At 32.9% G+C, this 60,503-nt stretch overlaps 4 protein-coding genes and 2 non-coding genes across 7 annotated transcripts; 3 read left to right on the top strand and 3 right to left on the bottom strand.

Annotated features, from left to right (window-relative positions):
• Positions 1-11,878: 11,878 nt before the first annotated feature.
• Positions 11,879-16,279, top strand: LOC131640742 (sulfate transporter 2.1-like). The gene is made up of 12 exons (XM_058911133.1): positions 11,879-12,336; positions 12,548-12,596; positions 12,694-12,901; positions 12,988-13,162; positions 13,574-13,639; positions 13,736-13,966; positions 14,053-14,179; positions 14,285-14,571; positions 15,368-15,561; positions 15,650-15,738; positions 15,866-15,942; positions 16,044-16,279. The coding sequence occupies exons 1-12, from the start codon at positions 12,007-12,009 to the stop codon at positions 16,176-16,178; spliced, it is 1,968 nt and encodes a 655-aa protein (XP_058767116.1). The 5' UTR covers positions 11,879-12,006; the 3' UTR covers positions 16,179-16,279.
• An 8,950-nt stretch (positions 16,280-25,229) lies between these two features.
• LOC131640738 (uncharacterized) lies at positions 25,230-26,771 on the bottom strand. Its single transcript, XM_058911129.1, has one exon. The coding sequence runs from the start codon at positions 26,612-26,614 to the stop codon at positions 25,520-25,522; it is 1,095 nt and encodes a 364-aa protein (XP_058767112.1). The 5' UTR covers positions 26,615-26,771; the 3' UTR covers positions 25,230-25,519.
• Positions 26,772-30,303: 3,532 nt separating this feature from the next.
• On the top strand, positions 30,304-30,374 carry LOC131640743 (small nucleolar RNA Z267). Its single transcript, XR_009295322.1, has one exon. It is a non-coding gene; the product is annotated as a small nucleolar RNA Z267 (small nucleolar RNA).
• Positions 30,375-30,445: 71 nt separating this feature from the next.
• Positions 30,446-30,534, top strand: LOC131640744 (small nucleolar RNA R44/J54/Z268 family). The gene has a single exon (XR_009295323.1). It is a non-coding gene; the product is annotated as a small nucleolar RNA R44/J54/Z268 family (small nucleolar RNA).
• Positions 30,535-32,992: 2,458 nt separating this feature from the next.
• On the bottom strand, positions 32,993-34,167 carry LOC131640737 (heavy metal-associated isoprenylated plant protein 23-like). The gene is made up of 2 exons (XM_058911128.1): positions 33,650-34,167; positions 32,993-33,470 (listed from the first exon to the last, which is right to left on the bottom strand). The coding sequence occupies exons 1-2, from the start codon at positions 33,813-33,815 to the stop codon at positions 33,178-33,180; spliced, it is 459 nt and encodes a 152-aa protein (XP_058767111.1). The 5' UTR covers positions 33,816-34,167; the 3' UTR covers positions 32,993-33,177.
• Positions 34,168-36,689: 2,522 nt separating this feature from the next.
• LOC131640739 (aspartic proteinase-like protein 1) lies at positions 36,690-41,087 on the bottom strand. 2 transcript variants are annotated; one of them, XM_058911130.1, is made up of 10 exons: positions 40,522-41,087; positions 40,302-40,440; positions 39,284-39,531; positions 38,944-39,171; positions 38,705-38,843; positions 38,566-38,636; positions 38,343-38,445; positions 38,016-38,076; positions 37,842-37,913; positions 36,711-37,712 (listed from the first exon to the last, which is right to left on the bottom strand). In XM_058911130.1, the coding sequence occupies exons 1-10, from the start codon at positions 40,812-40,814 to the stop codon at positions 37,471-37,473; spliced, it is 1,596 nt and encodes a 531-aa protein (XP_058767113.1). In that variant the 5' UTR covers positions 40,815-41,087; the 3' UTR covers positions 36,711-37,470. The 2 variants fall into 2 exon arrangements, with proteins under 2 accessions (XP_058767114.1, XP_058767113.1); XM_058911131.1 differs by lacking the exon at positions 40,522-41,087 and having other exon boundaries at positions 36,690-37,712; positions 39,284-39,565.
• Positions 41,088-60,503: the final 19,416 nt, after the last annotated feature.

The following is a 60,503-nucleotide window of genomic DNA, read 5'->3' as shown; positions in this document are numbered from 1 at the left end:
CTGTATAATATGCAATCATTAGGGCATGCATGTATTTTGACATACTTCAACCCTATTGGACACAAAATTGTCTAGGCATCATAACAACGATCCAACAAATTGTTATCTTCTGGTAGCATTTGTTTCAACAAATCAAGCAATTATGTGAAACTTTTATCCGACCACCCACTTTTTGCCTTCAGATTAAAAAAATTTAACAAGACGGAAAATCGTGTAAAACTGATGCACCCCTTATATAAAGGCGCATCTTTGGCACTGCATAGATTATCATAAATATGGACTTTTAGATAAGACGATTCTACCACACACACATAAACAAGTTTTCAACTTATTTTTCCTAAGAAAAATTTTTCAAAAAACACTTTTAAGTCATGTCATATGAGTTATGAGTTGTCAAAAAAATTATGGGTAACTTTTTTCTCTTGTCAATCGATTGGGACAATTCAAAAATATGCCCAAAGCGATAAGGACAGACCCTTAATGATGGACAACAACTAAATATATTTCCTTTCCTTTTTAAGCTTATTAATCAATTAATTTAGGCCTGCCAATCGATTCGTGTATGTTCACAATCAATTGGCAAGTCATAAATGGTCCTATAACTTTTTCATTTTCCTACCAAGCTCTAGCCTATAAATAGAGGTCCCTTTCCACATAATTTTACATCCATAAATGTGATCTCATTTCTCATATCTCATTAACTCTATAAAAAAAATTACTTTCTTTCACTAAAAGTTTTGTCGTAGTGCTTTTCGAGAAAGTTGTTTTGCGAATGAGGAAGTTGTAATTCTGGAAGGTTAGTTTTGTAAGTTCACTAGGGAAGTTTGTTTGTACCTTGGTTGAACATTTTATCCATATAAGGATAGTTTAGGTCCGAATCTAAACATGTGAAAAGATTTTGTTTGGGGATAATGTGATCAAGTCTCAATTTAGATTCTTGGTTAGCCCGTATAAAACCAATTTTAGGTTCAAGCTTTACCCGATGTTAAAATCTCTTAAGGTTCAAGATCATCTCGTGACAAAATCTTTGTTTGAAGCTTGAAGACTAATCGCTTCAAGTTTTTTGTATAAAGGAGACTTATCGCTTCAATCCACGGTTTAGAAGGAAGACTCGCCACTTCTCACGTGTTTGATGTTTGGATGGAAGTTAGACACAAACTTCATTTTTCTTGTATAATGGGGGTTCGAGAGATCATCCTACTAAAAGCTCTTAGGTTTATTTGATACTCTCAAGATCAAATTTTAGGGATATGACTAAATCTTTTTTTATTGAACTTGTATAATTCCTTGGTGTCTTATCTCTTCCCTTAGCTCTTTATTTTCTGCACTTTAACTTCTGCAATTTTATTTTTCCTCTGCTTGATTATAAACTTTTTCCAAAAATATTTTCAAACTCTGATTTTGATTCGAAAAGTTTTTCAAACTAAAGTTTTCTTGAAAAAGAGAATTCATCCTCTCTTGTGTGTGAAGTCACATGTCCAACGGATGGATGTACAAAGTGAAGGAAAATCCTAATGATGAAATAATCAAGCATAAGGCTTGATTAGTTGCAAAGTGATTTTTGCAAAGATAAGGCGTAGACTTTGAAGAAGTATTTGGATCAGTGGCTAAAATTGAAACCATTAGGCTTGTTGTTGGTATTGCAAATAACAACAATTGATCGATCTACGAATGAATGTCAAATCTGCATTTTTTAATGGTCCTTTGGAATAGGAGGTGTATGTGTCACAACCACATGGTTTTGTTATAAAAAAATTAGGAATCCAAGCTCTATATAATGAGGAAAGGACTATATGTGCTGAAGCAAAAACCAAGAGTTTGGAACAAAAGAATTTATGGATTTCTAATGGAGATAGAATTTGATAAATATGTATCCGAACATGGTGTGTATGTGACGAAGGATACAAGCAAAAGAGATCATCGTATGTCTTTACATCGATGATTTATCTTTAGTGTAATCAATTACATGTATGGAAAGTTTGTTTTTCTTTTAGTTGGTTAGCTATATCGATGTGGGTTGTTGTATATAAACCCTATGTTGAGTCATTAATGAATAGAATTATTGTTCACCCTAATTCTCTGTAATTCTCTCACTCCTTTCATTATTCATTTGTTCATCATTTCATCTTGTGATTGAATTCTCTCCAACAATTACCTACGCAAACAAAAGATGTCTCATATGAAAGATAATGTCAACTCATCCCTAATGTCGCCTTAAATTACTAAGCGAATTATTGCTCGCTTAGCGATTTTGCTCTTGCAAAATGTGAAGCGCCTTCAACTCTTTTGTTTTTTTGTTTCCTTTGATTTCGCCTAACAAATCAACTATTATGTTTTCCTTCAATTCTCTAACTTGGCTCGCTAATGAAAAGTTATACAAATAATGATATGTGATTTATAAAAAATGATATGTGATTGATAATTGAAAAATAATAAAGTATTGAATTTAACCTCATAACGATTAAAAACCATTAAAATTCAGTAACCAGGAGATCTCTGCAATCGTTACGCACCATAGAAATGGATGGCTTCCATGTCATTCACTTGTCACGCTCTCTTTAATTCAAAGTAAAGTAGAGACTATGGAGGGCCTAATTAGAGTGCTCTTCAAAAACTCGTCTAGATTCAATGTATCTGGAAGCTCTAGTGTTGGTACAGGAGTACTTAATTACTCGACCAAACACAATCTGTTTAGGTGCTTTGGTTAGTTCATAGACCAAGATTCCTTTCGATTCAATTCAACCCCTATATAAGCAAACATAGTCTATTATGTATTATTAGTTCATTTCTTTTAATAATTTTTGAAATTTAATGAAATTTTTTTATATATCAAACTATCGTTTCTCTTTGTGATAACTTCTTTTATGAGTATTAATTTAATATGTGTTTAAATGTTGACATTAGAAGTGATGAAATTATTTCAAAAATGCTTATCTATGAACTAAAGGAGTAATGTCATTCCACAATCAACAACAATGAGTGATGATGTAATCACTTTTTAAATAAATTACAATTTCCTTCTTTTCTTTCATATTACTTTTTTGAGTAATGCTATTTATTACGAAGAAAATTAGAGAAGAAATGCAAGAATGAACACAAATCACTATATTATAGAGAAATTTTTAATTTATTTTTAATTTTATTTCCTTTTTAATAGGAATCGTGGGGTGGTGGTGATAATGAATGGTTGAGATTTATTCCTGCCTTTCTTGTTTTTATGTTTTCTTAACAATTAGCATTTTCCTACTTTTTTTTTTATCTTTCTTTCATTCTATACAATTCTTTCTCTCTTCTATTTAATTATAAAATTAAATATATTTTTAGTCTTTTAAATATAATAATTTTTTCATCTCTCTAAATATATTTTTAATAATATAGATTATAATTTTGTTTAAATAAAATAATATTTGTACAGGAGAAAAATCTACTATTGATCTATATATTTTTATATACGAAAAATAGTATTTATGATCCAAATATTTTAATTCAAAAATAGTATACGGGAAAAAATCTATTATTGATCTCAATATTTTTATATATAAAAAGTTACTATTGATTCAAATATTTTTTGGTAAATGATACCTAAACAAAAATAATAGGGTTACATATACAAATTCCCCCTGTAATGTTAGCGAGTTTAGGTTTTATCCCCTGGTAAAGTTTTTTTTGTAAAACAAACCTTGTAATTTTCAGATTCTCTCACTATAGCCCCTATTGAGCCCAGATTCCATTTTTGAATGACTTGGCAGTACATCTGGATTTTAATTTTATTTTGATTTAATTTTTATAAGCCACGTGGAATTTTCAATTATTTTAATTTTTTTATTCTTTTTTTATCTACGTTTATATTTTTTTTTTACATTTTTTAAAATTAGTTTTATTAATATTTTATAAGAAGATCTATTTTACAAATTAATTATTAAAATTTAATTTGGGTCTCTTTGAACCCATGATATTTACACACACAATTATACTTTCGGCCCATTACTCGAGCCTATTTTAAAGTCATTAATAGCCATGTATTTTTGTATTATATACACTCATATCATCTTCTTCAAAAACGATGTGGGACTCCAAAAATACTGAGTTATTTGTTCATCACTGCTGTGCAATATAAGAAGCTGGCCACTTGAAACACCAACCAAAGCAACTGTGCTGTGTACATGCAACGAGGGCCACTTTCCACACCAAAGACATCATTATGGATAGTGCCATGCTTCCAAATAATAAAATGAGGAACCACTATTCTGGTACTGTCTTATAAGCCTTCATGAGTCTACCAAGATGCGCAGTCCACAACATATTTACAACTTGTCAATTTTGGTATAATGGTTGTTGTGTTGTGCCCACTAAAGTTAAACAAAATGTTTTTTTCTATTGTCTATTTCAAGCTAGTAATTACAAGTCAATGATAAACTTGATTAGCTTTAACTTTTACTGATTTAACAACTCCATTCATTTTCTTTTTCTGTATAATTAGGATGTTTCTATTTAGTATTGTTGTCAATTTCATCCCAGTAGTTCTCAATTCAATCCAAGTTACACTTCAAAATTAGCAAATAGTTAATTACCAGATTCATTTTTAATGGCCATTGGCAAAGATGTTTCAAGAACAATGACTCCACCCTGCCCAGCAATATTAGTTATTAACAATGAGGGGAGATTGGTTACTAGACCTCAATTTTGCAGAATTTTTTCCTATGAAATTTGTTGCTTAGTATCAATTACTACTGCAGATTGTTTTATGATGCCTTGATATGAGCATGGTCTATCTTGCCTTTTTGATAGTTGATGAACAGCAGCAACCTGAAGCCCTTTGTGTTGCCTCAGAAGTCCCACATCGTTTGATTAAAAATTAGAGTTGATGTTTATATAGCAATGAAACATAAGAGCAAATGAATTAAAATATACTGTAAGAGTAAGTGGGCCATTAACTATCTGGGCTAAGACCCAAATATTTATTTTGATAATTAAAAAAAAATTCTAAAAATCATTAATAAAAATGATTTTAGAATTTAAGAAAACGTAAAATAAAAATTTAAATAAAAAATTAATACGAAAATTTAAAAAATTAAATAAAAACTTGGGTTATTACCATTTTTGCCCCCTGCCATATAGGCGACTTTTGGTTTACCACCCTGTAATTTTTTTTTTTGCAAAACTAACCTTGCCAAATGAAGATTCTGTCGTTTTAGACCTCGCCAGCAAATGGCACATGTCATTTGCATATGTGGCATGCTGATTGTGTAATTCTTATATTTTTTTAATTTTTTAAAATTCAAATATGCTGACGTGTAATTATATTTTTTATATTTTATTATTTTTAATTCCACGTCATATTTATTTTTTTATTTTTTTATTTTTTATTTTTTTATTTTTTTTTAAATATATATATTTTTTAAATATATATATTTTTTAAATATATATATTTTTTAAATATATATATTTTTTAAAATATATTTTTTTTAAATTATTTTTTTTACGAATATTTTTTTTGTCAAATAAAATACTTGCGGATTTTTCTACGGATTTTAAAATACCTGCGAATTTACCTACGGAATTTAAAATAACTGCAAATTTACCTGCGGATTTACCTACAGAATTTAAAATACCTGCAGATTTACCTGCGGATTTTCCTACGGATTTTAAAATACCTGCGGATTTACCTACGGATTTTAAAATACCTGCGGATTTTAATATACCTGCAGATTTACCTGCGAATTTTCCTACGGATTTTAAAATACCTGCGGATTTACCTACGGATTTTAAAATACCTGCGGATTTACCTACGGATTTTAAAATACCTGCGGATTTTCCTACGGATTTTAAAATACCTGCGGATTTACCTACGGATTTTAAAATACCTGCGGATTTTAAAATACCTGCGGATTTTAAAATACCTGCGAATTTACCTACGGGTTTTAAAATACCTGCGGATTTTTAAAAAAAAAATAATTAAAAAAATATATTTTTTTTAAAAAAATATATTTTTTTTAAAAAAATAATTAAAAAAAAAATTTGAAAAAAAATTAATAAAAAAAAATCCACGTGGAAATAAAAAAAAAATCAAAATAAAAAAATATAATTCCACGTCAGCTTAGCTAAAATTAAAAATAATAAAAAAGAAAAAAAATACCACTAAGCACGCCACATAGGCTTTGGGCGTGTGCCATTTCCTGCCAAGGTCTAAAAAAACAGAATCTTGAAATGACAAGGTTACTTTTACAAAAAAAATTTTTACAGGGAGGTAAACCAAAAGTCGCCTATATGGCAGGGGGGAAAAATGGTAATAACCCTAAAAACTTAAATAAATTCCACGATCTGGAATGTACGGGGGCTATATCCAAGGAATCTGAAAATTACAAGGGGGTTTTTAAAAAAAATCTTTTACAGGGGTCTAAACCAAATCCCCCTAATATTACAAGGGGGATTTGTATATTTAACCCAAAATAATATTTGTATACGTGAAAAAATCTATTATTGATGTATATATTTTATATACGAAAAATGATATTTATGATCCAAATATTTTTAATTCAAAAATTGTATACGGAAAAAAATCTATTATTGATTTAAATATATTTATATATGAAAATTTACTATTGATCCAAATATTTTTGTAAATGTACCTAAACAAAAATAATATTTGTATACGGGAAAAATTTTATTATTGATCTGTATATTTTATTATACGAAAAATGGTATTTATGATCCAAATATTTTTTATTCAAAAATTATATACGGGAACAAATTTATTATTGATCTAAATATTTTTATATATTAAAATTTACTATTGATCCAAATATTTTTTGTAAATGATATCTAAACAAAAACAATAATTGTATTCGGAAAAACAAGCTATTATTGATCTATATATTCTTATATAGGAAAAAATGATATTTATGATCCAAATATTTTTTGTTCAAACATGGTATACGGGAAATTTTATTTTATTGATCTAAATATTTTTTTTATACAAAAATTTACTATTGCTCCAAATATTTTTGTAACAAAATAATATTTGTATACGAAAAAAATTTATTATTGATATAAATATTTTTATATACAAGAAATGGTATTTATGATCAAATATTTTTGATCCAAAAATTGTAAACATGAAAAATATATTATTGATCTAAATTTTTTTCTTTTTTAACCTTATATATTTAAAATAAATATATCACGTAAACAAATGTGCGTGACAGACTAGAACGCATTTGTATGCACGAGTTTATTACAAGTTAAGTGATTAAAAATTTTACGACTTTCTACATAACGTTGAAAAAAATTAAGTACAGTTGATACAGATTATAACTCTCTAGCACAAATAAAAGTATGTGTTGATAAAAACTTTTAAATCGTGATGAATTATCTAACAAAAGTTATATATAAAATAAATTATTGTTAAATATTAAAGAACTAAACTTTTAACAAAATAAATAAAATAAAATAAATGAATGATTTAAAATTTGATATAAAAATATATAATAGAATACATAACAATTAGAAAAATTAAAAAAAGAACATAAGTAAACATAAAAATTATTTAAAAAACAAAAAAATGCAGTATTTAAAATTTATATTAAGTACAAAAATTCAAAAATAATTTAATTGTGGAGAACACTTATAATAATTTGATGGAAGCAATAGAGAAAAACCATGAATGAAGCTAGTGCGATGAAACATATTCTTATCACATATGAAGAAGCTTCAAGTCAAGCCATCAACTTCCATAAGTTAGAATTATATTGTAGTAGGAATGTTGATTCAGTTATTAAAAACTTATTGGTTGATTCTTTAGGAGTGCAATAAGTCTTGGGTACTGGTAAATATCTTGGAGTTCCTTCTATGATTGGGAGAAGTAGAAAAGCTACTTTTAAGTTTGTTAAAGATAAAATTTGGAAGAAAATAAATTCCTAAAGCAACAGAAGTCTATCTTAAGCAGGGAGAGAAACTCTTATTAAATATGCTCTTCAATTCATCCCGACTTACATCATGAATATTGTCTAACTACCTTCCTCCTTAAGTTATGAAATTGAGAAAATGGTGAACTCATTTTGGTAGTGTCATAAAAGAGATAGAGCTAAAGGTATTCAATGGCTATCATAGGACCAACTGTCTATGCCTAAGAACGTCGGTGGTATAGGATTCAAAAGTATTAGCGTATTCAATTATGCTATGCTCAGTAAACAAGCTTGGAGCCTCATGACAAATCCAAACAATCTGGCAACTCGTCTCTATAAGGCTAGGTATTTTCCCAACTACGATTTTTTGAATTCTGAGATCGGGCAAAAACCTAGCTATGTGTGACAAATAGTGGCAGAGCCAGGAATTTTAGGCAACCTGGGCAAAAACTTTACACCATTGATTATTCATTTGTTTTAATTTTCACACCTTATTTTTAATAATTTTGCCCTTGGTTTATCTAAAAATCGACTATTAAATTGAGGGGAGTACAAAGAAAATAAGGGTTGAGCCCGAGCTTGTGCCCGGGCTAACTAGGCCTTGGAACCGCCCCTGGTGGCGAAGTATTTAGAGTTCCAAGTTTTGGGCCCAAAGTGATTCCATGACAACACATCAATTGTTAATCCTTTGCCAGATAATCAGGTTGTGGAAAATCTTAAAGTTTCAGATCTGCTAAGCTTGAATGGTAAATAGTGGAATTTGAACTTGATTTATCCTTTAGTGGGGGTGGAGTTGCGCAAAAAATAGTCAATACTCCTTTATTTGAAGCGGTTTAGGTGGATAAATTAGTCTGGAATCTTGAAAAGAATGGTAGGTTTACTGTGTGTAGTGGTCATCGTTATTGGATTAACAAAGCCATTGACACCTCCCTAAGATTGATGAGAAATGGGACTTGATTTGGAAGATGAAAAACCCCAAGGGTCAAGAATTTCCCTTGGCACTTATGTAGGAATTGTGTTCCTACTAGAATGTGCCTTCTAGACAAAGGTGTCGGGTGCCCTTCTAGTTGTGTTATGTGTAGGGTTGGATATGAGAATAATACCCACTTGTTTTTCCAGTGTCCAGAGAGTATCGAATGTTGGGAGAAAGTGGGGATTTAGTGTACGCTGCAGCAACTGATCAACAATGGAGAAGATTTTGCTTCTATTGATTTTTTTCTTTTTGTAGGTCTCTAATCAAGAACATCAGACAGTTTTCTCAATTATTTTGTGGAGCATTTCAAAATGTAGAAATAACGCTTTATGGAATCTTAACAAGGACTCTCCAAACACTATTTGCATTCGAGCTACGCACATTTTGTCATGATGGAAAGATGCCCAACAGACTAAAACCAACATTACTCCTCTATCGCAATCGACAACTGATATTAAGTGGAGTAAACCTTGGTTTGGTCGGTTAAAATACAGCATTGATGCATCTTTATCTAATAATAAGGTTGGAATAGGTGCTTGTATTAGAAATGGTGAAGGTCTTTTTTGTTACAGTCCGGACGGGGTGGATTTCGCGTAGTACTGATGTTGACATTGGTGAAGCCTTAGGTCTCTTGACTTCTATCAAATGGGTGCTTGATCTTGGTTATGATAATGTGGATTTCTAGTTGGATGTTAAAAATGTTGTGGATAGTGTGATCACTCCAAAACCAAACGACTCAGATTTTGGCGTTATTTCTCGCGAATGTAATCACATATTGACTGAGTCATTTAGAAACTTTCATGTTAAGTTTATTAGGAGACAAACTAATGAGGTTGCTCATGCTTTAACAAGGATATCTCTATCTCTTGCTAGTCTTCACATTCTTAATAATATTCTAACATGTATCTAAAATATTATTATTAATAATATGATTTAAATCTTTTACTATAAAATAAAATCACAAAACATTGTTGAATCAAGAATATAAACAAAACTCAAAATTAAAACCTTAATAAAAATGCACAATTCCAATTCAAAACCTAAGGACGACAAATATCCAAAATGAAAAAACTTTCACATTTAGTTGTTTTCCAACTACAAGTAGATACATTTTCATATCCAACCAGTATAGGAATGCTCAAATTAACCAGTTTAAAGGTTTATCCATATCCATATGCAAATTCATGAAAAGAAAGTTATACGTTAAAAAAAACATTAAAGACAGTCTAAGATCCAGCAAGCAACAATTAAGCAATTTCATGTCAGTGTATGTGGAAATACTATAATTAGTATAAGGGTTATTACCATTTTTGCCCCCTGCCATATAGGCGACTTTTGGTTTACCCCCCTGTAAATTTTTTTTTTGTAAAAGTAACCTTGCCATTTCAAGATTCTGTTTTTTTAGACCTTGGAGGAAAATGGCACACGCCCAAAGCCTATGTGGCGTGCTTAGTGGCATTTTTTTTCTTTTTTATTTTTTTTAATTTCAGCTAAGCTGACGTGGAATTATATTTTTTTATTTTGATTTTTTTTTATTTCCACGTGGATTTTCTTCTTTTTTTTAATTTTTTTCAAAAAAATATTTTTTTTTAAATAATTTTTTTTTTAAAAATATTTTTTTTAAATATTTTTTTATTTTATTTTTTTAAAAAAAATTTGTAGGTAAATCCGCAGGTATTTTAAAACCCGTTGGTAAATCCGTAGGTATTTTAAAATCCGTAGGGAAATTCGCAGGTATTTTAAAATCCATAGGTAAATCCGCAAGTAAATCCGCAGGTAAATCCGCAGGTATTTTAAAATCCGTAGGTAAATCCGCACGTAAATCTGCAGGTATTTTAAAATCCGTAGGTAAATCCGCAGGTAAATCTACAGGTATTTTAAAATCCGTAGGTAAATCTGCAGGTATTTTAAAATCCGTAGGTAAATCCGCAGGTATTTTTTTCAATATTTATGTGTTTTGAATTTGAATAATATTAAAATAATTAATATATATATATATTACGTTAAAATAAAAAAAATATATTATGTTAAATAAAAATAAAAAAAATTTTAAATTTTTTTTTAAAAAAAATTTTTAAAAAATAAATATGACGTGGAATTAAAAATAATAAAAAAATAAAAAATATAATTACCTGTCAGCATATTTGAATTTTAAAAAATAAAAGAATTACACAATCAGCATGCCACATATGCAAATGGCATGTGCCATTTGCTGGCGAGGTCTAAAATGACAGAATCTTCATTTGGCAAGGTTAGTTTTACAAAAAAAAAATTTACAGGGGGTAAACCAAAAGTCGCCTATATGACAGGGGGCAAAAATGGTAATAACCCTTAGTATAATTAGAAGAAAAAAAACTAACATACACTTAAACTTATGACACATGTTAAAATACTATAATTAGAAGAAGAAAAAAACTAAATATAATTAAATGTAATAGAGTAATATTTAAAGTTTTAACATATTGAATGTACATGTTTCAAAAAAATATTTTTATAAATAATTTATTAATTTGTATCCTTGATATATATATGTTAGTTTTTTTCTTATTTTATTTATATTTTTATGTTAGTGTCGATGTAGTGTTAGGAGGGCTTTGGCTAATATGCATAAGGATTTCACCATGCATAATCCTACATAAGCTATTGGATCATGTTTTTAATCTAGTATTGAGTATTGAGTATTGAGTAATAACAATTGATGTCTAAAATTTGATCTAATGATCTAATAGTCCATAATAATCTATGCACGTTGCATAGATTTTTATCTATACACGGTAACTGCACCCGTGTTAGGAGTGCTCCTGAATTACTTTCAATCTAAAAGAATTATATTAGACTTCAAATAAAGTTATTGACAACAATTTTATTCGACAAAAGAGAACAAAAAAAAAAGTATTAAATTGTACCAAAAGTGTCAAATTCTGACCAAGATTCTGCTGTGTACCAAACAATTATTAAATAAGTATTTTATTCCTTTGCATTATCAAACAATCCTTTTCCCTTCTATATAAACCAGTTCAAAACATCTCGTCCTTCACCTTCAAAACCAAGTTCATCACAGGTAAGTTAAATTTCATGAGAGTTTACTAACATCAATTTCACGTGACGAGTTCACCCAAACACTTCAATATGACATCTTCAACAGTCGATACCTGCAAATCTGATGATTTGCAGGTTGACATTGAGAAGAACTTGCCACAGGATGTAAGGTCTCAGTGGATTCTTAATGCTCCTGAGCCTCCAAGTCCTTGGCATGTAGCTGCAGATTCTGTGAGGAAAACAGTTTCTAATTTTAGAGGCAAAGTTTCCTCTCTAAGTGATCGATCTTGCGGTACAGTCCTTCTTTCAGCTTTGCAGGTTGTTTTTCCTATTCTTGTTTGGGGCAGAAGCTACACTGCTGCTAAATTTAGGAAGGACTTTCTTGCTGGACTCACTATTGCTAGTCTATGTATTCCTCAGGTAATTTTAATCCATTGACCCGTTGACTCATACTCGCGCTCTAGAGGCTTGAGACCCGAGAGTGTGCTCATCTCAAGGTCTCAAATTCGAATTCTGTTAAGTGCTAACAGTTTTTATGTTGAGTCAGTCCAGTCAGAGTCTCCCTCAGATTAGTCTCTGCGTGATACCGAGGTATTTGAATCGAACTAAATGGTTTCATGTTTCAATGCAGAGCATAGGATATGCAACATTAGCAAACCTTGCTCCTCAATATGGACTATGTAAGTTACTTAAAATTTTATTTTGATATGTTAATTCTTTTTTTTTCCTTCTCGGTTATTATAATTTAATCGAACGGTATGGAATGAAATGGAATAGATACGAGCGTTGTTCCGCCGCTGATCTACGCTGTAATGGGAACTTCGCGAGAGATAGCAATTGGTCCTGTGGCAGTGGTTTCGCTGTTGTTATCATCAATGGTACAGAAGCTAGTAGATCCTTCTACTGATCCAGTTGGTTACACAAAGCTTATTTTTCTTACAACTCTCTTTGCTGGTATCTTTCAAACTTCATTTGGACTATTCAGGTGAAAAATTACTATAAGCTCTTTTGTTTTTAACTTTTATATGTGTAGTCAATATTTGAGAAACTGTTTGTTTTGTTATATAACAGGTTGGGGTTCCTTGTGGATTTTCTGTCACATGCTGCAATTGTTGGATTTGTAGCAGGAGCTGCAATTGTGATTGGGCTTCAACAGTTGAAGGGACTGTTTGGAATCACTCATTTTACAACCAAAACAGACATAATCTCTGTCTTGAAAGCTGTTTGGGAAGCATTTCATAATCCTGTATACATACAACTTTCCCTATCTATTCACTTTTTCTTATTTTTTCTATAAATAGCATATAAATATATTATCCAAAAAGTCAATGTTAACTTTTTTATACTACCACACAAAAATTATAACTGTCTTTCATTCCTTTTTGACTTTTTTCTTTTTTGAAAGTATTTTTTAGAACATATTATTATTACTAACATGTTGGTAAGATCCAGCTCAATAGACAAATATCAATATTGTTATGTTGGACACCTTATCCTGTGTTTAAACTCGGGATTTCACAGTTGTGTGTGTGAGTTTCTGGTGGTTATTATCGCTTCATCTATAGACTAGTTGTACGCGTAGATTTTTTGTGGTTATTGTCACTTCATGTACCGACTAAAAAAACGTTAATATTAGCATAAATTGAATTACGTGCAGTGGAACCCTCATAATTTTATCCTGGGAGGATGTTTCTTGGCGTTCATCCTAACAACTAGATTTCTGGTGAGTGTTATCGTTGAACTACATATAGCTAGTTTTGGTTTTAATTTAATTTCCTCACATTCATGCTCAATATTATATTGCATAATTGATTTTCAGGGTAAAAGGAAGAAGAATCTGTTCTGGTTGGCATCAATTGCACCACTTGTGTCTATTGTACTCTCAACTCTAGTTGTTTATCTAACTCGAGCGGATAAAAATGGCGTAAAAATTGTGAAACATGTCAAAGGAGGACTCAATCCAATCTCCATCAATCAGTTAGACTTTAACAGTCCACATGTTGTCGATGTTGCCAAAATTGGACTCGTTGTCGCTGTTGTTGCCCTTACTGTAAGTAATCACTTTCATTTCAATCCCTTCGTTTGAAATTAGTATTTGTTTGTTTCATTTCGTGTTAAATTCTATCAATATTATAGGAATCTGTTGCTGTTGGACGATCTTTTGCGTCGATCAAAGGATACCAGCTCGACGGAAACAAAGAGATGATGTCAATAGGCTTCACAAACATCATAGGATCTCTCACCTCGTGTTATGTTGCAACTGGTACTAATAGTCATTTTACAACAGTTTTCAAGAAGATTGAAATTTCGTTTGAGATTAAAAAAATCAAATTCTTACTTTGTTAACTTCTGATGTGTATATTGGCAGGTTCATTCTCTCGAACCGCGGTTAATTACGCTGCTGGATGTGAAAGTTTAATATCAAACATTGTGATGGCAGTTACAGTGATGATATCGCTACAGTTTTTGACAAATCTGTTGTATTATACACCAATTGCTATCATTGCATCAGTTATCCTCTCTGCTCTACCAGGACTCATAGACATAACTGAAGCATACAAAATTTGGAAAGTTGACAAGCTTGACTTTCTTGCTTGCATTGGAGCCTTCTTTGGTGTACTCTTTGCTTCCGTCGAGATTGGTCTTCTAGTCGCGGTAATCATTTCTCAATTCCTGACATGACTTCACTATAATACTATTCATGAATAAAAGTTTAGAATGAGACTTCTTCAGATAAAATATATCACATATAACCAGAAGTCCAGAACCATCTTTAAGGCTGTGTAAGATGAACTACAGCACAGAGCCTCAAATTTTTCAATTGAAATTATGGTTAAATACGGCCTCATAATAGATGTGTCATGGTTAAACCATAAAATTAATGAGACACAACCCTGTCAAAAAGACAATAATGGTTTGGTCTATTTATGAAGTCAATGACACTACGAGTGGATATGTCGCAACTTAGTTCTATACTATTTAAGTGTATGTTTTGATATATCCAAACTTAGAAATTTTAACTCAATTATTCATCTAAACTCATTGGTGATGGCATGTGTTTGGACATAACTTTTCCATGTTTTATATTATAAAGTAAGGTTATTATTCTCCACTACATTACAGGAACAACATTTTTGGCACTAAGTGTGATGCAGAATGGATATGCAGCATTAAAAAATCCCACTTGTTTGGACGCATTAATCTTGAAAACTATAGCCACCTATTGAATTAACTCATTTAGAATATGATTTTCCTAAGGTTGCTATCACACATAAAAAGTTTTCAAGTATCAACACTTTATGGTGTGAGGTCAACTATAGTGTACCTTGGTTGGAATTAATAATGGAATTTATAGTGCAGTAGCTTTCTCTTTTGAATTAAATCATAGCTTAGTTAGGCATAATTAATTGACATTAATATAATTAAAATTTTGGATTATCTTAATTGGCAGGTGGTAATATCTTTTACAAAGATAATTCTGATATCGATTCGACCAAGCACAGAAACTTTAGGAAAACTTCCAGGAACTGATTTATTCTGTGATGTTGATCAGTATCCTATGGCAATTCAGATTCCGGGTGTTATCATAATACGTATGAAATCCGCGTTGCTTTGCTTTGCAAATGCCAATTTCGTTAAAGAAAGGTATTAATATATTTATGACTTATGAGTATAAAAATAAAACTAGCATGCATGGTCTGATTAATTAATTATGTTCGATTTTGATTTCAAGAATCATCAAATGGGTTACTCCGAAAGAATCAGAAGATGACAAGGGAAATTCAAAGAGTACAATTCAACTCGTAATTCTTGACACCTCGAGTAAGATTTCTATAATTTTGTTACAATAATATCTCTGAACCGTACAATATTGACTCTGCCGCATAAAAAACATGCGGCAGAATAAATCATATAATAAAACAATCTGATATCTGATATGTTGTTGTAGATTTGGTGAACATTGACACTTCTGGAATTGCTTCTTTGGAGGAACTGTACAAGAATTTGTCTTCACATGGGAAACAGGTAAATTTATTTTAGTTAAAATGGTGTTTCATGCATGTTTCATTAGTTTGTGAATGAATACAATGAACTTATATCTTTTTTTGTTATGATATATGGATAAGTTGGCGATTGTGAATCCGAGGTGGCAAGTTATACACAAGCTAAAGGTGTCGAAGTTTGTCGACAAAATAGGTGGGAGAGTTTATCTGACTGTTGAAGAAGCTGTTGTTGCAGGATGCAAGAGTAACCAGTTCTGATAAATTGTTGTAAATTATGAATAATGGTTACTACTAGTACCTTATAGTTCAACTTTTTTTTCTTGTGTTTTCTTGTATAATTAGGAGATGCATATGTGTGTGTAAAATAAGATTCCTGGTTTTCTGTGTTGGATTTCCTGTCCCGAGTTTGGTGTGCACGAAATGGGACATTGGAATAAGTTATGTACTAAATTTGAAATTCATGTTAGAGATGTATGATAAGTTTATGTACATGTATATATTAGCAATAAATAAATTAACCACTGCATTTGGTATCCTGCCCATGCAAAACTAAAACTATAAAAGACTTTTTATATGGCTTAGGGATCTTTTTAAGTTAAAAATGAACATATAAAAAAAAGTAGGATTTTTTATTTTGAAAAGAAGTATTACATGACTTAGACATGTGTAGAATATATAGTAAACTTCTTTATCATAGATGGATTGACACAGTCGAGTTTTTGAAAGAAAAGGAATAATAAGCGGTAAATCTAGAACAAAATACAAGGTTGCAAGCGCAAAATCTGTTAGATAAGCTAGAACTCATCCGGAAAAGAAAACTTTAAATTTTATTATAATGAAAGATAATCTTTAAAGGCCTTTAATCCAAAACAGAATTAAATAAATAAAACAAATAAACAGAAATTGTTGAAGTTGTAGAAAATAGTAAAATTTTGTTTTCAGACCTGCAACGAAAAAGTATATTACGAATCATTCTGACATCGGATGTCAAACTTGTGCAAATCTTATCGAACCGTTCCACGCGTGGCTTCTTCTTCAATAAGCACAATTGGCCTTCCTACATCAGTCTCCTTCACTTTTGAAGAACTCAACCCCGAGTTATCTTCTTAATAAAGAGCTTCATCTGGCAGCATCTTGCTCTAAGTACCAAATAGAAACCTTTTCTTACGCAGAAACACCATCGCATCTTCTCCCACATTGAAAACTTCAATTCCATGTGTTAATCTCGCATAGGAGGCAAATCGTTTGGTAGCTCATCTGTGGTCAACTCCTTGAAATTCTTTAGGAACCCCTAACACTTCTTCTGAAATTGTTGTTTTATCCTTTACATCACTCACCACCTCTTAGTCAGTACTGGACATAAAAATTCAGTTTCTTTAGTAGCCTCATCAAGCTCCTTTTCACTCTGTGTCATCACCAAGAAACTAGACTTTTTTTCTTCTGAATTCTTATCAAAGTACAAAATAGAAGCCATAGCAATTTTATGTGTGCCCCATATAAACATCATCACGTTAACCTATCGTCGATAAGTGATATCATTATCAAACTGCCAAGGTCTACCAAGTAAAATATGACAAACATCCATATTAAGAACATCACAAAGTACATCTTCTCTATAATATTTTTCGGATGGAGATAGGAACTCTGCAAGATAGTGTTACTCGAACTTAGGAGACATTGCTTACTCTGCAGGATAGTGTTACTCTCTTAGAGCTGCTAGCCCCCTTATTCTCATAGTTGGAATCCAAGGGTGTTACACTCTTTTCCTTGTCACCTATGGATTTAAAGTTATCCTAGGGTGAGTACGTTCGAAAATACGATCAATTTCGAGGGAATTTCTCCAACAATTATGCCTTCAAAACTAAATTGGATGCCTCGGTTACGGTCCATACAGTCTATAAATTCATTTTCTCCTGCAAGAATCCTTTTAGGCCACTTAAGTATCGAGCCACTTTCTCTCTCTCTCATTCTCCTAATTCATTCTAAGTTATGTCATATGACAAAATAATTTTTATTCTATTTAATATGAGGATTGATATATTTACTTCAAGAGTAAGTGTGCAAGACTTACTCCAAATTTTGACCATTGATTTTCATTAATTTAACGATTTTAATTGATTATTTAATCTAATTATTTTTAGAAATATTTTTCTATATAAAAATTAATTAAAATCGTTAGATTAATGATATTCAATGGTTAAGATTTGGAGTAAATCTTCAACACTTACTCTTGGACTAAATATATCTCTTCTCATTTAATATATACACACTATTTATTTTAATTGAAAAGAGATGATTCTTTACCTATATTATAACATTATTAAAATGATTAATCTCTACAACTATTTACACAAAATATTGTTTTTTTAAAACAAGTAAACGGTGTCACAATTATTATTTTTAGAAAATTTCTTTACTCACTTCCCTATCTTCTTGGTCACCTCTGGCAAAAAACCCAAAATACCCTCACTTCGGAAATGCATTTCCGAAATGCTTTTTTTTCTTCAAAATTTGTCTTATTTCGGAAATGCACTTTCGAAAACACGAAAAAAAGGTGTTTTCGGAGATACATTTCCGAAAACACCCCTTTTTTGGGTTTTCGGAGATGCATTTCCGAAAACATTTTTTTTGGGAGGGGGTGTCTTCGGAGATGCATATCCGAAATATTCCAAATTGGTCTTGAAATGTTTCGGATATACACTTCCGAAAGAATTCAATAATTATTAAAAAATTAAAATCAAGGTGAATCAATACAATTAATAGGTATAAAATGAAGGTGAATCAATAAAATCAAGGTGAATCAAAATTTCCTAAACAATTTTAAAGTTAAAAATTATTTTACTAACTTATATAAATCAAAAAAAAATTAATTCCATAAGTAAATTTTGAATTATATAGAATTAAATAAAATATTTGTTCATTAAATAAAATCAAGACAAAATCTTTTTTTAATTTTTTTAAACTGAATAAAAAATTATAACTAATTTTTAATTATGAATCAGAATAGAAATATATAAATATATAATAATTATTATTAATTTTGTAAGGGAAATATAATGTATAAATATATAATAATTAGTATATAAATATATAAATATATAATAATTATTATAAATTAAAACACTCATTTTTTTAATTTTTATAATTATTATATAAATATATAAATATATTTATAATTAATATATAATAATTATTATATAAATATATAATAATTTTTATAAATATATAATAATTATTATAATTATTATATAAATATATAAATTAAAACACTCATTTTTTTAATTTTTTTTGTAAATACATAATAATTATTTTAAATATATAAATGAAAAATTATAACTCATTTTGTAAGTGAAATTATTTTAGTTTTTTTAATTAAAATTATTTTAAATTTTAAAATATGAATTAGAATAAAAATATATAATAATTATTATTCATAACTCATAAATTATATCAAAATATATAATTATTATTAATTATTACTCATAAATTATATCAAAAATTTATGATATATGAATTAATTAATATCCTAAAATTAAATTTTGGAATTTTTAGATTTTTTTTTGTTTTTTCGGAGATGCATCTCCGAATTAATCAAAATCCCAATTTTTGGGATTTTTTCGGAAATGCACTTCCGAATTCTGGAAAAATTTAGAAAAAAAAATATTTCGAAAATCCATTTCCGAAGCAGGGGTAAAGTGGGGTTTTCGCCGAGGGTGACCCGATAAGAAGGTGGGTAAAGAAAAAATCTATTTCTATGATAAGAACAACACAATTAAAGTTGAAAATTAATTAAAGTGTCTTTTAGAATTATTTAAGAAATTAAAACGAGATCATTTTTAAATAAGAACAACATAATTATGAATAATATTAGTAGTATAATGATCTATGAGTTGAAAAATTAAGAAAAGCGAGTGCTCTCTTTTGTTTTATAACTAAAGTCAGTGCTTCATGTTCTCAAGCCGAATTACGTCTAAGTTCATTAAGGACTATACGATTTAAACACTAAACCCTTCTAGCTCCCTAAACAATAATGCTGACAAATGCACGTTAACCACTGCTGCACGCCTGCATAACGCACATTTACATGAACTTTTGGCTTTAAATCTGTGCCAACAGATTAATTTGGTCATCAAATATTTTGAAATAGTTAAATAGTCCTTCAGTGTAACTGGTGTTCATCAATTAAGTTTTTCCCTCAAGCTTAACCTTTAAAGTTCGAATATTTTTTATATATTTTTAATATTTTAATAATTCTTATATGGGCATAAATATTTTAATTATATTAACTATTTTATTAAATTAGTGTCTTAAATAATTAAATATGATAAAATTAAATTAAAATATTAATTAAATTTTATTTATAATTAATTAATGGGTTAAGTATGTTTTTTATCCTTATAAATATCACAAATTTTATTTTTAATCTCTATTAAAAAAAGACATATTTTAGTTCCTATAAAATTTTTATGCATGTAATTTTAGTCTTGTTATATTTTAAAATTTTGAAAACTGTTTAATTATCCTAAAAATTTTAAATTTTTGAATAATTTTTTTCATACGTGTTTAGAATATTATAAAATATTTCTTTACCAAATTATAGAATTTTTTATAATGAGAAAAATTAAATATGAATTTTTTATAATATCTGGGTGTTCCATTATCAAGTAGAAAGCTGAGTATCAACCAATGTCAACCCTTGATTGATAAGATTGTGGCCAGAATTAATCACTGGACTGCTCATTTGTTAAGTTTTGTAGGGAGAAGCCAACTTGTGAAAAGTGTAATTTTTTCTTTGACTGCGTATTGGCTGCAAGTCTTCCCTCTGCCCAAGAAAATAATCCATCAGGTGGAAGCAATCTGTAGGATGTTTCTGTGGAGTGGAAAAATTGAAGGGAGTAGAAAGGCTCTAGTGGCTTGGGAAAAAGTTTGTAATCCTTGTAATGCTGGAGGTCTCAATATCATTCTCTGGTGGAATGGATTGGGGCGAAGCTTCTATGCTCAAACTGCTGTGGAATGTGCAAGCAAAGAAGGACAAACTATGGGTGAAGTGGCTGGATGCATATTACATAAAGGGCGGAGATACTATGTAATGGAATCCCCCTGCAGATAGCTCATGGATCCTTAGGCAAATTCTGAATAGTAGAGCTGCAATTGACGACAATCAGCAATGGGAACAAACTCTGCAATTGGACAAGTTCAATACTAAGAAGCACTACCAATTGATTAGAGGCGATAGAGAACAAGTCACTTGGAAGAAAGTCCTTTTTCATAACAATCTGAGACCGCGTGCAAAGTTCCATCTTTGGCTAGTGCTTATGGGGAGAATTCTCACTAAGGATAGACTTACCAAATTTGGCATAATAACTGATAAAGGTTGTTGTTTTTGTCAAGAGGACGAAACAACCGATCACCTTTACTTTGGCTGCAGGTACACAGAGCGGATTTGGCGGACAATCTTGACTTGGATGAGCTATAACAGAATTGGTGAACTGTAGAATGTTGAACATGAGTGGATTATAAGAGAAGCAAATAAGAAAGGTTGGAGAAAACAGTTGTTGAAAACTACTTTAGCAGAAACTGCTCATATGATTTGGAAAGTGAGGAATGAAGCCATATTCCATCAAAAGCTACCTGATGAAGATGTAGTGAAGCAAATCCAATATATTGTGGCTATTTGAGGCAATATGCTAAAGAGTCTTAGCAATCATATAAATTTAGATGACCTTACTATTACATGATATGTGCTAAGGGTTTGTCTGTTAGTTTTGTTTGAAATCTGTTACATGATATGTGCTAAGGGTTTGTCTGTTAGTTTTGTTTGAAATCTGTGTACCGGGATCCAAATTGGATCGGTTGTTCTGAACTGTTTTTGAGGAATAAAAGTTATCTATTCTCCAAAAAAAAAAATTAAATTTCAAAAGATAATGATAAAAGTAATGCAAATTTAGACTTGAAAATCAAATTTTGATTTTTTTTTTTTCGAGGAACTTTTTACAATGCTCTAAACATATCTGTAAAATAGTTATTCAAAAATATACATTGACTTAACAGTAGGGACTAAAACTACTTGCATAATAATTTTATGGAGACCAAAATATATCATTTTTTAATAGGGACTAAAAATAAAATTTGAGATATTTATAGGAATAAAATTAACCCTTAATTAATTAATTGAATATGAGTTAAAATATGATTGAATGTCATGATGATCCATTTCAGAAAAATAGAAACTTTAATTGACCATCACTCTATTATCTCTTCTCATCTAAAGAGTATTCAAGACATTAAGAGTTCAGACTAAAGAAGACTCACACAAGTCATAATATATTCGTTGTTCGTCTTTTATTTAACCTTCAGAATTACTGTCAACATAAACTTTCTCAAGGAATTCATATTACTAAAATCAATTTGTAGGTCTTTCAATTATATACATGTCAATATGACTATCCGATTTCCATACTAAATTATCCCCTCCATTCCTATTTATAAACAAATTTTGACTTTTTAGATTAATTGAATAAATGTTATAGTTGAATGATATAAAGACTAGATACATCATTTATTCAATAAATGTAAAAAGTTAAAATTTGCTTATAAATAGAAATTGAGGAAATGTATGTTTTACTTTATGAAAGTGTATATTCAATTAATCGTTATCAAATTAAATGAGTTAATTAAAATAAAAAGCACGTCAATTTTTAAATTATTTTACATTTCAAAGTTAATTATCACTTCAAAATAATAATGGAAAATTACAATAATTTAAAAATTATTTTACATTTCAAAGTTAATTATCACTTCAAAATAATAATGGAAAACTACAATAATTTTGCCAAACTTAAATATATAAAAAATAATCAATTTAATCTACACATTATTACTCTTTTATCAGGCGTAATACTTGATCCCATTGTCGCATTATCAGTAGAGTAAATTTATGTACTTGAGTTTATTCTTTCAACCTAATTATAGTTCTGTTCCAACAAATTAAACAAAAAGAGGATTATACTTTAAAGAACTTATGATAATAGACGACAGAAAATGCGATATTGCATCACCAAAGCTTAGCACCACAAGTACAGGCTTCAAACGTAAACTTATACGAAGTTCTTTTACGAAAACAACAACTAAACTTTATTCTATTAGAGGGAGACAGCTACATAAATCAATTTTTGCCATAATATTCTATCAAGAACTATGTTTCTATCCATTTAATCTACTCTCCTTACTACATAATCTACCGGTCTTCTCTATAAATGTTCAAACCACCTAAATCTATTTCCCACCACCTTTTCCTAAACTGTGTATTTGTTATAGTAAAATTCAAAGCCGATGAAAACTCCAAGATGGATTTACCTCTCATATGTCAAATCCCTCATGCACACTCTCAAAACCTCTTGTCACACTACCTACATGTCCATTGAGATCCCCTCATAGGAAAACCTTCTCTCCTTGGGTATATTCTGTAGTAAACATTCTAAATCAATCCAAAATTTTACCTTAAGGTGTTCTGCTAACCCAACCTGAGGTGCGTACGCACTAATAACATTAAAGTAGGGATGGCAAGCAGACTCGCACCCGAACCCTGAGTTGATTGGGTTTGGGTGCGGGTTTGGGTAGTGTAAAACCCGCACCCGACCCGTTGTCATTCCTACATTAAAGGTGTCTTGTTCGACTACAAATTTTAAGGCTATGATTTAATCTCCTTCTCTTGTTACGTCCACAATATCCTTCTTCTATTCTTTATCTACAATAAGCCCCATCCCTCATTTCTCGGGCTAACTTTTCTAGTGTACCAAAACTTAAATTTTGAGTTGTCTAAATCATTTCTCGGGCTAACTTTTCTAGTGTACCAAAACTTAGATTTTGAGTTGTCTAAATCATTTCTCGGGGTAACTTTTCTAGTGTACCAAAACTTAAATTTTGAGTTGTCGAAATCTTTCGTTTTTTCACTTGTCCACTTAGTTTCTTGTAGGCACATAAAATTAATCTTCCTCTTAACCATAGCGTCCACTATTTACATATATCTTCGAGTAAGTGTGTCCATATTCCATGATCCATAGCGAATCCTCCTCTCATGAACTAACTTCTTTATCCACATCCACTCACGAAAATGTAGGAATCATTGCTTATTTTTCACTACATTCGGACGACTATGCATCAGCCCTTACTCTTTTGACACTGTAATCAAGCCTTAGAGCGTGTGGCTTACGGGAAACGACCTAGCATTTACACTATTTAGAGGTGCAATTGCGGTGTAAATTAAAATCACGAACGTAACATCATTAAGAACTGCATCAAACAATTTCATGTATGTTCTTTCTCGTCTTACCAAAAATGAAAATTTTAAATATGCATCACAGCAACTACAATGACCACAATCGCAACACTTACAACGACGCAATTTAAAACAATGCCTCTTACATTTCCTTATATCATTTTTAGAAAGCAATTTGTTGATACTCGCAACACTTACAACGACGCAATTTAAAACAATGCCTCTTACATTTCCTTATATCATTTTTAGAATATTGATAATGGGAGCAATTAGTTGATACTCTCATGCAACTTTATAGATCAAACTGAGATGAAATCACAAACTTAGGATTTGTGTCAATTAATAGACATGTGATCTAAATATTTAGGTTTAAGATGAGATTTTAGGGAGGAGGATTTTGGGGAAAGAAGATATTTTGCATCCTCCGCCTTGCCCCCGATTCCCACACCTGCATTTGTTTCCTTTTGAGGTTGGAATTAGGGTTCGCACGGCCGCCTTCATTTTTCCTAACACTGTTCTCTTCTAACAAAGGGTGTCCATTACTAGATTCTAGTTTTCCATGTTGTCCTTGCTTTGCTATTTTCTCTTTGTAGCCAAAGAATAAAAAGGTTTACAACTTCAAAGCAGAAAAACTTCCATTTCCTCTTCAACGCACTTGGTTAAATTGTTTATCTAAACACTTTCTAAAGTTATATTAAGAATCAACAAATCAATTTCAAAGTCAAATAACCAATCCAAAGATGTCCCTTGGTCTAACACAATAATGCCTCAGGAAAGGAAGTAATTTAGCACAGATACAGTCTATCATCAACAAAACTCACCTACTTGCTTCATAGAAATTTCAACAATAATACACTAACCACAAAAACAAAAAAAACAACAAAAAAAAAACCTCCATCGAGGAGTTATACATCAAACAGCCCCCCTTTCCTAGGAATCACTCAAGTTTCAGACATTAAATCTGATGTTCACAAATTGTATGTTGTCATAACAAAATAAGTTTTATTTAGCTATTTCGCACCCCTTAGAAATCAAACAATCAGGTGGAATAAACCTTATATTGTGAAGCTATGGGAGCATGTGCAAGGGGATACAATCCAATGAACTATGACATTATTCTTCAATCAATAAGACAGACACATATGTTACAGTAGTGATCAAAAGAACAAAAGAAAAACTAAACTTTGAGATTATAGTTTATTGCAATAACTTATGCAAAGTATAAACACAAAAATCACCATACATTACAAGCATGCCAATTCCATGCATGACAAAATGAAAATGCTAAACCAAAAATAAAGAAACAGAAGCTACCTTCTCTTCATGTCCGCGTACACGTTGCATCAAAATCATCAGGCGCAACACGAGCAATCCAACTACTAAGCGTTCTCTTAATATCCGAGTGATTAACATAAGCCAACTCATACATACTACACAAATTAACAACCAGCGTCTCATTCAACGCAACCGTAGGAACCCTTTCAAGAGCATTCTCCAACACCTTGATTGAATCAGACAAATCCCTCAAATACATCAAACAAAGAGCTTTATTGTTAAAAGCAACTATATCACTATGATCCCTTACAATACACTCTTCATATTCCCTCACCGCAGATGCATAATCCTTCCCAACCATATACACCAAAGCCTTGTTTCTATTCACAAGATTCATAAACTCAACCTCACTCAATGACCCATTGTTCTTCCCATCAATTTCAGCTTTCAAAAACGAAGCTTTTGCACCTTCCAAGTCACCGGTTTGTAATTGAATATACCCAAGTTGCGAAATCAAATAAGGATCAGTAGAATCTCTAGAGAGTAAACTTTTCATCAAGCTTAAACAAACACCAAACTCCTTGTGACTCAAATGGTGACCAATTATACAATTCACAACAAAAACCTCTCTTTTTCGCCAAACCCGAACCGATTCGCTTAAATTGTTGTTTTCCTTGGTGGCTATCTTCTCTCGCACGAAATCGAGGAGACCGTATAACCGATCAATTCCTTGTTGTCGTTGACCTAATTTGATCGGAATTAGAGCATGAAGCCACCGGAGGGAAAAAGGAACCATAGATCCGACGCGATTAGGGTAGATTTTCGGGTAGGTTTCGTATTGGTAATGTGAACTATCGAGATCTTCGACGGAATCGAGTTCGGAAGAGGCTTCGTTGAAACGACGTAGTTTGGTGAATGCAAGGGCGTTGAAGGCGAGGTAGGTGAGGTGGTCGTGGGGCTTTTGGAGAAGAGAGAGTGCTCTGGCGCGTGAGACTTTGTCGATGATGGTGCGCCACGCGCCGCGGTTGGCTAGGTCTTGGAGGGAATTGAGGTCGTGGCAGAGTTCGTCTAAGGGGTGTTTGTTGGATGGGTTGTGGAGAGGGTCGGTTTGTGATTCGGATCTTGGAGGTTGCGACTCCATTGTTGGGAGGGGAATGGGGGAGACGGTGGTGAGGGTGGTCGGAGGAGGTGGCGGAAGGAGGTGGCGGATCTCGCCGGAGTTAGCGTTGGCTTTGTTGGTTATTGGTTAATGATTCTGTACTGATTTGGGATTTATGTTGGGCCCTATAGTCAAACTTTCAAAACTTTTACAAGCTTACAACCTTTATAGTAGTTTCTATTAGCACCCTTCATTTTCTAATACACTACATGCCATGTTAAATTCCACTTATTTGGATTACAAGTTAGAGTTTTTATTTTTGATTTTGATAGATTTTTTTAAATTAAAATCTATTTGGTAAAAAAAAAGTTTACTTTACTTTTTACTTAATTTTAAAAAAAAGAAATTTAATAAAACTCAAAAATAAATAAAAATTATTTTTGTTTTAAAGTGAAAACACTTGTTTTTAGATAGATTTCTTTCTTATCAAGAAGTCAGATATGAAGATCTGTTAGAATTGTAAAGTTATTTTAGGAGAGAGTTTGAATCTTCAACATACATTTTTAGTTATGGATGTAAGAATTAATATGAGATAAAAGAGAAGAAGTCACATGGAAGCGCCACAAATAAAGTGGTGGTATTTGAAGGCAGAAAATAAGGAATTTTCCAACACAGAGGTTTTGGACAACTATTGGGAAGTGAAAATGATAGATGGGATAAGATAGTTCAAGAGATTGGAAAAAGGGCTAAAGAGATGTCGGGTGAATCAAGAGGTTTTGAACCTAGAGTAAAGAATCATGGTGGTCAAATGAAAGTGTCCAGAGTAAAGTTAGAGTAAAAAAAGATTGTTTTAAAGAATGGTTTAGGTGTAAATATGCTGAAACTTGGGGAAAGTACAAGAAAGTTAAGAATGAGACCAAGAATATGGTGAGTAAAGCAAGAACCCAAATTTTTGACGAATTATACCAATCTCTAAGAACCAATGAGAGAGAAAAATTTATATATAAGTTTTTTAAGTGAAGAGAAAGAAAAACCATAGATTTGGATCAAGTGAAGTGTGTTAAAGAAGAAGAAGGAAAAATATTGGTTCATAAAAAAGATATAAAGGATGGGTGGAAGACATATTTTTATAATTTATTTAATGAAGGATATGATATCTTGTTAGACTCTAACATGCTCGACATTAGAGATGAGGATCAAGACTATAATTACTACCGTAGGATTCAGAAATAAGTGGTAAAGGAAGTGTTGAAAAGAATGAGTAAAAGTAAGGCGGCTGAGCCAAACAATATACATATTAAAGTGAAAAAATTTTAGAGATAAAGGTATTGAGTGGCTCACCAAACTCTTCAATGATATTATTGTTGGTGTAAGTCCTAGAGGTCAATACATGGTATTTGTATTGAATTATTTATTAATAATAAAAGACAATTCTTTATTAAATTTGTTTTTCCAAAATAATAAAGTCCCTATAATAGCTAGTTCGTTTAATGAAATGCTAAGTGTGACTTAATCATGAGACCTCGTTAAACATAAGGTCATTATTCTTAAATTATCCATAGTCGAGCTTTATTGTGAAGAAGGATAACATTAAAGCATTGAGACTATTATGAAAATAGACTGATGATCATATCTCATGGATCATGGATCATGGATCATGGATCATGGATAAGAAGTTATCAAGTATTGACATAGGTATGAATATTAGAAGTAATATTTATATTGTATTGACATGCTATGAGAATACCACATAGAATGTTATGCAAAGTGTCATAAGTTATTCTCATGGTGATAAGTGGTGTATACTATCCTTCAACCTGAAACCACTATGGACCCTAGATGTATAGATGAGAACTTTATTGTTGATCAAAAATTGTGTGCAACTGGATGACCATAAAGACAGTTGATGAGTACTCCTCAAAGCATGATGAGGGACTTGAATGACCTAGATGAAATTTGCACATCCTGCGTAATAGGATAAATGTCTAAAGGTCCAATGTTGAACTGGACAAGGGTGACACGGTCTATGTCGTATGTTCAATATAGATATAAGGACAAAAGGGTAATTGTTCACACAAGTATTATCACAAAAAAGATTTTGTCAGATCATATGACAATTTCGTGACTTGGGTAGTAGTGATGTGTTGCTAGATACCGCTCACTGTTTAATTTGTTAAATGTGTGATTTAATATAATTGTCAACGCTGCGAGAACCTATAGGATCACACACAAGGAAGGTACCACACAAGTAAATATGGTAAGGTACATCGCACTTATGTGAATTGTAGAACACCGTAAGGTACGGTGCACTTAAGTAGAATACGGAATATGATAAGGTACCACACGCTTAAGTGATATACGGTACATCATAAGGTATAATATACGTACACTTAAGTGGGTTTTTTAGCATACATTCCACACAAGTGGTTCTATAAATAAAACCCTTGTGCAAAAGCATTCTCACTTGATGAAAATCCGGTTTGTGAAACCTTATCCATATTTTCCTTCTATCTCACTAAAAGCTTTAATTCGTATCAGCTAGTACTGTGACTGAAGACATTTCTTCGTGTGGACTGAGTAGATGCATTGTTCTTTATCAACGCTCGTGATCACTCCTTTGATTCGGCATAAAAGATTTTGATTTCCACAAGAGGTAACCATTTCTATCATTGATCATGTCCATTCGTAAGGATCACTAAAGGAAAAAATTTGTTTTTCGTTGTGCACTATATCATGATTTTCCTTCGATTATGAGGTCAAAGCTAATGCCCGATGAATGAAGAAGAAGAACTTTAGTTTCAATCTATGAAAACAAGAGGGACATACAAAATTATGCAAATTATAGGGAGATTAAACTTTTGATTCATAGCATGAAGTTATGGAAAATAGTTGTTGAACAGAGATTAATAAAAAGATACTTAAGTCACCGAGAATCTTTTCTTTTGTAGTATTTTAAACTATAGAACATTCATGTGTCATTTGCACACACCATTCAATCATGCACAAAGTCTAAGATACTTTTCTTCAACGAAACTTTAGTATACTAGAATTTAAAGAACTTACTCATGGCTTGATAAGGAAGAAGTGGCATGTATTCAATGTTATAAACTTTTGTAATATTATTGAGATTAGGGTTAGGGATGACAATTGTACTCATATTCAATGTGTATTCAAAAAAATATATATTGAAACTTTCTCAAAATCATCAGAAATTCTTGATATTTCGTGAAATTTCCGATAATCACCTCCAAATTTTCGGTATCACTCTTGAAATTTGAAAATTTCGATATCATCTATAAATTTTGTAAAATGATAAAGTTTTTAAATTAAACATTACAGTCTTTTCATATACTTTGGGTTCATACACTTTAGGGAGTGTAGTATTGTGGCGGTATGAAGTTAATTTCTCGATAAATTGTGAACATAGTTTGGGCTAATTCTTCGATAGTCCAACTTATATTACCCTACGGTACGGGTCATCGTTGAATATCATAAATTACTGCGGCCGTTCATTCTCAAATACCCTAATTCCTTCTAACCCCTAACTCTATATATATACTTATTTACCTACAATTACAAACCGTAATATACTCAGCAGCTTCAGAAAACAACTAGTGTTTTGTTCTTCGACTGCGGTTTTGTTCTTTTCTTGTTCTTTTTCTCCTCGAACATCCTTAGCTTTTCTATGTTGATGTTGTTAATGTGATTAACCTAAACTACCTTTCAATTGTCTTGTGCCTATGATGGTGTTAAATATACTTTGAGATTAATTTCTGTGAAACTAATTTTACTCTGAGGCATTGAATATAATTCTATCTTATATTTATTTATGTTAATTACTTTTTCGTCAATTGTTGAACGATTTATATACAATTTGCAAGTGATGATAAAACAGACAGGGACATCAGATCTCCTAATTAGAGAAAGTGATGATTTGTCATTGGGAATCTCTCTGATGCATAATGTATATTGCATGTTTTAATTCATAATTTTATACCTTTTGTTGATTTGTATTGATAAATTTTTGTTTAGAGAAATTAATTGTGCGTAGATGATGACAAGATATAGACAGGGACTCAGCACTTCTCAGGGAGAATGTTGATTTGTCTAATGGGAGAAATCTCTGATGCATTTACATAATACTTCTCACTTTCGGCCGCTGCTGACTTGGGCGGGTGTCGAAGTGTTTATAGGCCCCTCGGTGGTGCCGGACTGGATCTTCAATACACTGAATCAATCAATCAGGGTTCGTTGCTGGATCTAGGTTAACCTCATTATTTGTGAACCCCATTGGTCTTTCATAAATCACTCAGTGTACTAGTTCACCATCAACATCAATACCATTTTCAGGAATCACACAAGAGTTTGTTAGCAAATTTTTGTTTTATGTGGTCTAGCTTTAACTTGAGTCTCTTGATCTATATCAGCATCATACACACCAATTTCATCATTATCAAATGTATCTGTATCACTCAACTTATCATCCTATCATCCGTGATAATTAAACAATTGGAATAAGACATTTGCTCTATGCTTCTAATATCAAGTTTTTTCTTCCATCATCTTTACTTATATTTAACCTTGATTATGTTTAATAAATATTGTATAATATGTATGCCTTTAGTCCTGAGATAGCCATCCACGATCACTGGTTCACTCTTGTCTTCTAGCTTTTTTTCTCTTTGCATCAAGAATTTGTTTGATGTCAAATGACATAGAAATTCTCAAGTGAGTCAATGTAGGCTTCCTTCTTGACCAAACTCATCATCCACGCTTCTATTCATTCTCTTTGTAGGACTTGTGTTTAGAATGTAAGCAGATGTGGTGACTTCATGTATGATTCAATGCTCGGTACTAGGCATTTATTCTTTAGACACTTTTAAGGCGTCACTCTTAACCTTGATCAAATATAACTATAATTTTGTAAAATTCATCAACAAAGGTGATGAAATATTTGTTGTCACTCAAAAATAACACATTAAAGGAGCCACAATTATTTGAATGAACCATATTTAATACTTCAATTGATCTCATCGACAAGCTATTTTTGAAAATTAAATTGATCTAGGATATTTTACTACCAAGCATGGTGCACAAGAACTTTTTAAGAGCTACAATTCTAGGTGTGTGTGTCTGAAACCATTTAATTTGAATTGAGCTGAGCTGACTCAAACTATTGAAATTCAAATGGAAATAATTTTTTGTGCCATAAAATGCTCTCCTTATTAGGAAATGGCCGTAAGACACCTTATATTTGCATTAATCAAGACCTTGAATATTTTCTTTCTTGGCAAGTACTAATTTTAAAACCATTATTCTATTTAAGAGTATGTTTGGTAAGACAAAAAAAAAGAGCTTTTAGCTTTTCAGCTCGTATTAATAAAAAAGCTCTGTTTGGTAACTCTATTTTAGCTTTTAGCTTGTAGTTTTTTTACTAGCTTTTAGTTTTTTTTTTTCAAAAGCTAATTGAAGTAGCTTTTGAGCTTGTAGCTTTTAGCTTGTGAGTTTTTCTTCCATTAATACCTTTATTATTTTAACTAAAATATATTATTACCCTCATTAATTAAAATGCCATTAATGTCCTCTTGTATCTATCAGCTATCAACTAGTGTTACCAAACAGAGCCTAAATCTTAGCCTGAATCTTAGCACTTTAGTGGATCATATTCCGTGATAACAAAGTATCCTTTCTCCACCAATTGACCAACATTCATCAAATTGCAATTTATATTAGGACATACAACACCTTATCTATTACTAATTTCTTGCCATCTTTCAAATGAACAAGTACATTTCACATGCCCAATTCTTCTATTGAGTTGTTATTATCCAAATTCACCTTCTCTTATTAGAATCAAACTCGGTGAGAAGTTTTTTGTTTCATGTCATATGATTTGACCACTTAGTGTTAAGGTACCAAATGATAAAATCTACAACTTCGATCTTCAATTGTTATCACCATTATCATCAATGATTCATAGTCACAACTGGAAGTTTCTTGAGCTACATTTTCCTTTTCTTCATTGTTCTAGGTCCTTTTCCCTTTGACTGACACCATTCACCAACATAGTTCTCAAACTTGTCACAGTTATAGCACTAGGCCATTCTTTTGTCAAAAAGTTTTTTCTCGTGTTCTATGAATTACAGCTAACACTATAGTAAAATTCGTGCTTTTAATTTCAATAGAGGGAAAAATATTTTTTTAATAATTTTTTCTCATCTTTGTGCCGGATACTCATATGTCTGATTTGTTGTACTTTGTGTTGTTGTTTCTTTCTTAGCTTTCTCTTTTCTAGAGGCACTGGTTTCGCCAGATACTATTTGTACCTTAGATCCTCCACTCTTTGTACTCTTGAACATTATTTGCCTTTAAAAAAACAGTTCAAGCAGCAAAAGAAAAAGTCAAATAACTGAACAGAACTCATCAAATATGAGATTTAGCAAAACCATAATGGCCGCAACATCACTTCACACTTTCTGAATGTGCCACACACAATAAAGAAACAAATACCTAAGAATGGAAACAATAGAGAAAAACGAAATGACCTACTACATTTAAAACTATAAAATCTACATTATTATGCTAAAAAACATTTTCCTCATCATCTACATAATGGAGCATGCATTTGGGTTTTCATCACTGAACATGTTGAGATGAGAGTCTTCATATGTAGTAACCATTCCATTGGTAGTCTCCAATCTCCTCACATATCCAGGAGGAGCTTTCTTGTCATAAGAAGAAACAGCATATGGATGAGCCACCATGCTGTATGGCACATAAGGCCAAATCTCAGCTTTCTTCCCTGTTGACTTGGCCTTCTTTAGAACCTTATTTGCCTCCACATACCCCATTACTGTCACCTTTTGTTGTTTCCTATTTATCTCCACTGATTTTACTCCTGCACCACCGCCAAACAAATTTAATTTCATCATTTTGATGTACTCAATGCTATATCGACATATATAATGCAAGAAAGCTTTAAAACATATTGACATTTGTCCCAGACACAGACACCAGATATAGTACTGACACTGATAATAATATGAGAAAGTTAAATAGTGTAAAAATGTAACTTACCATTTATTGAAGAGAGGGCCTTCTTGACTTTAAGCTCACAACCATCACAATCCATTCTCACCTTCAACTCGACCGTTTGTAATTGCTTCCTCTTCTTGATCTTGTGTTGGTGGTGGCCACTTCCCATTAGATCAGATAAGTACTCTAGAGTTCCTCCAACTCCCATTTCTACGTGTGTATTAATATTTAGATCGACGATCCCGAAATGGTTTAAAATATAACTAAAAATAATAGTTAACTTGGCAATGCCAATAGATATGAACAAAACACAATAGTACAATTCAAGGCTGAGAAGTTGATGAGTTTGTGAGATTAAAGAGAAGCTGAGAATATTGCAAGGATGTTGGTAATGGGAATGATGAATGTGAGTTTATATTGAAAACCAAAGGGGGGAACTCCAAAAAGTAGAAATTGCAAGGAACTTTCATGCAAAATAATTAAAAGATTCCTTCTCTACCCTCTAATGATATATAAATAATGTTGCTCTTTGAAGAGTTTCTTTTACCTCCCTTGAAATTTTTACATAAGAAATGCCAACTTATAAAGTCCTTTTATCATTTTTATAAAGAGAAAATCATTTTCATAAAGAAAAGAGGAAAGGTAAGTGCAAAACTTTTAATAATGAAAAAGAGCCTTTTTTTGGTTTTCAGTGTTTTATACTTGAGGTTCAAGAAATAGTAAAATTTTGTGGTACTGTTTTTCAATGTGGTGTATATTCAGTTGACATTTGACTACATTGTTAAATAGGGAATAAAATTTGGTATAACTGATGACAGCTAATGAGAACTCTCTGATTGAGGCTTTAATTCAAATTGAGGAAAATGAGTAATGATTAATTGAGGAAAATGAAAGTTCATACCAACTTCCAAAAATGAATGAACAACTATTAGATGGTGACACAATTTTGAAGGGCTGTAAAACTTTACAACGGCTATGAATCTTTTACCACTACTCTTTTAAAAAGGAGTTATTGTTTGCTGATATACTAATGCCATGTTTGTTTTTCTCAAACAGTTTATCAATTAAATCTTGTCTTTAGTTTTCATTTGCATACTCGGTCACAAATTTAGATAAAAGAAGAGAGTTGTGTTAGGCAGTCGTAACTAACATAAAATTTTATCGAAACTCTATAATATGGATCAATTACGAAATAATGTGAATGCTAGGTTGTTGCCCTTGAGCAACACGTTATATGGTTAGAGTACAGTGTCAAACAAGTAATGGTCGCTGCATCACCGTCTAGATGCAGGAAAAAGTAGTCAATGGTTCTTACAATTTCGAGAACGAGTATGGGGAAAGAAGTTAGTTCATGACAGTAAAATTCATTTTGGATCATGGAATATAGACACGCTTACTAGAATATCTATAAAAATAATAGACATTATGATTAGGAGGAAGATTAATTTATTGTACCTACAAGAAATTAAGTGGACAAGTGAAAAGTCGAAAGAATTAGACAACTCGAAATTTAAACTTTGGTACATCGGAAAAGTAAGATCAAGAAATGAGGTGGAGATTATTGTGGACAATGAGTGGAAGAAGGATATTGTGGAAGTGAAAAAAGTAGGAGATCGAATCATAACATTGAAATTTGTAGTGGAACAAGATACCTTTAATGTTATTAGTGCTTATGCACCTTAGATTGGGTTAGCCTGACACCTTAAGGTAAAATTTTAAAAGGATTTAGAAGGTTTACTTCAAAATATATCCCAAGGAGAGAAGCTTTTTCTAAGACGGAATCTAAATGGACATGTAGAGAGCGTAGCAGGAGGTTTTGAGAACGTGCATCTTGGAGTTTTCATCGACTTTTGATCTAAATGGGTATGGTCTCGGAGAGGGAAATGTAGAGGGTAAATCCATCTTGGAGTTTTCGTCGGCTTTCGAGTTTACTATAGCTAATATATGTTTAGATAAAAAGAGATAAGCATCTTATAACATGTAAGAGTGGAGTAACATGTTCTCATATAGGTTTCTTTTTTATTCAGAAAAAGTCACATGAGAGCGCCATTGATTAAGATATACCATGAAGTTATGGGAAATAGTTATTGAACTGAGACTAAGAAAAGAGAATCGAGTCATTAAGAAATCAATTTGGTTTTACGTCTGAGAGATTGACCATAGAAGCAATTTATCTACTACGACGTCTGATGAAGCATAATGGACCAACAAAACTTGCACACACCCATAATTTTTATTGACTTAAAAAATGTGTATAATAGTATGACTAAAGAGATTTTATAATTAAAAAAACCCTAAAAAAAATTATCAGAATTGCATATATTTAAACTATTCAAAATATTAGAGTAAATATAAAAAAAAGTTATCATTCAAATCGATATATCTGATCATTATTTTATTTTAAGATCTGCAAACTCAAAGGGTCACTTTAAAATGAATCTGATCTGAGGGATAGCTTTTTTTATAAAGTTAGCATTTGATTTCAACTGCTTCCATTTATGATATTTTAACCAAAAGAAGCAATTTAAACAATATTAGCAACCCGTTGCATAAGCTTTTTGCAATCAACGTAGAAACTACGTACACAAAAGCACTCATAATCACTTTTGGGAAACAAAAGTAGAGTGAAAAGAAAAAGGTATGAAAATAGAAAAGTGAAGCAAAAAGTGCACGAAAACAGAATTGAGAAACATGCAACCCATACCACACCAATTCTAATTTTGTGGCAGTGAGTGATCTTGATGCAAACTGCAAAGTACGGGACACGAAAAAGGGAAACTTTTGTCACGCTTCTAAGCAAAAGTAACTATGAGATGTGAGAAAGTAAAGCTATAAGAAAAGTTAAGAATTTATAAATACTTTCAATAAAATATATAATTTTTTTTGCCTAATTTAGAACTCTATTAAATATGCTTAGCTTAGAACAATTCTTGAATGAGTGACATTCTTTGTGAGAATTGGCAATCAATTGCCTTTTGAAATTTGATGCGTGGACACAATAAAATGCAATTTCTGTTTCAACAATATTTAAGGACAGAAATACTTTGCATTGACATCTTTTTGTGTATATAAGGAGAAACTTTAACTAGGAAACGAGGAAGGAAGCTACAACAAAAGGCCTAACAGGTTGTAGGTATTGAGAGACAAGTTTAAAGGAGATTTCACTAGAAAGTGAGAGTTCATTGAAGAGTTTGAATAACTTTACTTGGTACTTATTGTGTTAGGATTCTTAATATCTAATTTCTTCCCTTTTCAATGATCCAACATTTACACATACAATGCAACAACACCAACATATATTCAAACAAAACACCTCTTTTAAAAACAGTATCGACAACATGAAATAGCTGTAGATACGAAAACGAGTTCGTAGGAAGCATGGTGTTGTTTAGTAAAAAAAACCTATTGTCATTATTAAAATTTGTGTATATTTCTCCTATTTTTATTTGTTTCTACACCATGATCCTACCAACCTGTTTTCATAACTAGAACTATTTCTCGTTGAAACGACTAGAAAACTTGAAAGCATCTGAAATGCTAGTGGTACAAGTATTTCGGTTCACAAATATTTTAAGGGACATGATAAAAATGGTTTCATAAAAAAATGGATTAAAATTTCTAATAAGAAAAAAAACCTTCATACCAAGCGAATTAATTTACATAACCTCACCCGACCTATGGGCGTTAAAGAGAAATGTTTCACTACGAGTTCTAGGAATCTAATGCTGACTGTTAAAAACAACGGGCAGCATAGAAGGGTGTAAGATCTAACATACTTACAAACCTAGGACAAAACAGGCAGATTTAGATACACATTTAACACTTTTAGACAGGCTACTAGAAATACTACGTGCGTGAAAGTCTCAATAAAAGGCTAACAGAAGAAGAAATAGAAGCAGCCAATAGCAGTGCCAATGTTGCCAGTATGAAATCATCTGAGATGTCTGAGATGAAACAACTGAAGAATTTTGAGGAGCCTTTCCAGCAACAGCTGGAGCAACTGCATGCCCTTTGATTCTTTGCTGCTCATCTGCAGGAAGCGGGTTTGACGATGTCTTGTTAGGAGGGGAGAGGGGCATCTTCTTGCCAAGACTGAGATCCTGACCTACAAATGAATAAAATTTGAACTTAAGGCCTCCTTCATTCTTTGGATGCATGTGATATGGGGATACATACCCATAGGTTAGAAGGAAAAAAACATGAATATGTTTTTGTGAGAAATAAACTGACTCACAATTTGAGCGTGACCATGCTAGCTTCTTGTTTTCCCTATCAAATACTAACCGGTATCCCGTCATGAAATTTTCTGCAAATAATTTAATTAGCAATATGGTCAAAATGCCTTTTTCTTTAGAATCAAGAATATGGGCAATCAGTATACTTTTCTAGAGAAAACATGTAAACTTACGTCCAATTGTTCCCATATCCCCATCGGTTGGCTGTATTGCTAAACAAAATCCATCGATTCCCTGCACCAAAACAACCGGTCATTATAATTTAGCTACATATGTTGCAAGAGAAATTACCCTCTTTTTTTCATTTCCATTCTTACTAAAATAGCCAACTGAAAACTGAATTTTCATGTGGAAAACTTTTTCTATTAGGTTAAACATAAAGGGCAAGAGAAATGACAAATATTTTTCTATTATGATAATGATAAAGCCTCTTATGATCATATGTTTTACTTTTCACCCCTCCTCCCAAAAGAAAAAGGAACCACTTAATTCACACCCACCTGTTCGTTGTAAAATACAAACACAGGATTATAGACCACAAAACTGTTATTCTGTTGGAACATGAGTGTCAATGTGGGAACCTTAGGCAGCTGTTGTTGCGAACTGTTTCAAATATAAAATAACATCATCAAAAATAAATTTTTTTAGCAATTAGGACATCAAGAACAGAGAGTAGAGTCGGGAGGGGAGAAGGAAAGAAAGAGATCTATCAAGTATATTCACCTGGGTACATAACAAAATTCCCAAGGAGCTCCTTGAAAGGTTGATCTTGTAGCATTCACTTGTTTGTCAAACTGTCAAATAAACTCATAAATATCCACATAAGAGATTTACGATAATGAAATTCTATAGACAAAAGTACCTCCTTAGCTATTGCTTCATATGCATGACCCGGAAGAAACGTAAATGATGTTCCACTATCAAACTGAGCATTAAAACTTGTTACTTTAGGACACGAATTCCCAATACAAAAGGCCTCCACTCCAACAATGTAGGTTGAACTGTGCAGAAAATTTATCATAATTAGCAGGAGACCATTTTTCGAAATTATTTTAGTATGGTAAAAGGTCATAAACTAATTAAACGTATATAATTTCATACAATATTCCATCCAAGGGCAAGAATGGAGTAGACTGTTGCACGGTTGATCCCTGATCACCAAAAAATAATCTACCGGAATCATCTTCATTAAAGCACAATGAAAAAGAATCACGGATTAATCCTGATTTAGCAAGAAAACTCGGAACTGAACTCTCCCCAGGTCCCAAACCAATAACACCATCCGGAGCATTGCCATTCAAATACTCACCACTTTGCTTCATACCACACCTGCATTCAACAAAATTGATGTTAGTCAATACGGACACACTGTTCAAAAGAGAAACACTGTCATCAGGCAATGGGATGTTGAAGTGACAAAGATACAATCAATCAGGTATACCCGACAACAACTGAAGCCTGAACAGAAGAGTTAGATGAGCTGCCACCGCCATCGCCGGATTGAAGATGCAATATATCCTCAACTAACAACCCAGAACTTGATGTATTCTCTGACGTGTAATTGATAGTATATGGACACTGCTGCTTGGAAGTTTTACAATTTGAACCCATATCACATAACCGATGGCTGCAAGATAGATGCTTGCTGGATAACGAACTAGAGGGGCTATACTCATTCAGATCTCTATCCTGCATAATAGATGCCCCATATGTGAGGGAGCACCTGCGAATCAATTACTGGAAATAAGTGCTAAACCAGCCACCAACTCTTAGCTTAGACTCTAAAACTTCACCCAAACATGCACCTATAAAACTGAGGTGCTAACATGTTATTTCCCGTTTACTAATATTAAGCAGTGCAACCAAAATAGTACATGAGAGAAGGTTGGGCATGACTATTGACACTTAGATTTTATCAATTTTTAGAGACAAACAAATCTCTAGTTAAGATGTTTTGACTAGCATAAATGTTTATCATATGAGTCTCTATCTAAAAGCTATTCCTATAACAAAAGATAAAATAAAGTTAACCTAATTTTACACACTATCATAAAGAACTTGTGGAAATAAGATGAAAACAACTTAAGAGTGTCCTAATTTGTTTCATATGCTCTCCTAAATAGTACCATAATTGTACACGCTGGTAATTAAACTCAAATAAATCAATCCTAATTATATATCGAGGTATTATATTTTCATTTTGAGTCTAACTAATCCTTACAAAACAGGGTCTCGGGTGTTTTTCAATACACACCTCACGCCCAACACTATTAGGTATTTCGTGCGCATATATAAATGGAAGGTGGTATGATTGATAGACTCGAATATTATACTAGGTTTCTATATATTACCTGACTCATCTTTACAAAACCGATTTTTAAAATGAAAGGTGTCGCTTTTTATAAACTCTAATTCCATACACCTTTTATTTTTATACAATTACAAGTTAGTGTACATACCAAACTGGCATAGAAACTGGCAGACAATGGAGCACACTGTATGCAATCACAAGGAACCCAAAGAAGATCACTTCCAGCATCCAATGCAACAAGGAACGAAGTACTCGGTGTCCCTATATCAATCCACGTATAATGTAACCTATTATCATCGCAAAAAACAACAAAATCAGATTCAAAATTCAAAAAATAAAAAACGAAAAAACACAGAATAAAAAATTACCATGCTAAGTCGTTTCCAAACGACATCGTTTTGCTACCCTGAGAAGGGAACAGAAGCTGGTGCCGAGCACCACCGATGTTAACTTTATGCCTAACAAAGTCGTTTCTAAGAAGCCTCTGGTAGTACTGCATGCTGCGCCGGTCCGGCCAGTCACCGGTCTGAACCCGAACCGGTTTCATTTCTTGGGAGAATCGGTGAACCAGCTTCGTGGAAAAGGTGGCCGGAACCTGCATTGCGTAAGTAACCGTCACCGAGAGGAGGAACAGAAGCAACGACCGCCACCGTGACGGCATCGGAGATCGAGATCTAGTAGTTAGTTTAGCGGTGGTGAAAGTGATTAGGTTAAGATTAGTGTTGATTAGTGAAAGTAATTAAGAGGTTATGAGTTGTTGAGTGAGGGGTGCGCAGTGTGCATCACCGTTTGTTCATCACTGTGTCTGTGTGTGTGGTGTGTCTGAGTGAGTGTGAATGAGAGTGACAAACTTGGTTTTTTTCTGTTTGTGGGTGGCGGAATAAAGTATAGTTAAATGATGGAAAATGTTTGATAAATGTGAGTATGCATTTATTTTATTTTTATTTTAAACTTAAATAAGCTTAAAGGTCATCTAAAATTATTTATTTTAACTTTAAAATAACAATTCTTTAACAAAAATTTTTAAAAAATAAAAATATTATGAGGACTTTAAATATATTTAATTATTTATTTTATTTTGTAGCAATTAATTAAACTCATCTTACATGATGATTAATATGTTTTTCTTATATCAACTATTAATGTGTTTTTCTTATGAACATATGACTTAGGATGTTTGAAATTTAAAAAAAATATAGTTTTAATTATCAGGAACAATAATGTAATGCTAGGATGAAACGAAACGTCACGCGGATACTTGCCCCACCGTGTTTGAGAACAAAACGGGCTTTTTTTTCGCCGCGTGTCCATTTGTTTTTGTCACTGGGCCCCCTGTATTTGAGTTCATTCCCTTGTAAATGGAATAATTTAACCTTTTAAAAAATAATTGAGTTTTAAAAAATAATAAATATATTTAATATTTGTGGACATTTTTGTTCAAACTTTCATATTCAATATGACATACTTTTATCACACTTATTTTGTAAAAAGTCAATAGATTGGTTTCTCGAAAATTTTAGAAAAATACTCCCTCCATTCTTATTTATAGACAAATTTTAACTTTTTACATTCACTGAATAAATGATGTATCTAATCTTTGTATAATCCAAATATAATATTTATTAAATGAATCTAAAAAGTCAAAATTTGCTTATAAATAGGAATGAAGAGAGTATAAAACAGTGGTTTAGATCAATTTATTGATTCATGAAGCAATCGATTAGTTTATTTGAAAAATTGACAAATTTTGGAACAACAATGCAGACCAAACGATTGACATCATGAGAGTAATCGATTGGTTCTCTTTCATTTATGAAAAATTATGTAAATAGTAGCATCGGCCAATATATGGGTCGGCGACAACAATAAATTGGTCCGCTGAATGTTTTGATCATAGCTTTCAATCTGTCAGTCCAAATGAAGTGTGGTTTAAAGCTTTGGGAAGCCGACGCGAATGCCTATCTCATGGTGGTATCCTAATAAGCAAGAGGTGTCATGAAGGAGGTGAAAGTTATAGTTTCAATGTTTTCATAATAGTTGTCGGCAATGAAAAACCAGCTGATTGTTATAAATGACTGAGCATATGTTGATGTGATTATAAGATGAGTTGATATCCATGTATTGATAACATGTGTTGAATTTAATATGTAGTTTCGGTGTGGAGACTACTTTGTTGTTGTTGCGCAGGAATTGTATTGTTCGAAGTAATACCATATTATATGTGTTTGTCGTTATTGTGTTGACGTATGTATGAGATAATAATTTAGTTGAGGAGAATTGTCATATGCTTGAGTTGTATTGAGTAATGTTGTGTTGAACGATTATAAGTTGTGATAAGTATATGATTGTGTGAGCGTGATAAATGATGATGACTCTGTTATGTTGTTTGTTGTTGGTGATTGTTGAATAATAATTCAGGGCGGGATTATTATGTTGTTGTCAATGCATGTTGTTTACGATCGGTGTGGACCTTAAACGTTGTAGTTGTTATGGATTTGTATTGACATGTATGACATGCATCATATGTCATTGTTGTTGTGAAAGAGGCGAGTTCACAGGTTTAGTGCAGGATTTTGTGACTTGTCCCATGCTCGGCGTTGGGGCTTGGAGATCGATGAGGGGATCGGGGTTCACAGTTGATTGGGACTCAGTTCGTATGGAGAACCAAATGGTGAGTCGGTACCGCATGCATATGAGTCTTTGATGTGTTGTGAGTTGCATTGCATTGCATAAATAAATATGATTGTGATGTGAGTGAAGTATGAATACTTGTTTTCTGGTGCATAGTTGATATATGTGTGAATTAATATATAATAATATACTATAATTGTTTATGCACCATTATTATTTGAATGTATTATCACTCATTGGTTGTTGTTGTGGTTTGTGCTCCTCTTTGGAGTACAAATAAGCAGGTAACTAAGTAGTTACTTAGAGCTGGAGGATAATGAGAGGCAATTCTTCTTTTAGCTTGTTTTGCGCTTTAGAATACATGCTCTAATTTGGTAACACTGGGTGGGGGCTAACGTTATTTCGTTCTGTTTACTATGCTACATAGTTGAATGTTATACTCTCAATGTTTCGTCTTCGCTTTTATTGTTATGTGAAGTGGGTCACCGCAATTGTTTAAAAGTTTAACAAAGTATTGAGTTATGGCATGCATACTTTGTATTATGTTTTCGATAATTCTGTTGCGGTGATACTCTAAGTGAAGGTGAGCATGTGTCGATAAGTGTTGAATGTTTTATTTTAAAATTTTATGTGTTACATAACATATTGGGAATTGACATGCGTGACATCCTAATGTGATTAAGTGTATACGTTGATTTATTTGTTATATTATATGTTAGAAAATTAGGGTGTTACATCTAGTGCTAGGAAAATATTTAAAGTTAACATCTTTACTTTATGTGTTCATCTTGTTTAGCTTGCTACTTGGAGAAGCTTCATATATCTTTTCTAGAGTATCTCACATTTAACGTTGTTATCATCTAAAGACATTATTATGAAATTTTTGGAGTTGAGATTTATATTTCTTTTTTTTCTTTTTTTCTTTGGTCAAAAGAGAATAAGGTTTTTTCACCTCTTCACCATTTACTTAATGAGTAGGATAAATCAAACCATTCATTATGATTTTCCATAAATCACGATTTTTACTTTGAAGAAAAAATGTCAATATGATTTTCCAAATATCAAAACTATCTATTTCAAAAGGTGGTGGTGTGTTTAAAAACGATCTTGTGTAGGAAGTCATCTTCCTCCTGAGACGGTTAGTCCTTAAACATGAGTTAGACTCTGATGCCACTTGTTGGACTTGATACTTCACACACAAGATGAGGGTGAATTGTGTGGTTTGAAAAAAATATGGTTTTGAAAAACTTTTGGCAAGTTAAATCAGAAATTGAAAACATTTTCTAATTCTAAGCTGCGGAAAGTAAATATTTAAAGTGCATAAATTAAAAAGTTAAAGGAAGAAGGAGAACACCAAGCATTATAGAGACTCGGTAAAAATAACCTACTTCTCTCCCTGAGACTTGGTTTTAAGAGTTTTCAATAATACTTGAGAGCTTTTAGTAGGAAAGACTCACGAACCCGTTTATAAAAGGAAATGGTAGTTGTCCTACATCCAAAATATCACAAGACATATGATATGAGTGTTTGTGTTGTGAAAAACGATACCAATAACAAAGTATAATAGGGAATTAGGGAAGAGAATAAGAACACACGAATTGGTTATAACTGCTATTCTTTCACTTTCTCTTAAAACAAGATTACAAGTTTACAAGAATAACAAATAACCTCTCTCACCCTAAATTAGGATTTGCAGCTTAGCAATGATGAGAGACTAGTATGCTATTTATAATAAAACCTAACATACTAACTAATGGGCTTTTTCAGCAAGGCCCATTACACAAACCAACTTAATAAACAAGCTAACTTAACAAATTAGGGTTTAAACACTAAAACCTAATTTAACATGCTAACAACCCTAGCATCTTCGACATCTGCATGCCAGACCCATCTTCGACTACAGCATGCACACTTCGACACCAGCATGTGATCAATCCTTCGACTTCATGCTTAACTCTGTCGAACTGTCGAACCAAGAAGCTACCCTTCGACAATACTAGAGTTCGATCCAATATCTCACAAATCTCCACCTTGGACCTAACTCTACAACGTCAAGGAACAAACTAGCTTTCTTCATGCAGCTTTATCAACTGCATACAGTGGAAAAACTTGCAACTCGGCAATGTCTTGGTGATCATATCAGCAGCATTGTCTTCAGTCGAAACCTTCAGCACTTGGACTTCTCCACGCTCGATTACTCCTCTGACGAAATGCAGCCTCACATCAATGTGCTTAGTTCGCTCATGATAGGCTGAATTCTTCGACAGGTGTATTGCACTTTGACTATCACATTTAACAGTGATACCTCGACCTTGAAGTTTCAGCTCCTTCGCAAAACCTTCAAGCCACAATGCTTCTTTCACAGCTTCAGTTAGGGCAATATACTCCGCTTCAGTGGTTGATAGAGCAACAACCTTCTGAAGTGTTGCTTTCCAACTAATTGCAGTGCCAAACATAGTGAAAACATATCCAGAAATAGATTTTCTGGAATCCATACAACCTGCATAATCAGAGTCGACATATCCTTCTATTACTGCTTTACTATCTTCACCCAAGGCTCCACCATAAATTAGGACTCTATTCAGAGACCCATTTATGTACCTTAAAATCCACTTCAATGCTTGCCAGTGAGCCTTTCCAGGATTCGCCATGTACCTGCTTACAAGACTTACTGCGTATGCTATGTCGGGTCTAGTACAGACCATAGCATACATCAAAGAACCGACTATATTAGCATATGGGATGCTATTCATATAGGCTCTTTCGACATCAGTACTGGGACACTGATCAATACTCAGCTTGAATTGAGGGTTTGTTGGAGTCACAACTGGCTTCGAATTCGACATACCAAACTTTTCAAGAATCTTCCGTAGATATGCCTCTTGAGATAGGCATAACTTCGACTTTTTTCTATCTCTTCGAATGTCAATTCCAAGAATCCTGGAAGCAGCTCCCAGATCCTTCATATCGAACTCCTTATTGAGTTCAGCCTTCACCCTCATCACATCTTCGACACTGTTGCTTGCTATGAGAATATCATCCACATAAAGCAACAAAATAACAAATGAATTACCAGGTCGAAATCTGAAGTAAACGCAGTGGTCGAACTGACTTCTAATGAAACTTATGCGTGCCATGAACTTGTCGAATCTCCTATTCCACTGTCGAGGAGATTGTTTCAGCCCATACAAAGATCTCTTTAACTTGCACACATAATCTTCCTTCCCCTTTTCGACATACCCTTCAGGTTGCCTCATCAGGATCGTTTCATCTAGATCACCATACAAGAACGCAGTCTTCACATCCATCTGTTCTAGTTCAAGATCGAACTGTGCCACCATGGCAAGCAACATTCGAATGGACCTATGCTTCACAACAGGAGAAAACACATCATTGAAGTCGACACCTTCTTTCTGAGTGAAGCCCCTTGCAACTAACCTTGCCTTGTATCTTTTCGACGTCACTCCTTCAATTCCTTCCATAACTTTGAAAATCCATTTACAGCTGACTAACCTTGCCCCATCAGGTTTCTTGATCAGTTCCCAAGTATGATTATCATGAAGAGATTTCATCTCATCATCCATGGCCTTCAGCCATTCAGTCTTATTTCGACTCCTCATAACTTCCTTATAGTCTCTAGGTTCTTTGTCTAGAACCTCACTTGCAGAGATTAAGGCATAAGCTATAAGATCTGCATATCCAAGTCTTTGAGGTGGCTTGATGACTCTTCTCGACCTATCTCTCGACAATAGGTAGTCATCGTCAGTTTCCTCAACTTCAGCATCTTCTGCTTCTTCTTCGACTTCATCTGGGATATGCAATTCAGCATCAACATGCTCCACCTCAACAGGAATCTCTACCTGTTCCAGCTCTTCGTCAGATGTTTCTGTACTTCGACCAACATCATCAGTTTTCTTAAAAGCCATTTCAGCTTCATTGAAAACTACATCTCGACTGGTGATACACCTCCTGTGACCTGGCTCTAGGCACCATAGCCTATAAGCTTTGACTCCTTCAGGGTATCCCATGAACATGCATTTCAGAGCTCTAGGTTCGACCTTGTCTTGCCTAATGTGAGCATAGGCTACGCAGCCAAATACTCTCAGTTTGTCGAGATCTGGTGGATGTCCCGACCAAACTTCTTCAGGTGTCTTCATATCTAACGCTGTCGAAGGACATCTGTTTATCAGATATGTTGCTGTCGAAACAGCCTCAGCCCAGAACACCTTTGTTAACCCCGCACTAGTCAACATGCATCTGACTCTCTCCAAAATAGTTCGATTAAACCTTTCAGCCAAACCATTTTGCTGTGGAGTACCTGCAGTAGTTCTATGCCTTGCAATACCAGAGGCAGCACAAAAACTGTCGAATGCCTCATTGCAAAATTCAAGGCCATTGTCGGTTCTCAACCTCTTGACCTTTCTGCCAGTCTGATTTTCAACCAGAGTCTTCCAACTTTTGAAATTCTCAAAAGTTTCATCCTTAGTCTTCTGGATGAATACCCATAATTTTCTGGAATAATCCTCTACTATGGATAGAAAATACCTTGCTCCTGAATGTGATGGACACCTTGCAGGCCCCCAAAGATCAGCATGGATGTAATCAAGGGATCCATGTGTCCTTTGTTTGCCTTTGTTGAACTTCACTCTGCAAGATTTTCCAAGTACACAGGGTTCACAAAACTTCAGCTTTTCGACTTTGTCTCCACCAAGCAGATTTTGTTTCCCTAATTCGACCAGACCCCTTTCACTGACATGGCCCAATCTCATGTGCCAGATTTCTGTTTTCGACAAAGGTTTCGTGGATGCAACATTTGTCGAACCACTTACAACTTCAGCCTCAAGGGTATACAAGCCTTGTTTCTTCACGCCTCTCAAGACTTCCTTCGAACCCTTCATGACTCTTAGGATACTTTTCTCTCCTTGGAAAACATATCCTTTCTTGTCGAATTCACCAAGAGAAAGCAGATTTCTCTTCAAATCAGGAACATACCTGACTTCAGTCAACAACCTTATTGACTCATCATGGAGCTTGAATCTAACAGATCCAATACCTGCAATCTTGCAAGCCTTGTTGTTTCCCAGCAATACTGATCCACCATCTTGATCACATAATTCCTCGAACAGGTCTTTGTTTGGAGTCATGTGCCAAGTGCATCCTGAATCCATAATCCACTCTCTTCTCGAGTCACTGCTTGAAACTACAAGAACATCAGATGATTCAAAATCATCTTGAACAATGGCTGCATTGCCATTATCCTTACCTCCATGATCTTTCAGGCGTTCAGGGCACACCTTTCTTGTGTGACCCTCCTTCTTACAATGATAGCATCGAATGCCAGATGCTTCGCCACTGTAAGACTTCGACTGGCTTTTGCCCTTCTTGTTGAACTTACCATTCTTTCGTAAGAGTTTTCCTTTAACGGCCAAACCTTCACCAACAGTCGAAGGTTTATGCTCCTTTCGTTCATTCAAGTCCTTAGAGTACAAGGCTGATTGAACTTCTTCAAACGTCAGGGACTCCCTTCCATACAAGAGAGTTTCTTTGAAGTGAGCATGTGATCGAGGCAAATAACACAATAGTAACAGCGCTTGATCTTCATCATCGATCTTCACATCAATATTTTCAAGATCAAGAATCAGCTTGTTGAACATATCCAACTGCTCAGCCAATACTTTGTCTTCAATCATCTTGAATGAATACAAAGCTTGCTTCAGGTAGAGTCGATTTACCAGCGATTTGGTCATATACAAACTTTCAAGTTTCACCCATAACCCTGATGCCGTCGTCTCCTTTGATACCTGCCGGAGAACCTTATCACCAAGGCTCAACAAAATTGCGCTGTGTGCTTTCTCGATCATATTCGTCTTCTCCGCTGCCGTCAATTCTGCATTCATGGCTGCCTCTCCCTTCAACGCTTCCAAACAACCCTGCTGAACCAGTAGGGCTTTCATCTTCAAGCGCCACAGACCGAAATCATTCACTCCGGTGAACTTTTCAATCTCATACTTTGTTGAAGGCATCTTCTCCACGCTCACCGCACCAATTTGTTGTGAAAAACGATACCAATAACAAAGTATAATAGGGAATTAGGGAAGAGAATAAGAACACACGAATTGGTTATAACTGCTATTCTTTCACTTTCTCTTAAAACAAGATTACAAGTTTACAAGAATAACAAATAACCTCTCTCACCCTAAATTAGGATTTGCAGCTTAGCAATGATGAGAGACTAGTATGCTATTTATAATAAAACCTAACATACTAACTAATGGGCTTTTTCAGCAAGGCCCATTACACAAGCCAACTTAATAAACAAGCTAACTTAACAAATTAGGGTTTAAACACTAAAACCTAATTTAACATGCTAACAACCCTAGCATCTTCGACATCTGCATGCCAGACCCATCTTCGACTACAGCATGCACACTTCGACACCAGCATGTGATCAATCCTTCGACTTCATGCTTAACTCTGTCGAACTGTCGAACCAAGAAGCTACCCTTCGACAATACTAGAGTTCGATCCAATATCTCACAGTTTGCATCTTTTCTCTAATAACTTGTTGAAAGTGAAGTTACCAAGCTTTCTTCCCAACTTTAGATTGAAGCGGTTAGTCTTCTTTCCACAAATGCGAACCTTGTAACGGTTAGTCTTCGAGTTCCAAAATATATGAGCTCAATTTTGGTTTAACAAGATAACAAAATTACCTCTAAGATTTTAATCGGGCTAATCTCAAACCTAGGTAGATTTTTATTATCGGATAATCTTCAACCAATCAAGAACCAAGGGAAGATTATCAAAAGTAGATAATCTTTAACCTATATATATATATATATATATATATATATATATATATAAAAAACTGATCACACAATCCCTAACAGTATGCTTTTAACGGGTTTAACTTAGAACCACATATATAATCCCTATTTGCACAATATTCAACCAAGGTTTATAAACATAGCTACCTTGGTGAATTTTTACAATTCTACCCTTTCACAAATTACAATGTTGACCTCACTCACAAATGATACTTTCCTTACAAAAGCATTTGGCTATAAGAACTAGTGATGACAAAGTTAAAATGAAACTTAGAGAGAGAGAGTGTGTGTGTCTGTAACTCGGTGAACTGACTTTAAATGTCGCGGTTAAGCATGAGTCGCCACCGACTTTTATTTTGTCCAATTTTAGGAAAGGTAAAAAGTACAGAAAAAGACATTTTAAAAAGAAAACGGGCTCGGGGGGTAGGTTATGAAAAGGGAAGGTGTAAGCACCCTTTTCATCCGTAGTTATCTACGGGCTCTTAGTTTGCTTAGCTCATGTTTGTTTTTATTTGTTTGAAAAGAGCTTTTTGAATAAAAGGACTTTAGCTTAAAGCGTAGCCTTTTTTTTTAAAGGAGTGTGAAAATAGTTTTATATTTGAGCAAGCAATCTAAGAGTACTACCCTAGTAGTTGGTCTTTTTCTATACTTTTTTAAGTTCCTAGGATTATCCATACTATATAGAAGTAGGAAATCCTTGTTTATATTGGACGTACGGGTCATCGAAGGGTCATCGTATGGTCGTTGAAGGCAACAGGCAGAGGTACCTTTAGCAATTTCGAAGGGACGATCGTCACTTTTTCGTAGGCAACAATTGAGGGTCATCGAGGGACTTAATGACGATTTTGTATTGAGGGACCTTTGCTAATGGGTACCTCTACATTTCGAGGGACACGACCTTATAATCGAAGGCAACCAAGAGGGGTATACCCTAAGGGTGAGTGCGTGCAAGTGTGTTGTATTCGATTATGTTTATCTTGTATTTTTTTATGTGATCTATCGTTCAATTCGAGCTTTCCATACATGTCCTAGTTTAAGCATACATCTAGACAGTATAATAATTAAAATACAGGACTTTAAAGGTGCAGAAACGTAAAGAGGTTCACTATAATATTTACATTTGACCCATATACATTCTAATACCCAAATAACAGCAATAAAATAAACAAACACGCGTCATACAAGGGATTTCGAGATGAGAGAAGAAATCGGGAGAAAGTAAAATGATTTTTTTTATTTTTAAAATTAAACATAACTTAAACCTAATTCTAAATTTATTTAAACAGGTTTTTATTTTTTATTTTTTTTTATGAAAACTTAAATCTAATCATTAAACTAAATAACTAAATTAAATTAATAATTAAAAAGTTTTTATTGACTAAGTCCTAAAAGCTTAAATTATTTACTAAACTAAATCATACTAATTAAATAACCTAATTTTATTAATTAATTAATGACTAAGATAAATTAAATCCTTAATTAAACTAATATTGAAACTAGTTAAAAATAAAAATAAAAAACCTAGAAATTAAAAAGAGATAAATGATTAAATCAATTAATTCAAATTCTAAATCCTAAAAAATAAAAATAAAATGTTACTTTTTGGTGGTTTTCTTATTATTATTGTTAATTGGTTAATTGAAGATTAAAAAAAGATAAAAAGCAACGTCTCATGCATGGATTGAACCAAAGTCTGTGAGATAGTTGACCCTTGTCCTCTGCCAATTGAACCATTATCGTCAGCTGTAAACAAAACGCATGGAAATAAATAAATGGTAAAAAGGGTATTAAAATTTTGTGCAGTCAAACGTGGGGGGGGGGGACGATTCTCGCTTGAACCAATGAAAAGGGGGGAGAGAGGCGGAATTGGTTGACTGCCCAATGAATGATCAGCACGCACGCGATCAAAGAGTCTCCGTCCACGTCATCGTCTTCTTCCTTCATCCCTGCGGATTCACCTGCGAAATCTGCCAGGGATTTACCTGCGAATTTACTTGGGGTTTCCTGCAACAAATCAAAGCTTAACAAAAACGATGCATGAGGGAAAACAAACCACCCAAGTCCACCTAAAATCGTCCCCTAAATCCAAATATGGGGTCGTTATGGTCTGAAACGGATCATAACACGTGGTTTCGAGGCTTGGCCGTGATAAACCCTAGCCATGGTGTATCGAGTTTCTCACACCAAAGCTTCAAAACCATGGATCTATTCCACCCTAAACACAGTCATAAGAACATTAGAAATAACAAAACTCATGGAAACGCATTAGGCAATGGAAAACGATTATCACCATTTTTGAATTAATATGAATGAAACGTAGCATGGTATTTATGTGATGTAAGCAAGATATATCAGTCCATACTTACTTAGAATTACCTCAAGGAGAGAAATACGATCGTGGTTTTGGATTGAAAGTCTTTGTTTCTTTGAGAATTTGTAAATTCTGGTTTGGTGAAACTTGGAACCTTTTAGAGAGTATTCACGGCCAGTCCTTTTTCTTCTCTTCTTTTGGTCTGCATAAGCGTATATATGGAAGGATGAATTAGGGGAAAAGATATGGAATGAATCATTGTCATCAAAGTGTGGAAATGTCATGATTTCTTTCCAAAACATTTTTTGAAAACCTTCCAAAATTTAATGATTCCTTTTATGGTTTCACACGATTTTTGCACACATGTGGGGTCTTTAAATATTTGGGAATTAAACATATGATCTCTTTACCATTAAGTCGTGATTTTATTTCTTTTAAAATTGAATTTAAATTAATAAATTCAAAAATAAATAGAATAAAACTATAAAATAAATGAAAATTGATCCATGGGCCTCTTATGAAGATGCATTTTCGTGGTCAACAATGAAGTATGGGCCCATTGCTAAAAAACTCAAACTTTCTCAATTGTGGCTTTATGCATTTTCTTTGAATTTTAGCCAACTTATAATAATCATAACTCTCTCAATTTTTATCAGATGGAAGTGTTCTTGTACTTTATGGAAAGCCCCAGATGTCCTATACAAGCCACTTTGGAAGCTTTTTTGCATTTGGAGATTTTATCTTGATGATATTGGCCCTGGAGAAAATCAGCTTTTTGTGAACCTTTAAAGGGACCTGTAATGTTTTGGCTCATATCTCTTATGCTGAAGCATTTCTTGACCATGGGCCCAATATAAAAGTTGTAGAGAATTTAATTTCCTTGAGAATGAGCTTTGGTTGGGAAATTTTTGATGGACCATGTGGGAGATATGATCAGTCAAAGTTCAGTTGACTTTCTCCTTAAAGTCCTAATTTAGTATCTTGGACTTTTGTTGATTTTCGAGCTTTCCTTGATGAATCATAATCAACCCTTGATCAAATGATGAATATTATTTCAAGATATTGATGTTGACCAAAAATCAGGAGTTTTGACAGTGATTTGACCATAGTTGACTTTTGACCTAGCATAGTCGACTGTTGGCTTTCTAGACAATTAACTGAGCAATATTGTGAATCGGGGCTTGAAAGTTGATGTGAGGATCCTTATAATAGGCCATGATATCCACTTGAGGTATTAGAAACCTTATTTCCTTGAGAAGAAGTCAAATTCTAGATGAGGACATATTGCTTAGGAGAAATGTGATCATGCTCAATTCTTGTGTAGCCTTGAACATCTGATGATTATAGGTATCTGAGGAGACTGCTTGAGCCAAGATACTTTCAAAAAAGGTGGGCAAATTTTGGGGTATTACAGTGTCAATACACAAATTCTTGTTCTGGATGTTTTGAAATAAGAAAGGGAGCCTTTATTTATAGGCTTGAGGTTCCCCAAAAAAGGAAATAGCATTTAAGTAAAAAAGTTGTTATCTAATCGATTGAAGCTTTTTCTAATTGGTTAACTTTGAAAATCAATCGTATATAAGTTTCCAATAAGGAAAAATAAGATATATATATATATATATATATATATATATATATATATATATATATATATATATATATATATATATATATATATATATATATATATATATATATAGTATTTTATAGAATTCGGGTGCAATCAACTTTTCTTAAACCTTAAGTTTGCGCCAATCTAATCAATTAGAATTTTTCTCCAACCTATTAAATAGAGTAGAAATTTCTTTTATGGCTTTTTGACTACTCTCGTCCTGTTCTATACAACTTCTATATGTTTTTAAAAGTATATAGCCATGTACTTCTATGAAAAAATCCTGAAATTCTAGCATAACATGAAAGAACACATGTTGTATACGATGTCAGGATACCAAGATGTCGAATGTAACGTGAAGACATCATAACAACAGAAATAACAATTGATTGTGTAAAGTAAATGGTAGAGAGTAAATAACACATGTCAATTGTTAACTCAGTTCGGTGCAACGTCAGCTACATCTGGGGGCATCCAAGCCAGGAAGGAAATCCACTATAATAGTATTAGTTTGAAGTTCTAAACAACATCAGGTTTTACAAACTTTGCACCTAATCACTACTAGTGTTATTTCTATCTAAGACACTCCTAGATATGAGACCTCTCTCACTTCCCTTAAATCACATAACATGTGATAAACAACAATGACAATCAAAGATGAGACACAATCCAATAAACAAAATCAACTATTGCTTAAAAGCTTATGAGTGATTCACAATTACAACTCAACTAATAGTCCAGCCCTAACATCAAACGATACAAGAGTGACTCACAATAAACAGTGAATAGATGAAGCCCTAATAATTGACACTTTTACATATGTGGCTCGTGCTCTTTTTAGGTTTGGAGACTTCCTTTTTATAGCCAGAGAAGCGTTTGGGCTTGGGCTAAAAAACATAGAAGATCCAATCTGAACTATTGCATAAAATATTCTGCATAAAATTAGGAAAATAATGTTTCCTTAAATATTTTGACATCCAATCTTGAGAAACAAAATCTTCATATATCTCATGCTTGAAAAAAATCTTCAGGGAATCAAATCTCCATACACGCATCTAAGATACCAGTAAAAGCAAAACAAATCTTCTGAGAATCTAAAATAGATCTTACCTGAAAATAAAACTACAACACGCCGCAATGTTGTACAAGCATGTCAAGTCATATTTTCCAAAATCTTGTTGAACAACTTGTTTTAACAAAATGCAGCCAACCAAACCAAATCCTTAACAATCTCCCGATTTGACAAATTTTGTCTAAAACAAGCTTTGCATAAACCAACTTGCAAATACCAAATAATAGCACAAACATCCAAGAACAAAAAGGACAAATTTCTAACATTACCTCTAAAGAACATCTTAAAAATGCACAAAAGAAAATGAAATTGTATCAGTTCATAACAGACGCATACACGACATAAAGGGATAAATCCCAACCTTTCAAAGCACAACTTCAGAGAGAAATAACCCTTCACAAACAAAATAGAACCTTCTTCAGAGAAAAAAATTCACAGTCAGGATATCAAGACATCAGGCATGACCACATGCAACCATACACCAAGCACAAAAACTAGCACTAAACAATCATGGCATCATCAGGCTAGAAAAGAAAAAAACATGCTCCCCATAATAGATCAGAAGCAAAAAGTACTCCCCTTAAACACCTGTTCATCTCACAATCATAAACATCATGCTCCTCATAAACACCAGATCAAGATCAAAAACTACTACCCCCCCTAAGTAGTACTGCAGTAGTACTAAACTTACTCCCCCTTTTTTGACCAAAAAATTGACAAAAACAGGAAAAACATACATTAGGAGCATAAAATATAAGATGTAGCAGATCATCTTACAGACCAAAAAAGCACACATGGTTCACAAGTGATTATAAACAACAACACAAAGAGAATAGAATGACACATCAGTGGCCATTATTGTCAGTTGTCTCCACATGAGTATGACCACCTGCATCAGTATTTTCTTCAACCTCTTTATTCTGCTCCCATAGTAACAGAAAATATCTACCCTGGAGCTCATCTGAAACAGAACAAAGTACCTCCTCTGATGCCAATTGAAATTCTGGCACAATGTTAAAGAACATATGTCGTATACAATGTCAAGACACCAAGATATCGAATGCAATGTCAAGACATCGTAACAACATAAGTAACAATTGATAATGTAAAGTAAATTGCATGGAGTAAATAACATATGTCAATTGTTAACCTAGTTCGGTGTAACGTCACCTACATCTTGAGGCATTCAAGCTAGAAAGGAAATCCACTATAATAGTATTGATTTGAAGTTATAAACAACCTCGGGTTTTACAAACTTCGCACCTAATCACTAGCCATGCTATTTCTATCTAAGACACTCCTAGATATGAGACCCATCTCATTTTCCTTTAATCACACAACATGTGATAAATAACAACAACAATCAAAGAGGAGACACACTCCAATGAATATAATCAACTACTACTTAAAAGCTTATGAGTGATTCACAATTATAACTCAACTGAAAATCTCGCCCTAGCATCAAATGATACAAGAGTGGCTCATAATAAACAATGAACAGACGAAGCCCTAATAATTGACACTGTTACATATGCGGCTCGTGCTCTTCTTAGGTTTAGAGACTTTCATTTTATAGCCAGAGAAAGCCAGGGCTTGGACTAAAAAAATGCAGCAGTTCAAATCTGAAGTGTTGTACTAAATCTACAGAATCTTCTGCATAAAATCAGGAAAATAATGTTTCCTTCAATGTTTTTACATCCAATATTGAGAAAAAATCTTCATATATTTCATGCTTGAAACAAATCTTCAAGGAATCAAATCTCCATACATGCATCTTGCCAACAGTTTTACCCCGATAGTTTAGGATAAACGTAAAGCTTATTATACTTTTGTATAATGCCAATCCTTATCGATGAAATGGGCAGTGAGGGTCAAATAATTTAGATTCGGGACAGACGTCCAACAATCTGTTGTAGTTGCCACCCTACTACAATCAGACTTAAAAAGTGCTCTCAACCTCACTTCTCATCAAGATATATCTTAAAATAGTCCCTAGCTATGAGTCTCCTTGACGGTATAGAAAACTGGGGTTGCATTTACTTACAAAAGTACTTAAACCATCCCCTTCAACTGTAATGACTGGTTTCTCATCCAAAATGACATAATAAGCTAATCCCTTTCGGCAAGATATGGGATTAAATCTATAACTTAATGTAACCAACCCACTTCCCCCAGTTATTAAAAATGTTAAGACTGTTTGGGTAGGGTCAGTAGACACGTTCAATGGATACCTGGGACATGTTTTCATTTGGCTCTTTAAGTTTGATGTTTTGTGTTTCTTAGAGTTACACATGTACAATTGATGGTTGTACTTGCATGCAACAATTTTTGAGTCACTATCAAGAATAATGTTAAAGTGATCACAAACCTCAGTTGTTGTCGTTGTTGTTTGAACATTTGGTTGAGAAGGTTCATTGAGAATTGATGTGTTTTGATCCCTTGCTGAAACATTGAGCATTATTAATTATAGTTTATAATAAATTATTTTATTATAGTTTAAGTTTGTTGTTGTTTTAGGTCATGTAAAATTTTAAGGTAATGTGAATTGTTTAGGTGTGTTGCTGTTTTAGTTTAGGTTACACATGTCCTAACTAATTACTAATACTTACAACATAAAAACAAAAACCAAAACTCATACTTAAAACAGAAATAGAAAATCAACTAAAATTCATACTTTTAACACAAACAAAAAATCAACCAAAGTACACAATGACATGATTCACTTCACATCATCACATACATATGAGACATATCAATATTTTGTGTTTCCTTAAATAATCAACCACATGAAGAAAATAAAAAGACAATCACCACATACAGTATCATTTATAAACATGAAGTTGACTAAACAAGATTGAATAAACTCATGCATACACTATCATTTGAGTGTGTTGTTGATTAAGTTTAGAGAAATGCTAACAGGTGCCCTTGGGGCACTCTTTAAGTGATTAAAATAGTAAGTTTTTTTTAAAAAAATGTGTGTATTTAATGCATTGAAAATGCATTGGAAATTGAAATATTGACTTTTGTAAAGAATATTTTCTTTATTTAGTATCTTTAAAAAGTGCCCTGAGGGCACTAGATAGCAAGACCCTTAAGTTTAAGGTTAAAGTGATCTCACTTATTTTAAAAACATGAATTGAGAAGTTGTTATGCAAAACTAAATTAATTTTGTTTGTTTCTCAAAACCAACCTAAGCATACATAAAATTAGCCTAAACTTACAGTTATCTTACAAAATCTCAACTACTTGCAAAATTCCAGCTCCTTGCAAGATTCCAGCTCCTTGCAACAATGTGAATTGTTAAGGTAATGACAATTGTTTAGGTGTGTGTATCTCCTAAACTTTTACTTAACCACCAGCACATAAAATATAAAAGCATTTCATTAGAATAAATCTAAACTTATTGTTATTATGCAAATATCCAGCTTCTAGCATGTCAGTAGCACCTTGTATGTCTCCAACACCTTGCATATCTCGATAAAATGAATTCAAGTGGAGTTATTAATTGTTTTGAGGTATTTAGTTTGTCTTCAACACTAAATGAGTTTTTCTTCCTATGTGGCCCCTGCTACTTTTTACCTCTAAACTTATTAGCCTCAATATTTTGGTTAGATGAATCAATCATTCAATAAATATAAATAATGAATGTTCATTTATACCTCTAAACTTATTTGGGCATACAAAACTTATCTGGTGGAGGTCTTGGGTTAAATCGCGAAGATCCGTTGTGGGTTTGGGTGTAGCTTTCTTTTCTTACATGTCAACGTATACATTTTGAAAGAGATGAGGCTCTTCCTGCCCATAAAGAGCTCTTAAAGGAGTTACAAAACGGTCGAGATATTAGCTCGCCTTACCCAACAATAAATTAAAACATAAAATTAAATTGCCCAGCCTATTGGTTTTGTTGATGGTGTCGCTTGATGAGTGCTTGTTTCCCAGACTAAATTTGTCCACTCGAACTTTGATTGCATGACAACACAATTACTTTCTCCTTCATTTATAATATTTTATTTTGCCTGTAGCTTTTCACTTTCATTTTTTTACCATCATCCAATCTACCCTTGACATCCATTATAACTCATTATGCAACACTACTACTCATCTGTTTAGAATTGTCACATTTCTATCACAAATTGATGGTTGTAACAACCCGATTTTTATTTCCGTATTTAATTATTAGATGTTTTATTTATTTAATTATTATGTATGTGGTAATTAATTATTTGGTGTGTTTTGTGATTATTTGAATATGTGTGTTATTTGAATAAGTGAATAGATGTGTTAAGACTAGTAATTAGTTAATGAGCCTAATTAATTAGAATAAGGAATTGGGTGAGTTAAGCCCAAATGACAAATAGAGTTAGTAAGAGTGTTATGAGAGAAAAACCTAACTTAGAAAGAAAAGAGGCTAGAGAGAAGAGAAGAGAAAAGAGAGGAATTGTAGATTCTTGAAGAAGAAGGACTATAAATTCAAGATAAGAGTGTGAATCCAAGTGATTATAAGTAGATATGAGTGGATAATGACGAATGGGTTAGAAAATGCATGATTTTAAGATTGAGAGGTTTCTATTTCATGAGCTTTGTTGTGGAGTTGATGTGTTAATTCATGAATTATGTAAAATCTGACTTGTTATAAGGATTCTATGCATGATTTTATGAATGGGTATGAAAATAACATATGATTTGGTGTATGTGTGTTGATTTTGTGAGACCCTAACTTAGAGATTTTGATAGAATCCATGAAATTGAATTGTGAGTAATGTTTTGATGATTATCATTGATTCTATGTGTTGTATATGTGATATAAGCATGAAATTCGTGATAAAGTCTGAACTGGAACTGATTTTGGATGGAAAATGGGGGGAAAGGGTTTGTTGTCATCACATAAGAATTTCTGCAGTATTCGCAGAGGGCGCGTCGCGCGGTGTAAAGCGCGTAGCGTGCTATTGAAACTGCACAGACCCTCTTGGCAAAAGGTAGCGCGCGTCACGCGGGTCTGAGGGCGCTTGTCGCCGCACTTTCTGACTTAGCGCGCGTAGCGGGGTATTGGGCGCGTAGCGCGACCTGCTATATAATTTTGTGAATTTTGATTCTTTGTTTTAGGATCATTTATGCTTATGATTTAAGATTGATTTCCATGTATTTTGATAATTTATTCAATTGTGTTTGGATAGATTTCAGATCGAATTTACACATGTTTATAATACCTGAAATATGTATGTATTATGATGTAAATTGATGAATAATGATGCAATACATGTTATGCTATACTTGAATACATGTGATTGAATTGTTGTGTGCTAATTGATGTGTTGTTTGGGATTGAATTCATGTTGTGCAATGTTTGGAAAATACGTGATTATGTAGTTTAAGAGGTTGAGAATCGTCTTATTTGCATAAGTCTTGTTGTTGCACACTTACACTAGCATGAGTCTTTGAAAGAGGCAATATCGGGTAATCTCGCGAAGATATTTTGCTTGTCCCAAACCTAACGCCGACTGGGGTTTGAAAGCTTAACGCTAATATGGAGCTTTATAGATGGTTATCTAGTCTGAGAGATGGACAATCGGCTTGCCGGAAATGATAACGGATGGATCCACATGCATATCGCATAGAGTCACACTTGAGTCTCATGTGTCGGTGTGAATTGTTGTTGTTATGTAATTATGTGATATGATAATATAGAATGATTTTGGTGGATATGCATATATGTAGATGTTGTGATTGGTATTGTATACTTGAATTATGTTTCATAATTGTATACAACTAAGAATTGTGGTAATTGAATATGATTACTTGTTTTGTGGAGCTATGTCGTATGAGGTAAACATGTGCATTTTGATATATTATGTATGATACATGTTTATGTGAAGAGTGATGAATTCTTGGAATGTATT

Source organism: Vicia villosa, unplaced genomic scaffold, assembly GCF_029867415.1.
Source record: "Vicia villosa cultivar HV-30 ecotype Madison, WI unplaced genomic scaffold, Vvil1.0 ctg.003290F_1_1, whole genome shotgun sequence".
Lineage (NCBI taxonomy): Eukaryota > Viridiplantae > Streptophyta > Magnoliopsida > Fabales > Fabaceae > Vicia > Vicia villosa.
The sequence above is the reverse complement of the archived record's forward strand: the minus strand, read 5'-3'. Positions and strand labels throughout refer to the sequence as shown.

What these genes read in the sequence shown, in the direction of transcription:
- LOC131640742 (XM_058911133.1), top strand. Translation starts at nt 12,007, where the DNA reads ATGACATCTTCAACAGTCGATACCTGCAAATCTGATGATTTGCAGGTT. An exon ending in ACTTCATTTGGACTATTCAG is followed by an intron (nt 12,902 to 12,987) that starts GTGAAAAATTAC and finishes GTTATATAACAG; the next exon opens with GTTGGGGTTCCTTGTGGATT. An exon ending in TCGCTGTTGTTGCCCTTACT is followed by an intron (nt 13,967 to 14,052) that starts GTAAGTAATCAC and finishes TCAATATTATAG; the next exon opens with GAATCTGTTGCTGTTGGACG.
- LOC131640739 (XM_058911130.1), bottom strand. Translation starts at nt 40,814, where the DNA reads ATGCCGTCACGGTGGCGGTCGTTGCTTCTGTTCCTCCTCTCGGTGACG. An exon ending in ATGAAGCAATAGCTAAGGAG is followed by an intron (nt 38,637 to 38,704) that starts GTACTTTTGTCT and finishes TTTATTTGACAG; the next exon opens with TTTGACAAACAAGTGAATGC. An exon ending in TTGTATTTTACAACGAACAG is followed by an intron (nt 38,077 to 38,342) that starts GTGGGTGTGAAT and finishes GTTTTGGTGCAG; the next exon opens with GGAATCGATGGATTTTGTTT.
- LOC131640738 (XM_058911129.1), bottom strand. Translation starts at nt 26,614, where the DNA reads ATGGAGTCGCAACCTCCAAGATCCGAATCACAAACCGACCCTCTCCAC.
- LOC131640737 (XM_058911128.1), bottom strand. Translation starts at nt 33,815, where the DNA reads ATGGGAGTTGGAGGAACTCTAGAGTACTTATCTGATCTAATGGGAAGT. An exon ending in GGCCCTCTCTTCAATAAATG is followed by an intron (nt 33,471 to 33,649) that starts GTAAGTTACATT and finishes GCGGTGGTGCAG; the next exon opens with GAGTAAAATCAGTGGAGATA.